We start from the raw sequence: 72,089 nt of genomic DNA, 5'->3' as shown, positions 1-72,089 counted from the left end.
AACTTTTTGCAACTATACCACTCTAGAATTCATGTTTGTGAGGTCTATAATGCTAGAGAACTATCTTTAGTAGTCCTCAACATGTCCTGATGCTTCTAGGGAGAAATAAATGTTAAAGTTGTAAGTTATGACCAAATTACAAAAATTGTCAAATCCTGTTTTTTAGCCAATTGTAGCTCTTCTATGATTTCTCTGGTGGCTTTCATGATATCCAAATGCAGTTTTGATTTTCTATGTTGCATATTGTAACATAAAGCTAATATTCCTTGAGTTTTGGGGCACCTAATACCCTATTTTGCATAGTAGACAACGATGGTTGATTTTTTCAATTATAGAAGAAAACGAAACATTCTAGTATATCAAGTATAGCTTTTTCAATATTGTTAGCTTCTTGTGACAACTACATGCATTTTGTAGGTAGTAACCATATCTAGTCATAAGGATCAAATTTGGCTAGATATTGAATAGTTTTTATGGGATCCTACAACTCATAATGTTGAACCCGATTTTTTCATGTTTGCTGTATTTAGCACTTCATCTTTGTCCCCAAGGTTCCCCTTGGTAAGAGATGTATTATTCTTTTGACATGCTCCATGGCTCCTTATGAACCTAAAGGACAATAGGGAACTAAGAAAACATGCATATATTATTTGTATTGAGCGTGGCTATAGAAACTTTGATGATAGGTTTGCAGAATGGTAAATATTCAACTTTTTTGTACCTATTTCTTTTGGCAAAACAAAAAATAGTGAGTGAGAAGAAATCATATGTTCTGATCACCAACCCATTGAAGTTAACTAGGGAATTTATCTCAAGTCCTACAAAAATCCCTAATCTTATTTTTATGCAAAAAAATGTAAGAAATGATTGTTTTGATGAAAATGCATTGGTCCATCAACTTTGGAGGCTTGGTGTGACCAAAAGATGAGAAATTTTACAAGTTTCTTATTTTTTCCATGTGTAGTAGGCCTTGAACTATAACCTCATGAAAGGATTTTACAAAATGAGTGGATCTACTATGGTTTTGGAGGTTTTTTTCAAAACCCTGAAAGGACACTTTTATGTCCTGTTAGGTTACCAACCTAGTGTTAACTATTTTTTAAAGCTAAAATTATTTGATTTTAGCAATAAATTTAAAGTTAAAAATAGTTGATCAACTTAAATAACTACATGATAGTTATCAGAGTTAGGAAACACCATTATTAAGCTAGGATAATTAGCTCATAGATAGAAAAGTAGTTGAGTTAATTATTTAAGCTAAAATTAATTAATTTTATTCATAGATTACAGGGGAAAATAACTAACTAGCTTATATAACTATATGATAATTATTAAAGATAGAAAACACTATTAGAAATCTTTGATAATTACCTCATAGAAAAAAATGAGTTTAGATAATTAATTAAGCTAAAATTGTTTATTTTTATTTATAGATTGAAGGGAGAAATTTGTTGATTAGCTTAGATAATTACATGATAATTATCAAAGGTAAAAAATACCATTATCAAACTGAGATGATTAATTCATAGTTAATTACCTACTTTAAGTAATTATAATAGCTCAAAAAGTCTTGTTTTAGACTAAAATTTAATTAGGATAAATAGTAAATATAATTGAATTTTAAAATAAAATTACTAAAGATATACCATTCTTGAAAAGTTGAGATAATTATTCTTTAAGAAATAATTAATATAAAAAATAAGCCAACTCTAGGCTTAAGAAAGAGAAGGAAATTAGGAAAAAAGTTTGGAAATTTATAGGATAATTAAAAAACCCCAAAAATCTAGAAGGAATCTATTATAAAAATATCTTAGTTATATGATTAATCAAAAAAATATCTTGCCAAGAATTTATCGACTTCAACTATAATTTAAAGAAAAGCCAATAGGAAAGTTCTTAGAGGTTAATTAGGAAATTCCTTAGGCTAAACTAAGGTTATAAGGAGTTACAAAAAAGATATTGAAAAACCCTAGAATTTTCTATAAACAATCAAACTATTCTAGGATCTAAGCAATTATGTTAAATCATGGTAATACATTATAGAATGGTAAAAAAATAGGTTTTTGATAATTAACCTAATAAGTAGACGTCCTTTTTATAAGGATAGAAGTCATGGCTCCAAAGAGGACCCGGGCAAACCCTCAATTTGATGAGGAGGATAATGTTCCAAAGAGGACCAGAGCATCTCACGACCACAAGGCCGGGCCGAGTAGTAGACAACATTCAGATCCTAGAGCTTCGGTGGATTCATGATCAATCCCAGGTGGATTTTGGTTAATAGTTTAACTTATAATTAATTCAGTTTGTTTTTAAGTTAGAACATTGCATATGTTAAAGAGTGAAAAGGCAAGTAGTAATTATTGAACAGCAGGCCAAAACGGAAGGGTATCTTCCAAGAAACATCGGACACTTGTTTGTAAATTAGGAAAGAAATATTTTTGGTCAAATTGATTGAATTAGGAAAGATATCATTGATCATCCTTAAGACAGCTTGTCTCAAGACACCTCCGACTCCTTGGTATTTTTTATGAATATTGATAGCTATAAGGCCACTGATAAGTCGGTTACCCCATGAATGATGAATCTCTACTTTGTCATTTCTTGATGTTTCCACATAAGTTAGGATATTGTTTCTTATCCTAGGGGAGCCGCCCGATTGTATGGGCAACTGGTTTGTTGTATGGGCACCCCAATCTTTTGGTGATATATTCACCCCGAATTATGAATAAGGAATGGGTGTTGTTTTTTGCCCTTAGGTGGCCTTGAGACAAGAAGAGTATTGGTCATGGTTATTATGATAAATATTTTTGGTTGACCCATATGTAATGTGAAGCCAAGAATGCAGATTGTAATCTTTCACTAGTAGAGTGGTACTTTACATCTTGGGTTGTTTTATCCCAAGGGGAGATCATCGTCACCAAATTACATGCTTTTTTGGACTCAAATTGGGGTGCTTTTTTGACACGAGAGTGTCCACAAGTGGTTTTTGTTTTGTGCTTGGCAGTTCGTGCATATAATGGTTGAGCAAGAAGCAACCTATGGCCATTTCCAGTTGTGAGGCTAAGTACAGGGAAATCTTCACAACTACGGTAGTGTGCGTATGGGTTCAAACGCCTTATGCTAATTTGGGTGTTGGCTGCCAACACCATCTACATTGATAGTCAGAGCGCATTGGCAATTGTGAGGAACCCAATTTTCCATGCTTGCACAAAGTACGTTGAGATGCATTACCACTATGTCAGGGAGAGGCTCTTGGTAGGAGAGATTAGCTTGGATTATGTGCCACACAGGACAACCTTGCAGATATTTTCACAAAGGCATTGTCTCGTGAGAAGTTCAAAGCTTTCCATAAAGCTTTGGGCTTACTCCCCTCAGGGCATGGCACTTCCCTATACTCTATGTGCCAACTCTTGTTCACCGCATCACTCCCAAGGGGGATTTATTACCATAGACATGTGGTAGTGATGTGTGTGAACACACTTAGGACCCTCAGGGCATTTTTTCCCTTGCTAGGAGGTTTTTTCCCATGTGCATTGTATATACACCCATCACTCTAGGGCTATCTTATATTTCCATTGCACACTAAGTAATACTACTCTTTATAGTGTGCCTTGAGCTTCCTTTGTCTTCTCCAAGATGTGTGCATTTCCCTGTAACCCTATTTCCAACACTGGTGGTTACCCAAGGATAGACATTTGTACAAACCTAAGACCGAATACATTTACCACTGTCTCTTGATCTCCTTTACACGCTCTAAGGAAAGCATGGATGGAGGCTAGGTGGATGGTGGTAACCAATAACATTTGGAAGACACAGTGACCTCTGTCGATGAATATCTTTCTTTGGAAAGTTCTATGGGGGGCCTTACTGTTAGAAGTGAAGATCTTTGCCATAGAGATCGGATCTAATAGGTGCTCAAGCTACAAAGTGGTTAGTGAGGACCTCGTACACCTCTTCAAGGAGTGTCCGGCTATAAGTGAGCTGACAGGGAAGATGTGCAAATGGGTACAAAAGACTTGGAAGATAGGTTCTTCAAGAATGACACTATCCTTTGAGGGATGGGGATGAAAAGCCACATGTTGTTGATCTGTTAGAACAACTTCCCCCGAAAACTCTGGAGTAAGCTTCGCCATATACATCATAGAGACAACTCGCTCTTGAATCATGCGATTCATTCTTTTAGCTATCCCATTTTGTGCAGATGTGTATGGAGCAGTAAACTGCCGTTGAATGCCTCTTCTATTGCAAAAATCCTTGAACCCCATGGAGACGTATTCTCCACCATTGTCCGTGCGAAAAGCTTTGAGCTTTTTTCCTGATTGGTTCTTAACCATGGAGAGGAATTTTTGGAACAATGAAAAGACCTCTTCCTTGCACTTAAGGAGATACACCCACACCTTTCTGGTAGAATCATCTATGAACATGAGAAAGTAGTTTTCCCCCCCTAGAGTTTTATGCAGCATTCGACCACACAATCATTGTGCACCAAGTCTAAGGGTTCGCCTAGTTCCTTGTTCAATGGCGAAGATGTCAACCTAGTCTGTTTGCCGTATAGACAATGCTCACACAATGGAAAGTCCATGTAATCTAACACATGTAAGTAGCCAAAACGCTAAAGTGTTTTCATTACCTTTTGGCTAATATGCCCTAGCCGGCTATGCCACAAGTTAGTAGATGGCAGCTCGGCAACATAGATAGAGTGTTCGTCGACACTCAAAATAAGCAAAGAGTACAAGGATCCGTTTTTACTACCTTTCATCATGATAAGGTTGTTTTTGCGAATCATCCAAGAAGGATTATCAAAAACTGTAGTGTAGCCAAGATCATCCAATTGCCCTAAAGAAAGCAAGATTTTTGTAAGCTTGGGTACATGTCTGGCATTCTGCAACACAAAAGTAGTGCCATTATGCATCTGAAGTCTCACATCACCAATGCCAATAATGTCAAGCTCATAGGAATCACCAAGCTTCACTACAAGAGGTTGTGTGCTCTTGTGACGTTGTTAGCGACGGAAATACACTGAGTTTTTATAACCCCCGGCGTCGCTAAAACCGTCGCTACAAGCGTCGCTACGAGAGCGTCGCTATATAGCGACGGTTATAGCGACGTTTACACAGAAGACTATAGCGACGCTCATAGCGACGCTACAGAGCCATAAATAGCGACGCCCGAGAGAATTTTTTTTTGGTGGCAGGGCATTGAATGCTCTGCCACCCATCAACCATATTGTACTTGATTCACTTTTTAAAAAAAGTGCAAGGGTAGATAATAGACCCAAAATAGTCACCCACAAGACGCATTGTTTGCAAAATTGACAATTGTACATATCATAGGCAAAATGAATTGATTGGCAAATGTAATAATGACAATTGTACAACATCATAGGCATAAAGAATTGATTGGCAAAAGGAACTGCGGTGACAAATGTAATAATATACATGGTTCAAAAAGACGTATAAAATCCGTCTCATGATACATAAGCTATGAGAAACCCTAAACTAATGCTATCTAGCTACGGCTAAACTGACGTCGTCTAGTCAGACTTCTCATCGCGTCCAAGCGGCGTATCTGTCGGATTCTGCAAAAAAAGACAATAAGACAGCTTTCAGTAAGTATAAACATATAACGACATTTATAAAACAATACAAAAAATAAAAAAGAGTAAACCCTAATACTAACCATGCCGCCGCGAGAACTGAGAATGTCCATCAGGGCGTTTAAGCCCTTCCTGCCTGCGTACTCGCGCTCGTACGGTGTGGGATCACGTCCTGTCATCGACCACTGTCAAAACATACAAAGATTTCATTATGTTAGAATTAAAAAACTCATAAACCCTAAACTATCGAACATAAAGAGCAATGTGAAAACACTTACAAAATCGGCCTCAAATGATGCCCATCCACCGCTCCCCAAGTGGTGCGAGCTCCCTGCCTCTACTCGCGCTCTGGCTGCATCCTTTTGTTGCTTCCACTTGTCGGGATTCTCACGCGCTGCTTTCTTCGCATTCTTCCAATCTTCTTTGGCCAGCCAATCTGGCCTGTTCCACCCATTCTTGATTGCTTTTTGCACTTCGGAACGCTTGTGTTTGCAATATTCGCGCATTCGAATCTTCATCAGGTCTTCATTGAAGCGCTGATCCCGTGTTGGAACGGGAAACTCATCATGAAGTATGCTGATGACTCTGTTTTTTAAATCGCTTGGTACTTCACTCCATTTGTTTAGTATGTAGTGTCTAAACAGCTGAGAGCAAAGACCACGCATGTGCGAGATCACCTTCTTGCCGTCATCATCCATGATGATGCCGCCGCTGATGTCGACGGAGTAAGGCAAGCCCTCTGGCCGGTGACGCGTGAACCTGGGTGTCCCGGCAGGGGTCTCTAGCGGCGTGTCAATGGGGGTACGGACGTCAGGTGTCTCCACCGGCGTCTGGGCCCCGAAGCGAGGAGTGTCGAGTGGGGTGGCTCCTGGCGGAGTAGGTAGAGGTGTGTAGCTTCTAGGAACAGTCAGCCGTGCAAAAACTGGCGTAGATGGCGATGCTGTGGCTAGTGTGGGGGCGGGCAAAGAAGGGGAGGGTAAAGAGCCTCGTCGAACACGAGGCGGTGTGGAGGCATCGGTGGCGGAATCCCCACAACAACCGCCACCGCCACCACTAGAGCGCCGGTGTCTAGACGAGTGTGAAGCTCGTCTCGTCGACGCCGAAGCTTCGGAGCGCGCCGAATGCTCCGAAAGAGAGGGAGATGCGGATGGAGTAGGAATGCGCGATGATGCGCCAGAGCGATGACGCTCCACGTACCACTGTCTCTGCTGCGGTGACAAAGAAGAAAGAAACTCCTCATCATCCATACCTGCATTAAACACACGAATATTTAAACTTAATATTGAATGAATAGAGTAGACAATGACGCAAAGACCATTAAATACAATGACGTAATGACGCATATAAATACAATGACGCAATGAATTGAGTGATAGAAGAGGCAAGTCGAAAACTCAGAATTTTCAATCAAAAGATGTGAGCACGAGTAGAAAAGAGCGTTATACACCATGGAAGGTACTTAGAGAGCCAGAGCTTTTACAACACGGAGCAAAATTGTTCAAATACAATATTTGTGGCTTTAAGAGATCTCTCTCTCATCCTCGCATAACTCAGCATAACTTCCTATATCTATATAGAGCTCTCCGTTTAAACACATATCCTCTGTTTCATTTTGTAGCTCCTCTGCATGCACCCCATATAGAGTAGTAGCATCTTGATGCTCGTCTGGCACCACCGCAGCGGCTTCTGATTGAGCATCTTCTCTGATCTCCTCCATTGATGTCGTTGTGATTGGCACATGGTAGCCTTCATACGTCCTTGCACTACGAGGGGCTACCTCTATGACGTACCACCAGTTTGATGTAGACTTTGTAGGATGAAATATTACCTGCCAGAGCCACATAACTTACATGAGAGCTTTCAAGCACATAACTTGTAAAAGGGGGATGTTAACTATTTACATACTTACTTGTTCACAATGCTCGGGTAGTATGAAAGTGTCTCTTAGGTCAGTCCATTTCTTAGTAGAATCCACCTCAAGAAAACCAGACTCTCCTCTACGCACAGTAGCGTTGCGACCCTCCATGATTATCTTGAACCATTGCACGTCAAACAAGTCGACAAAAAATCCTCTGTAATCGATCCTCAAAATCTCTTGCAGCGTGCCGAAGTAAGTGAGTTCCGCCACCACAGGATCTGCATCAGAGGAACGTCGTCGACTAGACTGTTCAAATTTTGCCATGATTCCACAATCTTGAGTAAAACGCTTTTTGTCGATTCCTTCCACCCTAAAATGTCGACCTTTACACCATGCTGCTGTGTATGACTTATACTACAACGAACAAAGATTATGAGTGGCCGTTCAAACGTTTATAAATAAAGTCACTTGCTAGTCGTACATTGCAAACTTACCTTGGTCGCGCAACCCCGAGAGTACTCCCACTCTTCTTCAGTCACTTCGTCACCGCATTGTTGTGCGCTTTTCAATTGGTTGTGCAACCATCTTAAGCTCATGAAGGTTGGTAGGCTCTCCAGAACCGCTGGATAGTGCATCGCTGGTCGTCTTCCCCGTCTCCACTCGATTCGTACCCTTTGTCGCTCTTGCTTTGCATCCTCATATTGTGAAATCCACTTTTGCATCACTGGATTGTGAAGCATGAAAAATCGGTTGATTTTAGCCTCTAGATCTTCCGTCATCTTCTTCTCAACACCGAGATTGCACATGACAATCCCAGATATGCGCTCATCATCTATGGTTCGCCATAGCGTGTCCCGGGATTTATCAAATCCGTCTAGCCACTCTCCAATGTACACTAGGGACTCTGATACCAACCAACCTTCTGTCATGCTACCCTCCGGACGTGCCTTTTGACGCACATATCCCTTAAGCGTTTTCATGAAACGCTCTAAGAAGAACATCCATCTGGAATGAACTGTGCCAGCTATTTCCACCTCATCAACTATGTGAACAAGAAGATGCACCTGAATGGTTAGCATTGTAGTAGGAAAATGTTTCTCAAACATGCACACAAGCTCCGCAGCATTTAGTTTGGCGAATGGTATGGAGTCTACGTTGATCTCCTTTTGTGAGATCCATTGCACCAGCTTTGCAAGTTTGTGGCAACCGGTAAAATAAATTGTAAAGTATGTGCAGCAATGATATTAAAGTCCACATTTTATGCAATGATATTAAAGTCCACTATGAACGTACCTGACACATTTTATGCCAATCGTGTGACTTCAAACCGGTAAGCTTTCCTTCTTTAGTAAAACACGTTCAGAGCGAGTGCATTACGCCAGTGGGGGTCCGCAAAGATCGAATGGTCTCTTTTACTTTGCGTTCTTGGGCTCCTGTGAAAATCCATGATGCTTTAGGGAGTTTTATCGATCCATCAGACGCTGTTTGCGGCCAATATTGCTCCATATGATCCACATTTCTAAGGTCAACTCTGGCTCCCAAAGTATCTTTCTTGCCGGTCAGATGGTCCCATAGTAGATTACCCACATTCTTGAATATGTGCATTGGATCGAGCAAGTGATTAATCATGAGTCGGGGCCAGTATGGTAACTCGTACCATAGAGATAGTCTCTTCATCCCTGGAGGCAATCCGTCATCGCACATCTCCTTCTGCTCTAACCATGCTTGTGCAGACATCCTTGGTGGCTCTCTTCCCAAAAAGCCGTCGCGTAACACATGATTCTCTGGAAGATACGCTTGATGACCTTCGTAGATTTGCTTCTTCAGTGAGGGTGCCCTACGTGCATTCAGTCTAGGTCCACATGTGACACATGCTCTGTATCCGCTTGTTTGAAGCCCTGCATGTATACACATGATAATAGATCAACTATGGGAAAAAACAAGATTTACAGTGTCTGAGTGAGGAGTGTCAATAGATCACCTGAGCATTCTGTTAGCCCGGGATAGTCATGCATGGTCCACATTAGAATGCCTCTGATCAAAGCATTCCGTCGTCCTGTGTGTCGGCTCATATCCACCACCTCTATGCCAATCCACAATTGTTGTAGCTCTTCCAATAGTGGACGAAGATACACATCCATATTCCCCACTTTATATCGCAATGGCACAATCAAGCTTAGCCATAGGTGCCCCTTCTTCGTAGTCAACCACGGGGGAATGTTGTAGTTGACGATGACAACGGGCCATACACTGTAAGATGTTGATCTTTGACCAAATGGATTTACGCCATCCATAGCCAGGCCTAAGCGCAAATTTCGAGCTTCCCTGGCAAAATCCGACCATGTTCCATCTATATGTTTCCACGCTACGCAATCTGCAGGAATTCGTAGCACCGAAGCAGAGGGAAATGTCGCAAAACCTTTTGTGGAATTTTTGTCCCGTGGAGATCTACTCGATATCTTTCGGAATCACATTTCGGACACTTCTCCATGTCTATGTATTCCCCTCTGAAAAGAATGCAGTCATTAGGACAAGCGTGGATAGAATTGTAATCCATCCCCAAGTTTCGCAAAATCTTTCTTGCTTCATCTCGGGAATCTGGCATCACATTGTCAGCTGGTAGTATGTGCTCTTTCAGCAATCTACACAACATAAAAATATGATACAGTCATGTAAAAATCTATCAGATCATTATACATTTAGAGTTTTATTAAAGTAAACTAATTGTAATAGATCACCTGAAAAGCGTTGTGACGCTAGTGTCACTCCATCCAAACTTTGCCTGCATGTTGAGAAGAACCAGGAGTGCTTTCAATCTAGACATACGTGCTCCATTATACAATGGCGTATCGGCTTCACTTTTCATATCATCATAGATAAGCCTTTCTGAATCCATGATCGTCTCGATCATTTCATCAATCTCGGGCTCAAACATTGCCTCGTTGGGAATGTGCTCTGCATGATCATCCCCCGAGCTGTCAGAGGCTACATCTTGTGGCCTCACATATGCTGCTTGACCAAAGCGCCTGCGAACACGTCTATTGGGTTGCAAGATTGCTGCTTGTTGGCCAGCGTCAGAGTCCGACGAGTTATAATTGGCAACAACTCGATCTATAATAGATGGATCGAACTCGCCAAATTCGCGAACGTGCTGCAAAGAAACACGTCTTGTCCGTCGCACAGCATGCTTGCATTGATTACAAGGACATAAGACCCTCGTTGAGAGATCGGTGTTTCGGTTGGACGGTCCCACATCCTCGTCGCTACTCATAATGAGGATAAAAAACTTATAAGCTGGACAACAAATTTAATATTCTATTGGCATTCTTCGTCTTATCTCTCTCTCTCTCTCTCTCTCTCTCTCTCTCTCTCTCTCTCTCTCTCTCTCTCTCTCTCTCTCTCTCTTTACCTCACATTCTCTAGTCATGTCCAATCCCCGCACACCTCGGTCTAGAGGTGCACGGAGATCAGAACCACCGGGTTATAATCTCGTCTTTATTGGTCAATACCTATATTTGTGGGTACAAAAAATCTACACACCCACGTCTACATGATACTGCATGTAGTGGACAAAACCCCTTTGCCTCTTCTCTAGCTGTAGCACTTCACAGCATCTTAACATCTTTTCACAGTAGATCTTTTCACTGTTCGTCTAACTCTAAACCCTAAACCGTAAGTAATTCTTGCGTGGACTCGATCTAACGTAAATAAGCGTAAATCTAAATAAACGTAAATCTAACTAAAAATAAACCTAAATCTAATTTAACGTAAGTCTACATCTAACCTAATCTTTAACGTCTTTTGGGATAGTTTCCTACGACGTTAAAACTCTCTTCTTCTTGTGTGTGTGTGTGTGTGTGTGGGTAAACCTAAATAAACCTAAGTCTAATCTAATATAACATAAATCTAAATCTAACGTAAATTATGTTATATTAAAAACAAAGAACTAAACTAACAGGGATTATAAGAACCTTAAAACTGATTTAACACATAATTTTTCACATAACTCGGCAAGAGTTGGCATTCTCATCACTAAAGATGTGAGAGTTAACTTCCGGCGGTGACGCTGCCTCATCTCCATCCACATCTGACGACAGCAATTGGCCCTTTAGACCGTTCTTGCTCTTGTTACTAACTTTGAAGTTGCTGTTGAATGACTAGAGGTTGTCTAGATGGTCATTGTGTCGGGGATGTAGTGACTCTTGCCGCCCTGAAGATCCACCTTCTTCCCTATCTTTTGAAGACATTTCACCAGTACTTTTGGATCGACGGAGCCCACCATGAGTGAAGGCAGCAATACCCTATATTCCATTGAGGGCTTTCTTCACCCGCTTCATGCAGGCATCGCAGTCTATGGAGACCTAAATCTAATCTAATATAACGTAAATCTAAATCTAGCATAAATAAACGTAAATCTAGTTAAAAATAAACCTAAATCTAATTTAATGTAAGTCTACATATAACCTAATCTTTAACGTCTTTTAAGATAGTTTCCTACGACGTTATAACTCTCTTCTTCTTGTGTGTGTGCGCGTGTGTGGATGTGTGTGCCAATAAAAAGAGATAAATGGTATAACCTTTCTATCACCCATGCCAAGTATGATAGATTGATTATGCCATTTCCCTCTTGAATAATAGGTCTTGAGTTCAACTCCTCGTCGGCTAGATCTTTAGGTCTTTTAATTTTAATTAGTTTTCTACGACGTTAAATTAGTTTCTCTCTCTTTCTCTCTCAATGTGTGTGCGTTTTTTTGGATCGTATGCATGTTTTCTCTCTCTTTTCCTCTCTCAATGTGTGCGTTTTTTGTTTATGCATGTTCTCTCTCTCTTTTCCTCTCTCAATGCGTGCGTTTTTTGTTTATGCATGCTCTCTCTCTCTCTTTTTCTCTCTCAATGTGTGTGTGCATTCTTTGTTTATGTATGTGTGTGTGCGTTTTTGTTTTTGTTTGTACTCTCTCTCTCTCTCTCTCTCTCTCTCTCTCTCTCTCTCTCTCTCTCTCTCAAAAACACTATGTGTGTGTGTATGTGTGTGTGTGAGAGAGAGAGAGAGGGAGAGAGAAAGAGGGGAAGGGAACATGAGAATGAGGAGAGGGAAGGAGCATACCTGGCTCTCCTTCCTCTCCTCGTGTGTGTGTGTGTGTGTGTGGAGAAGAAAGAGAGAGAGAGAGAGAGAGAGAGAGAGAGAGAGAGAGAGAGAGAGTGAGGGAGAGCGTTACCTGCTCCTTGCTTGAGGGCGCCGAAAAACTCAGATTTGAGATCTGAGTTTTTGGGCGCGCTCGGTTATTTTTTTAGCCCAGCCAACGTCGCTATGAGCGTCGCAAATTTCTTTGTAAATTTGCAACGCTCATAGCGACGCCGGGATATTTTTTTTTGAGCGTCGCTGTGTGAGCGTCACTAATATGAATAGCCTCTTGTAGTGCTTGAATATGCCATGTATGGATGCATAAGAGAAAAACCAATCTCTATGCGGTGTGACATGAAAACTTGCACCAGCACTACAAGAGGTTCTTCACAGTTGTGACGGCCTTAGCGACGGAAATACACGGGGATTTTTTTACCCCCGGCGTCACTATAAGCGTCGCTATGCGCGTCGAAAAGAGAGCGTCACTATTTGCGTCTCTATTTGCGTCGCTATTAGCGTCTCTATATGCGTCTCTATACGCGTCGCTATATAGAGACGCATATAGCAACGTAAATAGAGACGCAAATAGAGAACATATAGAGACGCTAATAGCGACACAAATAGGGACGCATATAGAGACGCAAATAGAGACACTAATAGCGACGCACATAGAGACGCAAATAGCGATGCTGCAAGTCCAAAAATAGCGACGTACATAGCGACGCCCGAGAATAATTTTTTTTGGTGGCAGGGCATACATTACCCTGCCACCCCATCAACCATTTTGAACATAAAGTTTCCAAAACTAAGATGCAAAACTGACAAAAGTATATCGATAAAAGTGAATTGACAAAGTAATAAATTGACAAAATTATACACATCATAGGCAAAATAACTTGATTATTAAGCTTTGATTAAAATGTACTAGCTACAACGCAGTTGTCATTAATTATTGAAAAAATACATTGTTGGCCAATAGTTAAAAATTGACGTACACACGTCATCTTCTAATATACGCTGTGAAAAAAATAAAACTAGTGCTATCTAGCTACGGCTACTTTGATGCCAACTAATCTGACGTCTCATCGCGTCCGAGCGGCACATCTGTCGGATACTGCAAAAAAAAAAAACACAATAAGACTTTATGTAAGTATAAATAAATAATTACAAAACAATCTAATGTTTAGCTTATTATTAAAATATAACAAATGTAAGAGTGTAAGGTTAAATATTGCCCAAGTCGGAGCGATAACTCTGAATGTCCATAAGAACATTTAAGCCCTTTTTGTCCGCATACTCGTGCTTGTATGGTGTGGGTTCATGTCCAATCATCGACCACTGTCAAGAGCGCGTATGGCAAGCCGTAGATAAAACCGTAAGAAGAAACGCCAAATATATACAAGCCGTTTATGAAGTCCTTCGCGTTTTTCTACAAAAAAACGCAAACGGACTTCCAAAAAGGCTTCAACACCTGCCCAAACCATCCATAGTTGATTAGGTAAGCTTTAGACAAAGTTAATAGTGCATATGGCAAGCCGCAAGATGAAACGCTAAATACACAAGCCTTTTCTGAAGTCCGTTTGTATTTTTCTACGAAAAAACGCAAACGAACTTTAAAAACGGCCTGTGCGCTTATCCAAACCATCCATAGTTGATTAGGTAAGCTTTATGCAATGTCAAGAGCGTGTATGTCAAGCCGTATGCAAAACCGCAAGAAGAAACGCCAAACACACAAGCCGTTTCTGAAGTTCGTTTGTGTTTTTTCTACGGAAAAACGTAAACAGACTTAGAAAATGGCTTCAACACTTGCCCAAACCATCCATAGTTGATTAGGTAAGCTTTTGGCAAAGTCAGTAGCGCGTTTGGCAAGCGATAGGAAAAACCGTGAGAAGAAACGATAAAAATATACAACCCGTTTCAGAAGTCCGTTCACGTTTTTCTACGAAAAACACAAACCATCCATAGTTGATTAGGTAAGCTTTAGGTAATGTCAAGAGCCTGTATGGCAAGCCGTAGGAAAAACCGCAAGAAGAAACGCTAAACATACAAGCCGTTTCTTAAGTCCGTTCGTAGGTGATTAGGTAAAGTTTAGGCAAAGTCAAGAGCATGTATGGCAAGCCATAGATAAAACCGCAAGAAGAAATGCCAAATATACAAGCCGTTTCTGAAGTCCGTTCTCGTTTTTCGACAAAAAAAACACAAACGAACTTCGGAAACGGCTTCAACACTTGCCCAAACCATCCATAGTTGATTAGGTAAGCTTTAAGCAAAGTCAATAGCGTGTATGGCAAGCTATAGGCAAAACCGCAAGATGAAACGCTAAATCTACAAACCGTTTCTGAAGTCCTTCGTGTTTTTCCACGAAAAAATGCAAACGGACTTCCGAAAAGGCTTCAACACTTGCCCAAACCATCCATAGTTGATTAGGTAAGCTTTAAACAAAGCTAATAGTGCGTATGGCAAGACATAGGCAAAACGGCAAGATGAAACGCTAAATACACAAGCCGTTTCTGAAGTCCGTTTTTATTTTTCTACGGAAAAACACAAACGAACTTTAGAAACGGCCTGTGCGCTTGTCCAAACCATCCATAGTTGATTAGGTAAGCTTTATGCAATGTCAAGAGCGCGTATGTCAAGCAGTAGGCAAAACCGCAAGAAGAAACGCCAAACACACAAGCCGTTTCTGAAGTTCGTTTGTGTTTTTCTATGGAAAAATGTAAACAGACTTAGAAAACGGCTTCAACACTTGCCCAAACCATCCATAGTTGATTAGGTAAGCTTTCGGCAAAGTGGATAGCGCGTTTGGCAAGCGATAGAAAAAAACCGTGAGAAGAAACGACAAAAATATACAACCCGTTTCAGAAGTCCGTTCACGTTTTTCTACGAAAAACACAAACCATCCATAATTGATTAGGTAAGCTTTAGGTAATGTCAAGAGCTTGTATGGCAAGCCGTAGGCAAAACCGCAAGAAGAAACGCCAAACATACAAGCCGTTTCTTAAGTCCGTTCGTATTTTTTTACAAAAAAATACAAACGGACTTCAAAAACGGCTTGTGTGCTTGTCCAAACTATTCATAGGTGATTAGGTAAAGTTTAGGCAAATTCAAGAGCGTGTATGGCAAGTCGTAGATAAAACCGCAAAAAGAAATGCCAAATATACAAGCCGTTTCTGAATTCCGTTCTCGTTTTTCTACAAAAAAACGCAAACGAACTTCGGAAACGGCTTCAACACTTGCCCAAACGATCCATAGTTGATTAGGTAAGCTTTAGGCAAAGTCAATAGCATGTATGGCAAGCTGTAGGCAAAACCGCAAGATGAAACGCTAAATGTACAAACCGTTTCTGAAGTCCTTCGTATTTTTCCACGAAAAAATACAAACGGACTTCCGAAAAGGCTTCAACACTTGCCCAAACTATCCATAGGTTATTAGGTAAGCTTTAGACAAAGTTAATATAAGATGAAGCGCTAAATACACAAACCGTTTCTGAAGTCCGTTTGCATTTTTCTATGGAAAAACGCAAACAGACTTCAGAAACGGCTTGTGCGCTTGCCCAAACCATCCATAGTTGATTAGGTAAGCTTTAGGAAAAGTCAATATCGCATATAGCAAGCCGTAGGCAAATTTTCAAGAAGAAACGCCAAACACAAAAGTTATTTCTTAAGTCCGCGTTTTTTTGCAAAAAAACGCAAACGGACTTCAGAAACTACTTGTATATTTGGTGTTTCTTCTTGCAGTTTTATCTATGGCTTGCCATATGCGCTCTTGACTTTGCCTAAAGCTTACTTAATCAACTATAAATGGTTTGGGCAAACGGACTTCAAAAACAGCTTGTATATTTGGCGTTTCTTCTTGCGATTTTGTCGACGGCTTGTCCAAATCATCCATAGTTGATTAGGTAAGTTTTAAGCTAAGTCAAGAGCGCGTATGGTAAGCGGTAGACAAAACCACAAGAAGAAACGCCAAATATACCAGCCGTTTCTAAAGTCCGTTCTCGTTTTTCTACGAAAAATTACAAACGGACTTCGGAAACGCAAATGGACTTCGGAAATGGTTTGTGTGCTTGCCCAAACCATTTATAGTTGATTAGATAAGCTTTAGGCAAAGGCAAGAGCGCGCATGGCAAGCCGTAGAAAAAACCGCAAGAAGAAACGCCAGATATACAAACCGTCTGAAAAATATTAAGGTCTAAAAAGGCACAACAATCACTCTTTGTGGTACAGTTAAGTTCACAAAACTCCTTGGGATAAATTCCTCCACCTATAGAACTCGAATTCAAGTACATAAAATCTTGAAAAGAAGGAACGTCAGGGACAAAAAGATAATCTACAAAGCGTCTTACATTGCATAACTTGTGCAAAAATATTGGGCAAGTGTTAGCAAGGACAAGAAGAAGTCACAAGAAGTCATAAGTTCAAGGCTGACTTTTTTACTAGCAATGCCTTGTACCTATCCTTCTCAAGCTTGTACGCAAAAACTTTTGAAATAAGAGACTTGACTCTAAATTTAAGGTCCTCCAAAATTTAGCTTTGTATATAGCGTTGTAAAGTCAAAAGTTTGGAGACATAAAGGAGAGTCTTAAAGAATGTTTACGAAAGCTTGAAGATGCGAAGGAAGAAGAGAGCCAAGCTCTGCTTGAAAAAGAAAACGCAGTCGAAGTGGCAGTGGAGAAAGAATCACATGAAACAACACATAAGAAGATTGACACCAAGATATAGGCGGCCCTACAAGAATTTCGGCTACAAGTATCTCTTGGCCTCAAGGTCAGCATTGGGGGGCTACACTTATCGTGGTGTACCGCGGAGGACACCCTTCAAGAAGAAATCACCAAGCTCAATGACATTCTTCAACCTATCTACATCAAGCCCGAAACTGTTGCTTGGATCAATGATACACATAGACATGTGCCACCCAAGCATTGCATACTCACTTTCAAGGACAAAGATGAGCGTATGAAGTTGCTACGTGAATCTCGTCTTCTCAAGGGAAAAAAGCTTTGGAATGCAGAAGAATGGACCATGAATCAACTCAAGAGTAAAGCAAGCAAGCTCAAGAAAATGCAAAAAGCATGCAAGCAAGGCAAATGGGCAGTCTACCAAGGTGGCAAAGCGATCATCCAGGAATTTCAAAAACCCAAACCTCTCCTCTCAGCTGACCCTTAGGTTTTTGTTCTCTCTTTTTCCCTACTCTACCCTCTTGATGGACCCTCAATCCTTAACTGATATGTATCAGCCCACACTGAGAAGCAATTGTTGTAATGTTGTGTTTTTATTCTCATGGGTCATATATGACCTCCGTGGACGATAATTCAATCTCTCTCTCTCTCTCTCTCTCTCTCTCTCTCTCATACTAAAATATTAGTTGAAAGAGCCATTGAGCTCGGGAGAGCTAGACGTCCACGATATCAATCGAGGCTCCATCAGAGAATCAAGTCTACTCTAGCATGATATGGGAGATACCCATTACATCTATTTACAAAGGCAGACATTGACGAAGCTCTTCACCGACCGATGCACCACTTTCTCAGACAATGCCCAATGTTGGAAATTGATGAAGATGATGATGATTTTAGTCTTCCACTTCACTTTTATGTTTGTACCTAGACATTAGACTAGATCCACAAGGAGTTTATCGGATTGGTCTCATAAGTCATTTTGGCATTTTGAAGACGTTAAATACATCATTTCATTTCATTTCTTTATCTCTCTCTCTCTCTCTCTCAATGTGTATGTGTGTGTTCTTTGTTTACATATGTGTGTGTACATTCTCTCTCTCTCTCTCTCTCTCTCTCTCTCTCTCTCTCACACACACACACACACACACACACACACACACACACACACACAGTGTAGAGAGAGAGAGAATGAAAGAGGGGAAGGGAACATAAGAGAGAGGAGAGGGAGGGAGCATACCTGGCTCTCCCTCCTCTCCTCATGTGTGTGTGTGTGTGTGTGTGTGTGTGTGAGAGAGAGAGAGGGGGGGGGGGGGGGGGGGGGGGGGGGGAGGGGGCAGGGGGGGACAGGTATACCTATTGTGCAGAGAGCGCCGAAACTCAGATCTACAGATCTGAGTTTCGGGTGCCCTCAAATTATTTTTACAGGGTCGGCGTCTCTATGAGCGTCTCTATGAACGTCGCTATAAGCGTCTCTATGAGCGTCGCTATAAGCGTCTCTATGAGCGTCTCTATAGTCTTTGTTATATAGCGACGCCGGGCTTTTTCCCATTTGAGCGTCGCACTATGAGCGTCGCTACATTGAAGGACCTCTTGTAGTGCAGAATCAAGAATCCAATTATGTGCATAACCCTCATCCTGTGCAACCAAAGCATCTGGAGTGAGATCTGAAGTGAAAATGAGAACATCTGAGGGATTTGCTGTCACCTCGGCATGATTCACTGTGGGCATAATGATCATCACTGGAGGAGGATCGTCCTCTACTGCAGTGGTAGGTATGGGAGACTCAACAACATTGAGCTCCTCAATCTTTACCATACTTTTGCCTTCGCCAAAATTATCCTTTTGCATGTTTTTCTTAACTCTTAGGAAATTGCGACAATCCTTTTTGTAATGGCCCTTCTTGTGGCAATAGTAACACTTGACATTTCTTGCATTGTGGTCTCTACTTTGGTTCCCATGTCTGCTAGGACTACGAGGATTTCTCTCTCTACTTTTGCTTCTGTATTTTTTCGTGTCACGGTCTCTTGCCTTCATTGAACTGCCAGCCATATATGCATCTCCATGACTAGCACCATCGAGAGATTTATGTTGAATCTCTTCAATGAGCAATGCATCTGTGACAGCATTGAACTCTAACTTGCCATTCGGAGCCGAACTGCTAATGGCTGCGCAAAAGATATCCCATGAACTGGGTAAGAGCATCGCAAGAATATAGACTTGAGTTCGTCGTCAAACTCCTTAAAGCCCTGAGATGTTAGTTGACTGAACAAGGAGTTGAACTCATTTAAGTGACCAGAAACTGTGCTACCTTCTTTCATGTTGAGCTTCATAAGCTTTTGCATGAGAAAAACTTTGTTGGATGCACTTTTGCTCTCCTATGCTGAACATAAGCTATCCCAAAGTTCCTTGGTTGTTGTCTTCCATATGATAGTGAAGAACACTGACTCGGCTAGATGTAGACGTATCGTAGCCATGGATTTTTCATCCAAATGCTCCCACTCAGCTTGCGTATAGTCATCATCCTTTGCGCGCTCTTTCAACAGTTCTAAGAGGCCTTTGTTTATCAAAACGTCTTTCATGCACTCTTTCCACATGGTGAAGTTGTTGCCATCAAACTTGCGAATGAAATACTCCTCCTTTTTTAAACAAGAAGCCATCACTGACAAGAGGGTTTGAGAGGTGCCAAACTAGGGCAAGAAGCTGTAGAAATTTGGGCAAAGTAACCTTTGTATCGAGAGTAAAATCTCATCCGAAATAGACTCAAAAGTGCCAACAATGAAAGTTACGACTCGCTGGAAGGAAATCCGACAGAGTCTCTTTTGTATGAGGAGTCAAAACTCAACTCAAAATACGCATGAATGTGCCAACTGTACAAACTGAGCATCTACTGCACAAAACCACTATTGTGTGACCGCCAACTTGGCGTCAAAAGCATAAATAACCATCTAGATACATATCCTATGGCGAGGGTACTGCAAAGGGGAACTCCAGCTACTTATATCACCGAAAGCGTCTCAACATTCGAGCACACCCTAGCTCAAATAAAACCTCAAACTATCGACCCTCCAAAGGCTAATGCAGACACAAATGGACTAGCCACAGTATCAGAAAGGGCTCTTCCAATCTGAGTCTCAGAAACGGTCGAGAAAAACTGTCAAAATAGCCAAAAATGGCTCCACACGTAGTACAGTGGGCAGTGTCTGCAACTCAACGTACATGAGTAAAACACGCTCAAACGGGCACCAAGAACTGCTGCATGCAGTAAAAGAGATCCCTGCGGGGATATCTACTCTCAAAAGAACTCAGTAGCACTAGGTGTGCTCACAGAAAAATGCATCTGTTCAACACATTTGTCCGCAGAGAATTTGCTGTTGAAATGACTGTCAAATCGCATGTGAAAGCGCTGTGTCTGGTAATTCAGAGAATCTATGTGTGAAAAGGTTGAAAAACCCCCTATAACCTATAACCTGCGTGTGGGTGTCGCTATGTGCCCATTTCTGCCGCCGCGTAGAAATGCGCTAGTCGAATAGCCGCCAAAAGTGTCGTAGCTAAAAATCGTGTTGTATAGCGCGATCGGTGCACTCGGTGCCGATGTCGGGTGTCACTCCTCTATGGTAGAGGAACCTCACCCGTGTGTGGTAAGTACAGTTGTCGATCACGGTAGAATTCGTCCGCGTGAAACCGGTGCCGGGTCGGATGTCGAAAAATCTGCCGCAATGTGTAAGTAATGCCGAGCCGGTGCACTAGAAATGGTGCCGTAAAATGATGTACCGATGCGGAGCAGCAAATCATTGATGTCGGTGTCGTCTCTCGCCGTCAAACGAGAGTGGCTAGCCGGGTAGCCGCAGACGCCTACGCTCGAAGCAGGTGCTGAACCATCAAATCAGCGTCAAAAGAGCTTTCCGGGAGTAGCTCTCCAATGCCAAGAGCTAGGGTGAAGGGTAAGATAGCCGCGGAGAGAAACTAGCAAAGCGGATGCTGTTGTCGTAAACCCGAGAGAGGATGCCGTCTCTCTCTATCTCTCTCTCTCCTCTAAGCTGCAATTTCTGAAAAGTTGTCTTTCTTTACACGAGCTCGAGGTGAGGGGTCGGGGGATTTTGTCGCAGGCTCGGTGGGAACAACTACTTGCACACAAGAGATTGTGTGTGTGTGCGCGCGCGCGCGCCGGTTGTTCAACATGGTGCTGAATGGGACTGCTCGCGGCGTCTTCACTCCGCAAGAAGCATTGACAAAGTTGCTGCTTATACACACACCGTGTGTGTGAGCTCCTTTCGATTGCAACGCTGCAATTGCTTGACTACCCTCGATGCCAAGTTACTGCCTGAGAGCCTATTCTCCAGCTGCTTATACCGACTCTCCCCCTCGATACTCCCTCCTGCTACTCACGGGCCTAGCTGTTCAACTTGCTCTCCTATGCTCGGCCTGCAGCAGATGCCCCGATCCTGCCCAAAGAGCGCCCAGCACGAGTACTCCTTACAAGTTCCCTTGACTGCTCTTCCCAATTTCCTTCTCACCTGCTTCTACTGCAATGTGTGTGTGTGTGTGTGTCGATCTCTGTTCGCATCTGCAGCCTAATTCTATCCTCACTGGCTGCTCCTCTTGCTTGCCCGATTCCAATCGGCTGCAGGTCAATTAGCTTGTGAGTTGCAGATGCCTTGTTCTGCTTGAGTGCCCGAGTGCTCTAAGCCTTCAAATGCTTGCATAAGCTTATGCCACCTGCTGCTCGATTGCCTCACCTCGATTCAAGCCTGCCTCGGATGCTCGCTCTCAAGCCGTTGCATACAAGGCTTCATTCCTTCGATTCTCTGCAAAATGCCTACTCGCTGTCTACCAAGCCTTGCTGCTTCAAGGCTTGCAATCCTGCTGCTGCGTGCAAAGGCTTGAACATCTGCTCGACATTTGCAGTCCAAAACTCCTTACAAATCCGATTGCCGAGCTTCAAGCTCAATTGCTTCCTTGGGGTTGTTGTGTGCACGGAAGCCGAGGCTCGGGAGTTGGGTGCCCGGAGCTCTGATACCAATTGTTGTGTGCGTAGGTGCGAGTGTGCAAGAGAGAGTAGGAGAAGGGGGAAGGGGATGAAGCAGACTACACAGTAGGTTTGGGGTTAGTGGAGAGGAAAGTGAGGGAGTGATATGGGCCGTTTCCCACGGCCACCTGGCCTACTCCCCAAGAATTATTTGGTTGCCTTTAAAGATATAGTATGAAGGAACTTCTTTGCCTGCTATATTTAAATGTCACAACCCACAATCTACTAGAATGATGCTGAATATATTTATTCCACTTGGTTGTCTTATTCAAATTTAGCTTGAACAAAAATGCATTACCAACAGCATTCACACAGCACAAAACTGTCATGCATTCTCTAGAATCACATGTGATGTCGTACACGGCCTTTGCACCCTTTTTGGTGAGAACATTCATGCCCTTGTTACACGATCCTTGAAAGCATGTTTCATTTGCATTCCATATGTTTGTAGGAGGGTAGCCGCTTTTCAGCATTTAGCTTTCAAATGTCATCATGAAGAGTTTGCACTATCTCTGGTCTAAACCGGCTAGCTCTTGATTGGTCTAAGCCCTCCAAAACTCTAAAAACAAGTTTAGGGTGTCTTTTGCCGAATATTTTTTACCAACTTTTGCATAGTATGCCATTGGAAAATAAGGTGTGTCTTGTTTAGCATAGCTCTCCTAGTTTCAGTTTGACATCCAACACTAAAACGCCATGTCCGGATTCACTTTTTTTAAAAATTCATTATAACAAATCTTCTTCCTCCTCGACCGATAGTTGTGTAGGTGTGGGCTTCTACCACACGTATTGAAGCCAGGGACTTGCCTAACACTGTGTGTGAGCCACAGATGGCTCCAAGCATGCAACTAGCTTAAACTAGTAAGCTCAAAGATGACGATGATGTGTCACTCACAGCTCTATGCTTGCTATCGTGGAGGATTCCTTGCTATGAAAGGAGATTGTGATGCTAATGGGATGCAGAATGCTGATATATATATATATATATATATATATATATATATATATATATATATGTGTGTGTGTGTGTGTGTGTGTGTGTCGGTACATACATATACATATACATATACATATATATGTATATGTATATGTATGTACCGATACATATGTATACATATACATATGTATGTATATGTATATGTATGTACCGATACACACACACACACACACACACACATATATATATATATATATATATGTATATATATATATATATGTATATATATATATATATGTATATATATATATATATGTATACATATACATATATATATATATGTATACACACACACACACACACACACATATATATACATATATATACCGATACACACACACACATATATATGCATATATGTACATATACATATGTATATATATGTGTGTGTGTGTGTGTATGTATGTATATATATATGTACATATATGCATATATATGTGTGTGTGTGTGTAGAACTTACTAGAATTATGCAAAGTGAAGCTTCAATTTATCATTGTAAAAGAATAGAATGTAAGAGAAGTCAAGCCATGTGAGGAAGTGATATCAAAGGTGAAATAAAAATATTCTTTTAATACTTTAAAACCAAAATAACATTTAAGGTAAGTGAAAACATTGAAAGTATGCCTAGCCCAACACTTCTCTAAGGCTTTGGAAGCATTGTAAGAACTTGAAATGAAAGAGGATGAGAGAGATTGTGTTTGACACACTACTCAATGCCTCTCTTTAAAGAAAGAGCTTAAAAGAAATAATAAAAAATGTTTATCATTAGCTTGTCATGTGGCACTAATTGGCAAGCTTAATCCAATGGTCGAGAGAGCACCCAAAATCCAACCCTTCACTAAGGGCGTGGTCACACGGGCTTAGTTATCCGTAATGGATAACTAAGGACGAACATGCACTTGCAAGAACAGAGAAAACGGCAACAAATTGTCTCGTGGTCACACGATGTGAAGAAATCTGTGTTGACCACCACCTGCAGATAAAGCAGTAGGATGCCACTCACGCCAGTAGAGAGAGAGAGAGAGAGAGAGAGAGAGAGAGAGAGAGACCCTGGCATTGCCTGCCTCATGGGCCATTGGGTTGCCTCCACGTCGCTCAAAAACGTTAAATTAATATCTTTAACCTGAACAAATTGCGCAGCAAGCAGGCGAATTAAAATACTCTTTTGCATAGTTGTGCAACCATGCCGATTTATGCAAAAGCATAGGCTTAGTTTTACTATGCACCCTACTAAGCTTTGTGTGACCATGAAAGAGGCATAGTTATCTGTCAAAATTACAGATAACTATGCCTCGCGTGACCATACACAAGAAGTTTTGGACAGATTCTCACAATCATTCCCACATTATGACTTCATTAACATCATGAGCTTCTATGAGGGAGGCACGGCATACCTAGCTAGGCACGATTGGGGGCAAGAGACCGGGGGGGCCGGCGGTCCCCTGCCCCCAATCGTACCTAGCTAGGTATGGGGTGCCTCCCGAGCACGACCTCATGATGTTATGCATTGTATGAAAAACATTGAAAAAAGGTCCCTTTTCCTACATGAGAAATTTTCTAAATCTTCTAAGGAGTCCAAAACCAACCCTTCACTAAGATTTTTCTCGGTGCCGTGTATAGACTCTCTGCTTACGTCTGTGCAGACAGTCCAGTCGACCTATATGTAGAGCTTGAGCTATGGCCTTTCAGCTCGTCTCGTTGTCTCTACTTCCGAATGGCGGAGTACGCAGTTCTCAACACAGGGGCCTCCATGCCCTTAGTAGGCCTCGGCACCGGCTCCGACGGAGCCTTACCCCTTGACCAAAGGGAGACAGCTATCTCTGCAGCTGTAGAGGTGCCCTCTCTCTCTCTCTCTCTCTCTCTCTCTCTCTCTCTTTTATGTGAGAGAGAGAGAGAGAGAGAGAGAGAGAGAGATTCCTTCTCCCTGCAGGTGGGATATAGGCATTTTGACACTGCTAAGCTTTACAATAGTGAAGGCTTTCTTGGGGAGGCTTTGAAGGACGCTATGGAGACTGGCTTAGTGAAACGAGAAACTCTTTTTGTCACCTCCAAGCTTTGGTGCACTGATGCCTATCCGGACGGGGTACTCCCTGCCCTGCGCAACAGCCTCAGGTTTTTCTGCTCCAACCCTTAGACTAGATTTAATACCAACCTGTCTAACTTGTGCTCCTAGTGGTGTCCCATCTTTATGTTTGTCGCATGTGCACCTTGAAACACGGGGTCCAATATGCACGGTTAATTCAAGGTGGAAATGTAGTCGTGTTCAATACATTAGATGTGCAATATTGAATGGTATGGTTTTTTAGGTACTTCAAGATGAGAGAGAGAGAGAGAGAGAGAGAGAGAGAGAGAGAGAGAGAGAGAGAGACTCTGAACCAACCAACCTTGGCAATGAATAATTGATGTACAATACAATGGGGGTTGAGGGTTGCTTATATAGAAATCTCAGTAAATAGCCCTACCCAGACCTTGACAAATAAGTAAAATAAATACCTAAAAGCCAAACTAAATAATGCGATCACATTGGGCAGTTCACTTGAGATGCCAAAACTCTAACAAGGTAATGGTAATCCTAACACTATGTGTAGTTTGACACAATAGGGATAAGTTATTTATAGGACACATACACTATTTGTAGTTTGAGACAACATGAACAAAGAAACAGGTAAGTTTATTATAGAATGTAACTTCTAATCATGTAAATCATCATTTTACACAACTATGGATTGTTAGATTTTACTAAATCTTCAACCACAAGTCATGACTAATCTACCAAAGGCAAATATGAGTCTCACAATCTCAACAAAACCAAAAAATGATGACTATTTCTCGGTTCCAAAAAAAACACCTCAAATCTTCTATCATATATATATTTGCGGTAATCCAAGAGGGGAGACGTGGGATCTAGTTGTAACTATAAGGCCCATGCAGACAATAGCTAGATCCATCTCTTGCCTTCATCTATATAGCTAACAATAAGCTCTGTTGAAGCTGAGGAGCCTTTGTTTGCGCTACAAGCTATTGTGGAGGTGGCAAGCTTTTACTTGGTGCCTCTCATACGTGCGGGAGACCAGTTGATGAGCATCATGTTAGAGTTTTGGCATCTCAAGTGAATTGTCCAATGTGATCCCATTATTTAGTTTGGCTTTAGGTATTTATTTTACTTATTTGTCAAAGTCTAGGTAGGGCAATTTACTGAGGTTGCTATATAAGCAAGCCTCAACACCCATTGGATTATCATCATTTCATTGCCAAGGTTGGTTGGTTCAACAGTATCCTCTCTCTCTCTCTCTCTCTCTCTCTCTCTCTCTCTCTCTCTCTCTCTCTCTCCCTCTCCGTATCTATACGCTTCCAAATCATCGACTTTGACATGGTATCAGAATTTTGGATTGGTGTTTTAGCAAGGCCAAAAGGAGTCCTCATCAATAGGGCTGTAAAACGCAAGGTGTGAAGGACCTTGGTGGGCAAGATTCCCAAGTGCAAAACATTATCATCGGTGGTAGCGTGTTGAAAAGCTCGCAATCTCAGTGCATGAAGAGAGGCCGATGTTGTGGAGTGCGTTTTGAGATGTCATGAGAAGGAGCACCGAGAGTACACGTGGAGTCTGCTTTTCGGAGCTCAGGAAGCTAGCGTTTTTCCACTAGCATTTCGAGATGATAGGAAAACTCCTAGCTCCTTGTTGGTTAGCGTTTTGAAACGTTGCTAGTCCATTGAGGCACCGCCCCTCATCTGACTGCTGTGTGACAACGTTTTGAAACGCTGCCTAGGCAATACCAACATTTTAGGCGAGCATTTTGAAAGGCTTTGAGAGTGGCGGAGTGGGAGTTCTACGGTTTTCGGTGCATCTTGAGATGCAACCAAGTGAAGGGAGTGCAGAGGATTTTGGCTACCCTCTTTAAACGCTACAACCCTTGACAATGAAGGAAAATCCCTACTGCACGAGAAAGGGGCATGTAAGGAAGTTTTTTGATCGGCTTTGGGTGGTGTAAAGGCAGTTTGCAAGGGAATTAAACTTCGGATCGGAGTTTTTTAGAGCGGTTTGGGAGAATTTATGTAGCCTTTTGGAGTGCGAGGAGGAAGAAACTTTATTTCCAAATATTGTACGCACCCCTTGCTCGAGTACCAATGACCAAGACCAATTATCGGCTATGGAAAGTTCATCGACCACCATCCAGTTAGTGACCTATGCATTGACACCGTTCTCAAGGAAACCAGCAAATTGTTTGGCTCAAGATTGTGAAGCCAAAAGCAAATGGACGAGTTTGCTAGAGGACAACGGCAAAGGCAGCTTGATAAGGATGGCAGTACCAATACTCAATTAGCTGCCTCGGTACCCGCAAGGTCCGACCACAATTGTTATAATTGTGACACGACGCTTTGTTTGGCTTGGGAGTTTGAAGCCAAAGGCAAAAGCAAGAATTTGCAGATAGACAAAGACAAAGGCAAGCTGGACAGAGATTACGGTAATAAAGATTTGACAGAGGAGATCGGCATGGCACACGTGGCGGCGGCCACAGTGGCCTCGACGTCAAATTTTTAGTCGAAGTGCAGTTGTCTCCACTAGCTTCAGCCAGAGAGAGACTTGTGAGTGGCAGAGAGGGGCAAACAGTGCTTCGTAAATTAATTTGGACCCTTGTGCTGGAGTTCAAGTTATCAGTGTTTGAACCTGTAGGTCAGAGTTCAAGGCACTTGCATCTCGCAGGGAACCTATCAGACGTATCTAAAACACTATGGATGAGTGTGCACCAATCCATTGTTATTGGTCGGATTATGCACATGATGTGTTCCAAGAGTTCATTATCATGGAAGTAGTTTGAACGGTTTGTATTCACAGTTCATGAATGGGGATTCTTGGACGTAGTCTGGTCTACAGTTCAATTTGCTAAAAGGCAACCAATGCTCAAGATGGCATTATTCTCAGGTACAAAGTTGAGGGTAGCATAACCGAGGTGTATCCAGTATCTTGGCCGGTGCTGGGGTGTCCATGGTAGCTTCTTCATCAACTTGGTCTCATTATTGATGTCCACTATGAGTTGCAGAGAGGGTGTGAAGAGTTTTGGCATCTCAAGTGAATTGCCCAATGTGATCCCATTATTTAGTTTGGCTTTTAGGTATTTATTTTACTTATTTGTCAAAGTCTGGGTAAGGCAATTTACTGAGGTTGCTATATAAGCAACCCCCAGCCCCCATTGTATTATCATCATTTCATTGCCAAGGTTTGTTCAATGTTGGTTCAGCAATATCTCTCTCTGTTTCTCTCTCTCGTGTATTCTCCCCGCATGTGTACGCTTCCGCATGGTCGATTTTGACACATCAGTTCAGTGGTGGTGTATGTATATTTGTGGGATCGTGTTGGTGACATTGTGTGCATGAGCATGGCACTTTGGTTCTAGGCAAAGCTATGTGGATTTCTTACAGGTTGAGGATGCTTTTATAGGGATTTTGTGTGTGTGCGTGCTAGGGCTTGTTTTTAGCAACAATGTGTGGATGTATTGCCTACTATGGACTCGTGGATTGTTGGGGGTTGGTGATTTCAACAATGTAGAGACTGTAGAGGATTGAGTGTCTCCTGCCATACCTTCTATTCTTGGCTCTGAGAGAAATGCTTGGGACAAATTTCTCTTTGCGGTTTTGGGTGTGGATGCATGGCTTGTACCTTCCTTGGCTCGTACTTCGCAACACTGCAATTTTTGTGTGTTTTTGGAGATAGTTAGGGCAGTTCTTAGAGAGATTGGACAGATTTTATTTGATTCTTGGGTAACATCTGACAGGAGGAGGGTCACGATCTGACCCGTGACAGTGCTGTCTGACCATGCACTGGTTTCTTTGCAGTTGAGGTTCCATGTATCCATTGGGGCTGGAGGAGGATTACAATTTACACGTTCGTGACTTGGTGTTGTGAGATCCGACATTGTGCTAGTCTTTGCAAGTGATTTGATCATAGATTATTTGCTGTCATGGTGGATCCGCTGGCCCTTCCCCTTGCCACGTGTAAAGCATCATCATCTGAGGCTTGCAGACATGTGTCTGAAATGAGATGGCGTGATCTATTTGGTAGAGAGAGTGAGTTACATGAGAGATTGGGATATATTGACGGACATTTTGAGGATTTTCGAGATGATGTTTTTTTAGGTGAGCGTGATGCCGTGAGGTTGACACTAGGGAGACTCTCAATCATATTTAGTTGGAGAAATCTGATTTCTCTTTCTACACCTCAGTATCATTTCTTTGCAAATTGGAGTGCCTTGTTGGGAGCTGTGTTCAAGCTTTGTGTGACTCGACAGACATTTTGCACACGGATCCAAATGACTGATGCCATTTCATAGGCTAGAGAGAAGGCTGGGTCCCATGTTCGGCTTATGATTACTGAGTACATGTGTCATATGATGGCTCCATTCTCTATGCAAGAGATGCATGATGTAATAGATGATATTGATGGTGCATCTTGTCGTGGTGAAGGTGGGCTGATATGCCAATTCTTCTCGCAGCATTGGGATATGATTTGCCATCTTTTGCTCGAGGGTTTACAGCGTATCTGTAATACGGGAGTGATGCCTCACACAGTTTTTGGGTTGATTTGTCTTCTATTGGAATGCGGAGATGACTACTACTTATGCAAGTGGAGGCTGATTACACTCATGTCTTTCGTGTATAAGATTGTGCATCGGATGATTAGTGCACACTTGAGGCCTTTCTTACTTGACCTCATTCAAACTTCTCAGACGTCTTTGTTTATGATATATGCATTTTGGACAGTACCTTCACCTTCTATGAGGCAATTGAGTGGGCGTGACAATTAGGTTAGCCAATGGCTATGTGCTTCCCAACTTTGAGAAGGTATATGATTGGGTTGATTGGGGACTTTGTAGAGGATGGGCTTTCCTTTATAGTGGATCTCAGGAGTTGCGGCTCTTATCGTTCTGCTTCTAGTGTTGTCACTATCAGACATAGTCACATGGGACACTTATATTTGGGCTTCTCGTCCCCATTGATCTCCCATTCTCCTTGTCCCACCATTGTCCCCTCCCCTCTCGTGGAAAGAAAATTCTCTTCTAAACCCCGACTCGTGCTCCCTAACCCACCCCGACTCTCCCTAACCCACCCAGCTGTTTAAGACGCGTTTCAGGTTACTATGCTATCAGAGATTTAGAGGTCAGGGATGCCCAGCTGGCGTCATATTTGTTTCTGTTCATTGTTTCTCTTGACTTGTTGGACTAGGAGCATGCAGTTGATACTTTGTTATTCACTCCGTATGATCCACGTATCTTGGATAGTCTAAGGACAACCGTCACTACCCAAAGCTTGGCCAGTAGTGCTCTTATTAATTCGCACAAGTCATTCGGTTTTCTTGTGGGAGTTGAGAAGCACTGCTAATGGAGAGTTCAGAACCATTTAACTTGGCTGATGAGAGGTCAGACTTGCAGAAATTTGGGTTTTTGCTGTGGAATTGATGTGTCGCTTGAGCAACAGTTTGAGCTGATCTTCCAGTCTATCAAGATAAAGCCTTGCCGATGATCTTCGTCACACACTTCTTGTGTGTCTATGCTATATCTTCCCAATCCGTTTGAATGATATATTAATGTCGATTTTTCTGTCTGCGGATATTTTGTTGTTTACAAGCTTCAACTCGATAGTTTGTAACTCATATGGTGATTCTGTTCTTGCAGTGCGCTGCAGCTGGATTATCTGGATCTCTATCTTATTCACTGGCCGATCCGGCTTAAGGAAGGTGCAGATCGTAGGCCAAAACCTGATGAGCTCATGGCATTGGACTTACAGGGCACATGGAGAGCCCTGGAAGCATGTGTGAAGCAAGGTCTTGTGAGGGCCATTGGTGTCAGCAACTTTTCATCTAAGAAAATCATGGAGCTGCTTGAGTTTGCTGAGATCCCACCAGCTGTGAATCAGGTAAAAAAGTTTGGCTGCTTTAAAAGCGCTGTGAATAGGCCTTAAGAGTAGGCTTTAAAAGAAACAATGCAGGACACATTTTATGAAGCTAATCATATCTAGGGCATTGGAATGGAGGTAATTATATCTTTAAATGTATGGACTAAAGATTGAAAGATGGGTGTCCATCCTCCAAGCTACTCTCCCAATAAATTTCCAGATATACACAAGACAGGCTATCAGCTGTATATATCATACCAACCTATAGTGCTAAGAATATATCAATATCAACGGCTTGCTTTTCTGCTGGAAACAGTCCGTTAATATTCAAATTATCAATTTGATAAACGGTCAAGGAAAACAGTAACATTTAAGATAGTGGAAACTCTCAAATAGTGCTTAGTGCAACCTCTCTGCATCCAAGCTGGTTTCATGTGAGAATGCATTGATTATTTTAGTCCTTCTTTCCACAAAACAACAAATCCGATTTCTTTGGTGGATACTATTCTGGAGCTCGATAGACCAGTCAATGCTCATGTAAACATCTATGGGCATAGCATGGGTGGCAAAGATCGACTGGCACATACTTCAACACAACTGGAACAAATCTGCAAGTACTTAAACATTGATCTGAAAGAGAACTTTACAGTGAGGCAGAGTTTGCCACTCAAATGCACTAGCCCCTCAGCTAGGCGCCCTTTGCGGTATTTTTTTTATATTAAGCTCTTTGGTTGTGTGTACAACTGTTAGGGAGAGCCCACTCTGACAAAATAGTGAGCTCTAATGGCTCCTACAAGGCACATATTTATAGGCCCTTGGCCTCTTGCTTTACGAAGAGCTCAAAATCACGAAAGGCAACTGCTTCCATATCTGACTGAAAGGCTCTCAAAGTCAATGCTTTCATAATTGATGCCAGTGCACTTCTGTCCTCTTCTGATCTGATTGTGGCCTTGCCACATCACCAAGTTGTTACTTTTTCCCCATTACACACGTTCTTTTGACTTCGAGTTTCACTAATTTGGCCTTTAACTGCAATAGCTGCTTAAGTGGCTCATCTTGCTACCCAAAAAGAGCCATGCTGTCTGACTTTATAAGAAATTGGGATGTAATTAACTTTTAACTGAATTATGACCCATTGTGATTGAATGCACTTGGTGCAAAGCATTGAGGCTATTGTTTTCAGGCTTTTCTCTTTTCGATGCACTGTTTATCCTCTTATTTTGTCAGAATGATCAAAATGCTTTTGTGGCTAGGTGGAGATGCATCCCCAATGGCAGCAGAGGCTCCTCAGAGAGACATGTAAAAAGGCAAACGTGCATGTTTGTGCATGGTCTCCATTAGGGGCTCCCCTCATGTCTTGGGGTACTCCTGAAATTCTAAATAATCCCATCATAAAGGACATTGCGTCAAAGCACGGAAAATCTCCAGCACAGGTATTTTCCGATGCTGATGTCTTTCTTCTATATCTGATCCAGATAGCAAGCGATTAATCTACTTTGAAAATGCGATGTTTACCAGACCCCCACACCAAAGAAAAAAACAAAGGGATGGCAATCTCTAGAGCTTTTCATTGCTACTCTGTTGTTCTACACAAATTTTTGATTGGCAGGTTCATTAAATTTTTTATTCTCAGGTTGTGTTGAGGTGGGGCCTGGACAATGGAGTGAGTGTAATTCCCAAAAGCTTCAACAAAAAGAGGATGGTTGAGAATCTTGATGTTTTTGGTTGGCATCTTACTGATGAAGACCACCAACGAATTAGCGGCATTGAGCAAAAGAAGAATTTTGATGGTAGCTTCATTTGCAGTCAGGTATCTGGTCCATACAAAAGTCCTGAAGATTTGTGGGATGGAGAGTTTGGCTTATGATTTAGAGACAGGAGAGTCGGTGCAGTCGGGAAAAATCCTACTCTGGTTCTATGTTGGATGTAATATCCTTCATACAATGCTCCTCGTATAATCAATAACTCTAATAGAAGATGCTATATAATCAATAGCTTTAAGCCTTTGTGTTGTCTTATCCACTGCTTGTTTCAAAGTTTCAATCAAGAAGCTTCTCTAACTTATTAGCTTAAAGCTGTTTACACATCACTATAAAACTTTCTCAAAGTTATCGTGTTTTGTTATGAGACTCCAAAATGGGGTTGCCAAAGAGGAGAGAGAGGATGGGAAGGAGTTGTTTTGTAAATTAAAAATTATCGTTCATACACCAAAATTATGCCCTTAATTAACTTGCAAAAGCATTAACATATCCCTGAAGACCTCAAACATCTTCAAAGGTGGAGAGAGCTAGCAGGGAGTGAGGGAAGGGAAGAGGAAGAAGTAACATACGAAACAGAAATAGTCTCCTCACTTGTTATTACTCTTGTAGCTTAGCATAGCATAGTAGCATAGTAATGTAGATGAAGAAGATGGAAAGCTTGCACTTTGGAGCATGGCTCTTGGTTGGATTTGTATTCCATAGCCAAGAGTTGTTGGTGGAGACTCTCAAATTCTCTAGCTTGGAGAAGGAGATGGAGTTCTTAACATGCACACAATGAGAATGAGAGAGTGTGTGTGTGATAGGGATTATATGGGCAAGCTACCCTCCTCCTTGCTTGGGTGGATCCCCTCTTTTAGCTCAAGGAATGATTTGATTGGACCTCCCCTAAACTAGCCAATCACATGCATTAGTCATGTCAAGCAACAAGGGTAGCATTGGAACAAGTGTCCTCCTTTCCTATTTGAGGGAGAGGGATTGAATAATGCTTGAAAAATTAATTAATTGAAAAAAAAATTCATTGGACCCCTTTAGAGGCCAACCAATAGGCTTTAGGCACTACATGAGGGCAGCATGGGTAGGGGCTTGACATGTGTCCTTGTTGCCTCGTGAGTCTTGGCTTGCCTTGAAAGTGAGTGTGAGTGTGTTCTCTTATCCCCTAACTTCAAGGCTCGCCCCTTCTTATGTAGGGATCCCATTGACTTTAGCTTCTCAAACACCTTAGGCTTCAAGAATGACAAGCATCTCAAGCACCTTGATCATCAAGCATGACAAAAACCTCAAGCACCTTAATTATCAAGCATGATAAGTACCTCAAGCACCTTAGTCAGCAAGCACGACAAGCACCTCAAGTTTGGGCAAGGTTCCCACCTCAAGGTCAATCCCAGATTGCTTAAGGTCCTAGGTCTAAGGACTTTTAACACTAACCTTTGGATCTCTTCAATGAAGCTATCCCCTAGGTCTTTTAAGATCCATTATCTGGTCATTTCTCTTTGATAAACCATCTCCTTTTTGGACCCATTGCCTTCTCTCCCTTTGGTCCTGTGCTGAGCCAAATCTAAAAGCACATGTCTATAATCTAACTCTTGTTCCTGTTTATTTTTCCATATTAAATGCTCAATTCAATATGAGAAAATCATTGGGGTAAGGTAGATATTAGATTTTATGACAACCTACTACACATCCCAAGGGATCTTCTACCAAGTCTACAAAACTATTGGGCTGCAAAGAAGTGGGAACAAAGAAGCATTCAAAAGAGGATGGCACGAGCATGTGAGGATGGTGACATTGATAAGCAAGAGGCAAAGAAAATTTATGGATCAATTGCTAAGTGTTGGCGTAATCAAACAGAAGAGCTTTTCGAGGGTCTTTAAATGAAGATTTTGTAGCAAATTCTCCTTCATGCAACGTTCTCAATGTTGCAACACACATCCGAAACAATTAAGAGAGTCATTTTCTCTAGCATTTGTCATACATTATTTGAGGTGAAGACACCTCATTCAAATATGAGCCATTTTTGAAACGGGCTACTATCATGGCATGCCTCAATGGAGCGAGTGGAGGTGACAATAAAATGAGCAGTAGAGATGTTTCCAAAGCTTTAGGACTTCATCAAAGAAATGATATTGCTGCCAAATTTTGGATCCACCATGATGTGGAGAAGGGGTCACCTCCCTTAGACGCTTGTCACTATCAATTGCATAGAAGAAGCACTTTAACGACCAAAATCAAGGAAATCGTGTTTCAATTCTGTAGGTGGAAATTCTCATCTCCCCAAACAAGAACGATGTTTCAAAAAAGAATAGGCAAGAGTGTGCATGTACTACATTCACTTCATCTACTTGATTTACCCTCGATTTGCCTCATTATAGTAGCTCGAACATCTTGAGAGTGTGTCATAATTATTTACTATGTGTTATTTAGGTGCTTTAATATATGCTTGTAATCTTTTCAAAATGCTTTACGGTGCTTGAAGGTGCCTCCAACTATTTTCATGTGTATGATAGTCCATTATAGTACTTAACCATGCTATATAGGGCTTGCAGACAAAGATTGATTAATGATTTCAATTGCTCATGATTGCCTATGAGTGCATCCAAGTGCTTCCCCTAATGATTTCAAATGCTTCAAGGTCTTCCAAGTGCTTGACAATCCATTCTTGTGTGTTATCATTTTTTATAGCACTTGTCACAACTTAGCGAATGATTACAAATGATTCTTAGTGCCTCTAAGTGCTTATAGCTACTTCCAAAGGGTGCTTATCAGTGCCTCTAAGTGCTTATAGCTACTTCCAAAGGGTGCTTATCAGTGCATTACAATACCTAATCAATCTTTATGGTTCTTCATAGAGCTTTATAATGCTTGTCGGTGCACTAAAGTGCTTGATCATGATTTATGGTGCTTAAGAGAGCTTCATAGTATTTACATGCCTCCAAGGGCTTCTAGGTGCTTCTCACTAAGTGCTTTCATTCAATCTCAACTGCTAAAAAGTGTTTCAAAGTCCTAGAAGCCCTATATAGCATGGTTAAGTACTATAATGGACTATCACTAAGACGGTTACTGATTTCAATTGCAGACCTTATCTCAACTGCTAAGAAGTATCTCCAAGTGATCCCAAATTCCTCAAAGTGCTTCAATTTTGATTCCAAGTGCTTTGAGTACCTCCATGTGTTGTTGAGTGATTCTGACTGCTTCGTAGTGCCTTAAAAAGATTTCAAAGGCTTCCAAGTACTTGGAAGTGCTTCTGAAGACTCTTGAATTCTTTCGAGTTCTTGTTCCTAAGTGCTTCCAAGGTCTTCTTTGAATGCCTCTAAGTGCTTCCAAATACTTCAGAGTGCTTTGAAGAGCTCATGGAAAACTCCAAGTGCTTCTAAAGAATGTCCTTTGAGTGTTGTCATGTACTTCCAAATCCTTCCATGTGATGATGGATGTTTTTGAGTGCTTACAAGGTCTTTTGAATGCTTATGAGGCTTTCAAGTGCTTCCAAAAGCTTCTGAATACCTCACAGTGGTTTGAAGGGCTCAAACTGCTTCAAAGTGATTTTGAAGAAAGTCCTTTGAGTATTGTCATGTGCTTCCACGTGTTGTTGAATGCTTCCCAGTGCTTTTGAAAGCTTTCATGCTTGCAAGTGCTCATGAGTGATTTCAAGTTCTTTTCGATGCTTCAAAGTGCTTCGTGATTGATTTTGAGTAATTGGAAGTGCAAACAAGTCCTTCAAGTGTTGTTATGTGCTTGTGAGTGACTCTATGTGCTTCCAAGTGCCTCTTAGAGCTATCCATATGTGTTTTATTGTGCTTGCAAGTAGTTTCCAGTACTTCATAGTATTTTTAAATGTGTCTTCTGTGTCACTGGGAGACCTCTACATGCAATTTTTGGAGGCTCATTCTAACACTAGGATCTCCCTCAGATGCTTTGAGGGTCTGAAGTCATACCTCATACGCAAGTTGAAGGACCACAATACTTGCTGTTTGTGAATACCATGTTCAACTTGTATACTTCAAGGAAGCCTTCAATCAAATGCGTCAAGGAAGATACACACTACATGGAACATCATGCTTTTGTAGGTATCTTGTTTACAATTCTCCTGATGGAATAGCGCAGTGCATATCATCCAATGCCACATTTCATCAATATAATGCAACCCGCAAAAAACAATGTCCACATACATGCAAAAAAAGTCAATTGTTCATTTTGGGAGGTCAAGATCAATGATTTTGACAGAGACATAGAGTGGGATTGCATGCACATCAAAGGGTCTCGATACTTTCATTGTGTCAATGATATAGTCAAACATATATGCACGGGCTAAGACGCAGACTATTGTCTTGCTTTTCACATGCCCAAACGTCAATAGAGGAGATACACAAGCAAAGACCATATGGAGGGGTGGAAGTATGCACCACTTGAAAGCATTTGAGTGCCCGATGATAGACACTTTCTAGCACTTCTCAACAACCACTTGAAAGAATTAATTAAGCACTTTGTACTACTTGAAAGTAAATTCACACCACTTGACCAACACTTACAACACATGCAAGATAAGAATCGAATAGACATCAACAAAAAATTATTCTTATATAAGGATGGATTCATCATAGTTGTTATTAATCGAGGTTTACATACATAGAAAATTAGCTACACAAGGAGTTAACTGCATAGGAAGTGAAAGCCATGAGATATAGAAGATGTCAGGGCATGTGTCTACTATGGAAATTTTCTCATCCTTGGCCACTTATATTCGGCTCCTATAGGATTCTAAAACAATAGAATGCAAAAAAAAAAAGTGTGTGTGTGTGAAATTTACTAAAATTATGCAAGGCAAAACTTCACTTTTGCATTCTAAAACAATAGAATGCAAGAAAAGTAAAGACATGTCAAGATGTGAAATGAAAGGTAAGTCTCCATCATGCACTAAAAACAATGAAAGTCTCCCTAACCCAACACAACACTAAGGGTTTCTTTTAGAAATCCAAAAATTGAATGCACACCCTCAAACAAGGCATGGCTTAACATAGTTCTAAGGTGCCTGGTAAGTGCACACACGATGTTTTTGACACAAAATAAGACCAAGCTCACCTTGAGAGTGTGTGTATATGTGTGTGTCTAAGAGAAAGAACCGTCATGCATATTTTTCGTTACCCACCGCACCTTGTGTGTGTGTGTGTGTGTGTGTGTGTGTGTGTGTGTGTGTGTGTGTGTGTGTGTGTGTGTGTGTGTGAGAGAGAGAGAGAGAGAGAGAGAGAGAGAACATGGCTCATTATTTTTTGTTGATGTGCATGTGAGTGTGAGTGTGTGTGTGTGTGTGTGTGTGTGTGTGTGTGTGTGTGTGTGTGTGTGTGTGTGAGAGAGAGAGAGAGAGAGAGAGAGAGAGAGAGAGAGACCACGAGTCACATCACCTGGAGATCATGGGGGGGAAAACGCAAGGAGAATTGATATACTGCAGTTACACCCCATAGCGCTGTGTCTGCAATAAGTAATTGTGTGTGCGTGCGCGTGCGTGCACGAGAGCGAGAGAGAGAGAGAGAGAGAGAGAGAGAGAGAGAGTAATTTTGCAAATTTAGCCAGTTAAAATACACTAAAACTGATTATTTGTGAACATTGGTTCCAATTAAGCATTTCATAAGGTTCATGAATCACAAATAGCCCTCAAATTTGAAGGGCGACCTACTACTTTTCCTTTTTCTTTCTACACAAGTTGGAAGGGCATACACCTATGTTTTTCTAAATTTTTTTACAATTTATATCTAAACTATTCTATCTATACTATTTATAATGGAGCTTAAAATTTTCCAAGAAGGAGAGGGCCTCCACGCGTCAGCTCTTGGAGCGTTTGCATGGACTTGCAGTGCAAATGCACCTTTCAAATGGAATTTGGAAACTTAAGCTATGTTGTTCAGACCTATAGTCGCTCGAGTGCATGTCTGTGTGAACACACACACACACACACAGATTGGCGCCTGTGTGTGTGTGTGTGTGTGTGTGTGTGTGTGTGAGAGAGAGAGAGAGAGAGAGAGAGAGAGAGCACGACTGGCACCTATGTGTGTGTGTGTGTGAGAGAGAGAGAGAGAGAGAGAGAGAGAGAGAGTATGGGTCTCACACCTCGTCGTTTGTAAATTTTCCTTACCAGCTATGCTAGTGCTTAACAATTGTTGTAGCCTGTGATCAGTGCAATGGCTGACACCATGGTGAAGGGTGGACATTTTCTTGGTTTGGGTACCAACATTGTAACTTTCTCTGACAAGGCATCTGTGACTTTGACGATTGAGTTGCCACTACAAAATTTGACACTAGAGTTGGGCGAAGCCTTGAATGTGGTGTTGGCGGAGCCATAAGAGGTGATTCACTCATCAACTACGTCACCTGTGGCTCTGATGTTGGTTGTTGGAATTGTGTACGTGGTGCGAGGTTTGGTGATTTGCATTATCGACTTTGTCTTAGTTGGGATGCATCCAACCCTCAGGCAACTCTTGCCTCACCGCTCGCAAAGAGAGAAAAGCTATAAGAGGAGCTTCATTAGGTTGAGAAATAGGTTTGAGACCTTGAAACTACGATTAGCCAAGTTGGGAATGTGCTAAAAGGGTTTGAATGTTTCCTTTCATCAACATTGAGGTGCAAGCAATTTGAAACAACCAAAAAAGTTTCAAATGTTTCAAAAAGGGTTTGAATGTTTCATTTCATCAAAATTGAGGTGCAAGCAATTTGAAACAATCAAAAATGTTTCAGCATGAGGATACGTTGTTTTCCTTATTGATGGTCATGTCAACTATGGTTGAGGAGCATACATTTGGTCGTGATTCTGATGATAGAACGGATGGCATTGGTCAAAGCTGTAAGCTAACTAGCCTACAAGGCATGGACCAAATTAATATGCAAAGTGTAGGTGGACACAATCTAAGGATGGTAAAAGGATCAAGCATGCAAGTGAGCTAGATTTTGATGATGATGATGACATTGATCGTATATCCCGGTAACAATTTGTGGTGCATACTTTACTACACGTGTAGCATTCACTCTCATGGGTTTGGTTGTTGTGTAGGGATTATATGAATATATGGATTTGGATTATATATATGATTCGACAACTTTTGTGGTTCTGAGTGGATGGTATGACTATTTAGCATCAGAGGTGGCTGCTCATGCACAAGGCATGCAAAATATTTGATGCTCCAGAGTTCATCATATATAACGAAGAAGAAATTAATGATCAATAATAAGATGATGATGATATAAGTAAGTTTTTCTTTGGATATGTCTTCTAGATGAGTGTCTCAAATATAGCACAAACTTTGGTATGACTTCATATGGTTGTGCTTGTTTTGCTGAAAGTTTACTTTATGGTGATCAGTGTCACTTATAGTGTGGATACAAATAGCCGAGTATCCAATTTTTCATGTCATATCCAATTTTTCATGACACGAGTGCTCAAACACTTTTCTCAAACACGTGTGCATGTGTGCGCGCATGTGTGTGTGTGTGTGTGTGTGTGTGTGTGTGTGTGTGTGTGTGTGTGTGTGTGTGTGTGCGCGCGCGTCTGTGTGTGTGTGTGTGTGTCACACACACACACACACACACACACACACACACACACACACACACATGTGGGAAAGAAGAAGAAGAAGAGATATTATAAAATTGTAGGAAACATCCCAAAATGTTTTGAAGGTCTATCTGACAAATCTTGAACTTAAAAGTTGTAGAGAGAGGCATGTGCCATTGGAACAATCCTAAGAGACCTTATATATTGGTGCGAGATGAAAAATTGCATCCTTATGAGTACACAGGGTCGCTTGGTCGCACTTGAACCCATTACCCGGGTCATGGAGGTCAAGTATCAACCTTTCAGCTGTCTAAGAACTTTGAATTGGTCTAAGCACCTAAAAGTTTATAACAATTTAGAAATGTAAGATTTTAGTACTTGAATGACAGACAACAATTTAGAAATGTAAAGAGTTTATTACCTGCATGACAAACAACAATTTGAAAATGTAAGAGTTTAGTACCTACATGACAAACATTTTCTCCTTCATATTTGCCGTATTAATCAAGCCACCACCCATTGAAAGTACCCTCTTCCAACACTTCCATCTCAGCTTCCTTTTGTACAATAAGACCTTGATTATCTAATGGAGATGCTTTCAATACCTATAGGTCTGATCTGAGCTCTCCATCTTTGTAACAATTGGAGCACAAGTTGAGTAGCTACCTTCATTACGCAACCATAAATCAAGCATTTTTGCTAAGATAGATTTAGTAGAAGAGGCCTTCTCTTTAGCTTTATGGGTGTGGCGATCAAGTTCATGTGCATCTAATCCACCTAGTCTATGTACAGGGGCTAGGATGCAACCTCAATTTTTTTTGAAGGGAAACTGAATGCAGTAGGGCCGTAGGAGTCCACAACAAAATCCTTTTGTCCTGCTAAAACATGCACACTGTAATCCTTCATGAACTTCATCACTTTCCTATTCAAATCCCCCTTCTATGAGACATTTTCCAAGACCCTGTCATTGACCACTACCCATGCAATCATGTGGCATTCAGGTCTTTGGCTAGTGCATAGTTTTCATATGCAATGCCCCTTGCAAACTTGGTCATGAGTTCACAATTGGAGGGGGTGGCCTTGTATACCTTTTGATAAAGGAGGCAGAAAGCGCCATCGAGGTCATCGCGCACCATGTGGAGGAAGACCTTGGTCTCACAAGTACCATCCCTTATGTTTTTATGTTGTCTATGCGACCAAGCCCAAGCGCATTGTACCAGATTAGCAATGGGAGATAAGATGCTAGGCACTTGGGAATGTGTATAAGGATCCTTTAGGTAAATTCATGATTTTGTAGAACAGGAATCATACTACTTTGTTATGCATACTAAATGTATGATATGTGACAGGTGAGCCTAGTGGCTAACAAGGGATATGACCCAGGTGCTTCCACACTGTTCACACACGATGTGGAAAAGCTCTTGGACCTAGATGCCATGTTAAGGAAGTACAAGAACTTTGAGGGTGGAAAAATTGATGAGCTTTGTGATAGAGAGATGCTCAACGAGACACCTCGTTCTACAAGCAACGAAGTTAATGCTGATTTTATCTACTTGTTATCCTCCTATCTTTGTTTCATGGTCAGAGTGTTCATTATGATCACCATTTACTACCCTCATTCCTAACTTGCCTCACTATAGCAAACCCATGTATTGATATTGGTAAGGGCGACATTGTTGCTGAGTTGCTTGATCCTCAAATAGATGCAACCCTGTAATTTTTGTAGGGGAGCTATGAAAGAAAAGAAAAAAGTGGGTGGGGGCTGGCCTACGACCCCAAAAGAAGTGCTAACATACTTCCTCCAAAAACCAAAGCATACAAGAAGCTTTAGCTTCTTGCAGCTTTGTATCTTTTTGCATGCTATCATATTGTCTCTTGACAATGTGTTTTCTCTTAGTTTTTTTTCATGTGTTCTGTTGTTAAAATTCATGTCGTTGGCTCAAAATCTCCACCACCCATTGATGAGGTAGAGGCTAGAGCACATTGATTGCAAAGTTTGTCGCATCATCGGTCACTTCAATGTCAATAGGGATTTGGCAGTCATTGCTAACTTTAACAGTGTACTTGCATACATGTACGACAAGGGTAAGTAAGGTTTCCCCCCGGATGTATCAATGCTCTACTTTGCCAAAATAAGAGGAGATGAGAACATTACCTACTACCTACGACATGACACATAGATTTTCTTATTTCCACAGGTAAGCAGAGGTGTTCCTGTGGACCTTAAGCACTCATTAAAAGTTAGAAAATGCTATTGATACGTGCTTAACTTGGTCCAAGCATTGCTTGAGTGGTTGTCTCTCACAGAATACCAACCATGTTAGTAGTTGGTTCTTTTGAGAACCCTCCAAAGCCAATGTACTTTCAAAAGCTTTAAATTTTTTGATAACTTTTCCCAAGTCAAACACATTAGTGCTAGATGAATCCTTGTATAAGATGCACTTCAATGATCCTTCTTGCTATGTGATTCTTCCTGAGTTGGAGAAGCAGGATGTGAGGCATTGGAGACATTTTCTCAAAGAGGATGTGGCCGAATTTGTGTTACAATGGGCTGAGAGTGCTGACATAGCTAAAACCTGTTAGTGAGTGTCCATTTGATGCTAGGAAGGAGGATCTTGCACAATGGAACTACGACATTGTGGATTTGAAGGTATGGTCCCAACATGGAATTGCCTCTCTAGAAATGCCAAAAATGCCCCCTGACATTACAGATGCTAAAGTAAAGCTTCACCATGCATAATCTTAATAAATACTACACACACACACACACATATTTTTTTAAAAAATTTCACCTTTCATTTCACAATTTCACATGGCTTTACATTTCTTGCATTCTATAGCTTGATTCCAGTGAGTGTTAATGCTCGAGAAAGTCTCTTTTATGAAGCGGTTGCTGGTCGAGTTTTCTACTCACAAGAAGAAAACCGAAAATACTAGCAAAAATTTTGAGATTTGCAATAATTTTGGACAACTTTCTCACATATTTCATCGGCTTTTCTTTCATTTACCATGTTTTGCAGTTAGCTAGTCTCGATTTTCAATCGACTCAAGACTAAGCTGAGGCAATCCTTTCTCAAACACTAATACCAATTTAATTCACCCTAGCAATTTTATCCCTTTTACTTGTTTTTTCCCAACCAAGACTTAAGTTAGTGGGATTAATTGAGGTGCATAATCTTTTTCTTTTTACTTCAAAGGTTGAAATGAAAGGATGATTGATAGGGTGCATTCAAGGTCATTTCCCCTTTCAAGGTGGGTGCAGAAGAAGTCGTCAGTCCCTTTTTTTTTGCTCCAAACTCATAAATAGTGAGTGAATATATATTGCAAATAAAAAAACGTGCAATAACAGTCCATGCACATGCACATGTCAATCCTTGTTTAACTTAAAAGGTTGAAACGAAAGGAGATTGATGGGGTGCGTTCAAGGTCATTTTCCCTTGGAAGGTGGGTGCATCCCTTTTCAAGAAAAAACTTCAAACAAAAGTGGAAAAGTCCAAAGGTCTCTAATGAATGACAAGTGATGCTCTCTCCTTGCTTGAAAATTTTAAGCTCCATTATATAAGTATAGATGGGCACATAATGAGTGTCTCCTACTATTAGAAAAAATAATTGCTTAGAAGATTCCTTCAAGATCTTCCTTGTTGGGCCCTCGTCTTGCTCTCTATTTCTTGCCTGAAGGCATGCCTTCATCCGCCCTTGCACGGTGCATTCAGCGCTCCCCCCCAACCTCTCAAAATCCCACCTCTCCCTCAATAGCACCTTGCGGCTTCCCACCTGTAGTCCTACATCAATCTATCTCCAACGCCAACCTATCACCAATAGCAACCCTCGATTGGCTTGTCACCTTGTTGCTATCTTTTGTGTTCGTATGTCGCTAACAAAAATCTCACCATGTAAGACTCTCGCGTACGTAAGTCTACAAGCCATCAGCAAGGCGTTAACACCCCTTGTTAACAGCCCATCAAGAAGCAAGTTGAGAGAGAGAGAGAGAGAGAGAGAGAGAGACATCTACCTCCATGAAAAGAAAAAGAGGGAGAGACAACTCCAAGGCTATTCTTTTCAAACAAGAAAGTGGAGAGAATCCCTACAAATTCCTTGTTATTTTTTGCATGTTCCAAAGGGGTAAGGTTTTAGTGATGCCTTCCTTCTTTGCTAACGAAAAAAGAAAATAATTTTAGAAAATGGAGAATTTTTTAATCGGTTGGTGGGACTAAATGTTACTTATTGCAAAGAAGAGTAAATCTATCGCCACTCATTACAAAGATTTTGCAAAATCCTGTAGTAGTGGGAATCTAACGTGGATCCATCTTGAGTTAACAAAGAAAGGTAAAAGTGAGGGAAAGGTTTGGTCGGCATGCAGGGAGAGAAGTCGAGAGAAGCCCAGGTGGGTTGGGGGAAGCATGCATGCTGTAGCGGCAGCGCTGATAGACATTGGGGATGCGTTGTGCAGGCAGACAAAAGAACGAGAGTAGTCTTTTTTTCTTTGTGTGCAGAGCGCACCAAACCGCAACCGGATGTCTGTGCCACTGGCTATGACAACGTTGATAAGTTACTTCATCCTCTCGCGCGGGTTCGAGCAGTCATATTGTAATTTTTAGATTGAAATCCCCAAAGGAGAAGAGGGGGGGAGAAGGCATCCGTGAAGATTCTTCGTAATAAACAATAGAACTATGTTGCACACATTTTAGAAAAGAGTTATTAAGCCGAATCATGGATGATGCGATTCAACAGCAGGATGGGCGCAGGTGGCGAGAGCGAGGATGTAGCAGCTAAGGAGTGCACAAGCGTGGGCAGGAAGCAAGTGCAAGGCCAGGAGGAGAGGCGCGATAGTTGAGGAGTGGACATGCCCTGCTCGTTTTCACGAGAAGAGACATGGTTGTTTTTGTAATACTAATATCGTGTTGCATTTCGCATAGATGGCGGCCTGACATGACGGTTAGAGCATGTGTTTACGCTCCCAACTCGGCCACCAGAGTTCAAATTCACTTTTGATTAACTTGAGGCGGTTGATGTGGGGAATCTGCAAAGAGGAAAGGTTGGGAGCTGAGGAATCTCGGTGATAAACGGATTAAAGTTGGAAGTTACCACTTGAGTAAGTCTATTCACATCCCACTCAATATTTTCACCTGCTTCATTTGGCCAGATGGAGGGCAGAATGGAGCGCAAAAACACGCAGAGAAGCAGCCAGGGGTAGGGGTTTGCATGCCTTTGACGAGTGAAGGGGTGACTCTCAACAATGGAGGAGAGAGAAAACCACCAAGAGCTGCATGCAAGAGGAGATGGCAAGGGCCGAGGGTTGCGCACGGTAGGTGCTGACTGCTGCAATTGTTTTTCTTTAAGTCGAAGCATCACTACGGATGGAGATGGCTAGGATTAGGCTGCACAACCGAGGCACAGGCAGCACGCGACTCGAGGGGCGACAATATGATGGGGCTCCGAGGGACCAGAAGCTGGGAGGATGAGCGTGGAGGTGTTGTCACTGCATCAGGTCCGCACGGGTAGCAGAGATGCTCTCGCTGCTGCAAGTTTGCAGAGCTTAACATATGTTTGTTGTAGGGACTGCAAGTCACTATTGCACCGAGAGGCAAGCAAGAGGAGCCCAAGGAGCACAGTCAGATAATTAATGGCGACTAGCATGCTGAGACGGATAATCTGTTGAACTCCCTGCTGGCAGTCATGAAGGACGAAGCTCACATTGCACCTGTTAAGGAGACCCATTTGAGGACTGCGATTTTGAGTAAGGGGTTGGGAGGAGGATGGGATGGCATGCTGCATACAAGCAATGACGAGGAAGGGTTAATCGCTACCATTAGTAGATATAAAATATAAAAAGAGCCAGTACGTCCATTTCAAAAGACAAGGGCAGCTCCTTCAAGTACCAGCAGGCTGGTCCTAATAATTGGACTCTCTGCATACGTAGCGCAACCGGTGACCGTACACAAAAAAGACACACCCGTGACCCCCCCGGGCGCCATCCAGTGCCGTTAGTGTAGTCGTTAGGCTTTAGTGTTTAATGGCATGATAGCGTGTTCAAGCCCTCCCCTCTCGAACACCCTTTTGGTTTAAACATCCGCCCTGCCTGGAAAATTTCTAAGGCACGGAAAATGAATGGCAACCGGCTAGCGTGACATTTGGCTGGCTCTAAGGTGTGCCACGTCACTTAGAGTCCAATATCTAAGACACAGCCCAGGGCGTAATCCTTGAGGCTTGAAGTCTAGCACTTGAGATGAGAGCTCTTGAACTCCAGCCCTTCAATTGTGGCTCAATTGCGGGTACAGGCAGCTCTTGAACGGCAGGCTCTCACCACCAGCTGTGGACTCTTTTCCTTCCTTTCATGTTGGCCTAATATTATTATAGATGCCGACAGGTCTTGGATGTTAGCCTTCTATAAGACCTATACCCACTACCCTGTTACCTCTCACAAGCTACACAGATGAGAGACCCAAGAAGTTTTGGACAAATTCTCACAATTTTCCCCACATTGTGACTTACCTCAAGATCATGAGCTTCTGTGAGGGAGGCGCCGCATACCTAGCTAGGTACGATTGGGGGCAGGGGACCACCGGCCCGGTGGGGGGGGCCAGGGTCCCTTGCTCCCAATCGCACCTAGCTAGGTATGCGGTGCCTCCCGAGCAGAAGCTCATGATGTTATGCATTGTATGAAAAACATTGAGCAAGACTCCGTTTTCCTACATGAGAAAATTTCTAAATCTTCTTGTGAGAGTAGGACAATACTCATTGCGACCGGAAAAAACGAGAAGTCGGTGCATGCAACTCAACATTGGATCCAGTTGGATTCCACCTTGCCACCCACTGGAAGATCTCCTCCTTTTACCCTCTCTTTATCTCTTTCTCTTCTATCTCTTCACTGTCTCTCCTTTTCTGTTTATTTTTTGAAAAAAATACCAAAATACCTCTCTAATTTGTGGAAATTCCCAAAATACCCCTCAAATTTCATAAATTCCAAAATACCCTTGTATCTATCTTGATTGTATTGTACAAGATTTTCTAATCTTTATTCCTTTTTGACATTTGAGATCCGTTTTTGAGTGCTTAGCATGTAATTTATCACAAATTGCCTCGCAAAAAGGACAACTATGTCTAAAAATAATGAAGCAATTTATCTCCAAAGCCTACATAACTAACTCAAATTCTAGTTTTAGCATCTTATATTGATAGACAATGAATCTTCTTATGAAAAGCTACAAATTTTTGTATCTTTGGAGAAATTTAATATCACAATAAGAAATATTTTGGTAATTTTGGAAAATTTGAAGGGCATTTTGAGAATTAATGACAAAATATTGGGGGTATCTTGGGAATTTTTGAAAATCGAGGAGTATTTTGGGAATTTCCACAAAGTAAAGGGATATTTTGGTAATTTTTTCCTTATTTTTTCCCAAGACTTGTTTCTTGATGGTTGTTGTAGAACTACTTACAATTAGGCCAAGAAGCACTCAATCAAGAATATATACTCTCGACAATGGTGGTTAGCCAATGATTGCATGTAGAGAAAAGGGCATGGTGGCCAACGACGTGATTAGTGTAGACCTAAACACAAGAGTAGTGCTTTCATCAATGCTATGAGTGTAACCATGCAGAGCAACCAGTTGAAGTTGGTTTCATTGGTGGAGCAGTCATAAAGGAGGTGTGGGTTTGCACCTCCGACACCATGGCTGTGACAACATCCCTCCCCTCCCCCAAAAAAAAGATAGATCCTCTACTATTGCCAAAGCCCTATAGCCAATTGGTTTGGAGGTAGTAGATGAATAGGCTAGAGAGAAGGGACCTTGCCAACATACACAAAAAAGAGGGAGTGGGTGAAAGATATTGAGGAGGGATCACATCAATGGTATTCTAGCTGGAGATTGGCCACGTGAAGGCTCATTCTTGCTCGCAGCCCAAGTGTTGCTCCTTAGGTTCCCTCTTTATTTTTCAGCATTCTGAATTTCCACCTTTTTCAGCCCCCTTCTTTAACATGTGACCACTTGGGTGGTTGTCAATAACACCACAACTAGGACCTCCCTATAGCATGAAATTGCAGAGAGACAATCAAGGTGGCAGGGAAGGTTTCATAGCTAGCCGTTCTCACAGTGGCGAAGAGGCAAGACTAGCCATTATCACAGTTTCCTCCTTAGCAAGGTGGCGAGCCAAAGCAATCTCAAATCATAGCCAATCATTCTAACAGTAGCCAGCTCCTTGGCAAGGTGGGGAGATAAGGTGGATGTGGGGAAGGCAAAGAGATATATAGAGCAGGTGATAGTCCTTCCCAATCATATGTCACAAAATAGCTTGGCCATAGGATGGAGAGACCAAGCCTCCCCCCCCCCCCAACCTCTTTCTCTATCTCCACCAAAGGGCAGGCCTTGTGATTTTATCACTTATTTTAATTGGTACCCTCTACTATTTGTTGGTTTTTTACTTGGTTGGCCTTATAAGGATTTTTTTTCAAATGACCATGCAGTTTTGTCCACGTTGTCAAGAAGTGCGCAGTGCGACTAGGAAAGCGTCGGGCCTCTGACTATGAGGATTCGTAGCAAAATCAAGCAAGGTGTAGATGATTTGAAGCTAAAAACACACTAAAAAAAACAAAAATCCAGCCATAAAAGCTCAACTTTGAAAAAGAACCAATACTAACTCAAAACTTGTGTGTGTGAAGATTAGGTGTAGCCTAACTCCCAATTGCACAGATGCACTGCTCATTTGGCTTGTTAAAAACCCTAAATATACGCTTTGATTCTTCGTAGTGACCATTGCATGGAAGCTTCAGTACTTCATTGGAGAAGCCCAAGTAGTTATTTGAGGAGGGGAAACCCTAATTGGAGGCCTCACAACCTCAACCATGCAGTGGAAGCAGCACGGGACTGCACTAGCACCCTGTAAAGGAATGGTTGTATCTCCTTGCTCATATACCCAAATGAGCTCATTTTTGGCTCTAAAACTTCCCACACAACTTGAGAAACAACGCCACCGTCATTGATGTGGCATTTTGAGCTATTTTGATCTATTTTTAGGCTATTTTTGACCATTTTAAGGCCATTTTCTGCCCAAAAATATCCTTTTTTGTCCGTAAAAAGCCTAAACAAGCTAGGAAAAATCCCTAAAATTGTGGGAAAATCCCATTGGGCTCAAATTTTATGCTGAACCTCATTTTACCACTTGGTAAGTACTTTGGACACGTCTTTTACGTCAGGGCACGAAACCTGCTATTTTTGGCCGAGATTGCTCGCATTGAACTTTCGAGATTGCCCGCATTGAACTTTCTAGGCAAAATGAGCGTGCCACTTCAAAACACTTGAAATTTGTACATTCCTAAAGCAAATGAAGCATATATTTATGTGAAAAAGCATTCCATAGCGCCACGTGTAGGGCCTCGCCCGCCTGGCAAGGTATGTACACGGCTGCAACCGTGGCATTCATTTTCGCATATATCACACTATGTACATTATAGCGTTTGGTCCCACACATCATAAACATTAAGAGTGAGGTAGATATTTTAATTTCACATTATGAACGTGCCATGGCACGACATCCACCCCCTCTAAACCTGCACATCCTCTGGCATGTGCCACAAATATCTTTTGCAGGTTCAGTCTTCATTTAAGTCCACATACATGTCGATTTCATCATTGCTTTCAAAAAAATCTAACGCATCATCCTCTTGTTCTTCATCCACATCCATACCATTTTCATCAGACCCTTCATTCTGACTTTCCTGTGAATCAAAGGGATCTGTATCACCTCTTCTTTTGAATAACTTGATTCTTTTCCCTGCGATGGGAATCTTCATTTTTGTCCCATCTAATTCATGCAAGGTATAAGTTGCGTTCCCATGTACATGCTAAACCACATAAGGACCAAGCCATATCTTTGAAAGCTTTCTTATTGTTGAATGTTGGTTTTCAAGACTACTGTCATACACTAACACCCAATCACCTTCCTCAATAGCTTTAGGTCTGAGCCTATGCCTCTTATCAAATCTGTCTTTGTTCTTTAACCTTGCATCTTTTAATCGTGCTACTGCATTCTCAATATCTTGAGGCCTTCTTTCTAACTGTTGTATGCACAAAGAAAGAAGGCCTTCCCTACTCATTCCATCTTCCCAAGGTAATACATTCCGTGTGGGAATTACATCCTCAATTGGCATTATAGGTTTCTGACCATACATCAACTCAAAAGGCATATAACTAGTAACTGAACTATGAGTTGTACGATCAGCCCATAAAGCATAAGGCAACAACCTAGGCCACTCTCTCATTTTACCTTTGCAAGCCTTAGCCAAAGCTTTAATAATAAGAGGCTGCCCACACTCCGATTTACCATTTCCCTCAGGATTATATGAAGTAGTGAGAGCAAGTTTAATGCCCAACCTAGAGAAAGACTCCCTTGCTTTGTCAGCATCCAAGTCACCCCTGTCCGCTATTATTTTCCCAACACAGTCATAACAGCTAATTACATCATCCAAGAGGAACTTACATACCCCTTCTGTGCTTTTCGTTCTTAGAGCACGACCTTCAACTTGGTTGGTTGGTTAAATCTTCCCGTGCAAGCACTATGTATCTCATTTGCCATAAGCCCAATGGCATTGTAACCAGATCTACTACCCACTTGTAATGCATGGCCAATGGGTAAGTAGGGTGCAACCCATCACGATGATGTACATTTGAATACATTTGACAGGTTTCACGTGACTCCACAAAGTGAGATACATCTTTATACATACCTTTCTACCAATACGTCTCTTTCATTTTAGTAAAGGTGACCCATACACCTCTATGTCCAGCATAAAGACTCTCATGAAACTTTTTCATAAGCTCATTTTGAGCGTCCTTATCATTCATGACTCTCATCAGCATTCGATTTCTTTGTTTTGGACGCTTCCATAAGTACCCATCTTTCAAAAAGTATCCATAGGCCTTTCTCCGTATCCTTTTGAACTCTTGATCAGTCCACCCTTCTTGCCTTGTCAAAGTGCTCAGATAGCGTCCAATGAGCAACCAATCACCTTGATATAGGTCCTCTGTAAATGACTCAAGTGCATTTGACAGACAAACATGATTGCCCTTGGCATGAGAGATACTATAGAACTGTGTGCCTACATCATCGCCCTCGACAACCATGTGTTCTTCATTTTCATACCTTGCTCTTGAAAGCATATCCGCAACTGGATTATCTTTCCCTGCAATATTCTTAAATTTTGGATTAACGACTTTATGTAGGCAATCCATCTCAACATAGCAATGTCGGGAGTTGAGCAGCTTGTGATCATTCCAAGAAGGGGTAGACAATCAGTCTCCACTATTACATTTGCTCCTATCAAATACTCTTTGTCACATTTCAAAGTTGTGACTACTCCCCATAACTCTCTTTTTACCTGTGGATAGTTGCGTTGACGAGCACTTAGGACTTTTGCTCCAAATCTCACCACATATCGCTTTCCATCATCATCGTCTTGCCCAATCGCCCATCCAATTCGTGTGGGGCTAGTATCCACTGTCACAATTACATATCTTTCACATTCATAGTTTGCTTTCCTCAAAGTTGGAGACATAAGCAGCAACTTCTTTAATTTTCTCATCGCATGTGTATGCATTTCTTCCCATTGAAACTTTTGGTTCATTCTCAAAAGTTGATACAAAGGCTCTGCTACATGTGCATAATGCGGAATCTAGATAACATAAAACACGCATGCACCCAAAAACCTTCGAACCTCAGTGACATTTATACATTTCTCTTTCATTCTCTGAATTACATCAATCTTTGCAGGACAAAGCCTTCTACCATATGGCCCACACATATGTCCCACAATAAGAACTTCGTTTACACCAAACACTGACTTTTGCCCAGACAAGGTAAGGTTCACTTCTTCCAATCTTGACAAGATCTCATCACAATTATTGATATGGTTTGGCACATATTTGCGGCACCCCCTTGAGTCCAAAGCCACATCTATATCACTTACATCACATCCGTTGATTGGCACATCATCAAGGAAAGGCATTGTAGTTTGCGGTATGAAGTCATGTAGGACTTTGTTCATACCATTCATCATATGTGCAACTGAATTAGTTGCCCCCTGAGGTAAGGTGCACATCCTTACTAAACCCAAGGGTGTCCTCATGGTAGTCAGGTCCCTGCTTTCCATTGCTAGTTGGAACTGATCATACCTTGAGTACAAATCTCCCATAGAATATATTGTTCTTCCTGCAAATGCCTCTGCAAATCATCGACAATTGCTCCTATACCCACATTTCTGATTGTCACCTTATTTACAGGTTGTGTATCCTGAATAAAGCGTAAAGAACCATTTTTCTTTGGAACTGTGAACCACCTGTTTGAATACGGAGCACAAGAAGGCTCCAAGATACCCATCTTGATCTTTTCATTAAGCAACTCAATGAGTTTTGGCAAATGAGCCTTTGGAACAGGAATAGGTCTCAAGTTCCAAGGTACATGAGGGATAGTGAAGATCACCATAGGAGCAACAATGGATGGATCAACACACCCTATCTCATAAGGCTCCAATGCAAAAGCTTTTCCGTGTTTGGCAAGCATGTCTTCAAAGCATATCTTTTCAGCTTTTGTCAAATTGTCCTCGCAACCAACCTTTAACTCTTTCAAAGAATCCTTTGTGAACTTGTGTCCAATCTTTCTTGGGTCACGAAGGTTAGGTTGCAAAGCAGCTTGTTCCATCTTAATTGTGCAGTCTTTTGGTAGAGATAATGCCACTGGTTTCAATTTCTTTGCCACGGACTTATACTAAGTCTCCACTCGTACATCAACACCTTGAGCATTGTTGAAATCCTCAATGACCTTGTACATTTCTATTGAGCATACTTTCACGACCTCACTTCCCATACGCAAATTGCAATCCACTAAAGACTCCAAATCTTTCATAGTATTCGCAAACGAACACTCATCAAACACACCTACAATACATTCATCATGTTCTAGCAAACCATTCATCTTCAACCCTCTTTGTACACTATTTACATGTTGTCGTTCACCTCGCTTTAAGTCCTCACACTCTGTAAAAGCAATAGATTTATAGTCTGATAATCCTACAAAACCTATAGAAAATGTTTTCTTTGCATATACATCATGCAAGAACCTTTCTCTTCTTGTACCATTGCAATCCCGCTCTACAATGGTACATGGCCAAAACCCCTCATATCCCTGTAGTCCTTGAATTTTTTGTTTGTTTTTGGCAAGGGTTGCTCTCTAAGACTTTCACGGTTCCTTTCATGGTCCACACAAACAATAAGGAATTGTACTGCACGCTTTCCATCCCTGCTCCTTATTCTTGCATAAGCTGACCCATCATCCATCACCTTGGTTTCCATGCGAGTAGCAGTGATGTATGGCTGCCCAAGGATAAGAGGGTATGTAGACATCTCCTGCACAAATAAATTCTGGTCATCTTTCACATCCCCTATAGTCACCTTAACATTTGGGCAAGCTCTATACAGCTCCACTGATGAGTTGTTTGCTGCACAAATCATCCATCCATGATTTATATCAATTGGCCATTTTCCTTTTTGATAAAGACTCATTGACATGAGGTTAATTTCCAACCCATGATCTATCAACGTAATGCATGGCTCTTCTAAGTCTCCCACTTTTACTAGCGTCTCAGTAGTTGCTCTTGCCCAGTGACTCTTCAAGTAGTAGCTCTTGTGAGTGGTCTCCACTTCATCTTCATCATCCAAGAAGCAAACGTGTTTTACTCCTCCCCTAGACTTGTAGCATCCAACAACAGTTTCTTTACCTTGCTCGCCATAGACTTGTACACCCTGTGCATTTAAAGTCTCTTCTTCACCCTGTACATGGATAGATTCAGTAAGAGACTTCCGCTTTCTCTTTATGATATCAATTATTTCTATGTGGAATTCCCGCTTTGCTATACCAAGGACCTCACCCAAGGTAAATTCCACCTTACTGTTTAGAATCCTCTCTTCCAAAACCTTTTTGAGATCCATTGCTGCCTCTTTATCGGATTGGAGTTTGTAGGCTGGACCCTTTGCTTTGGATTTTGTTACATCCTTCTTCTTTTCTTTAGAGGCTTCTTGCATAGGCACTTTGAGGACAAACATCTGTTGCGGGGAAGGTGATCTAGGAGGCACTGTGTCATTTCTACCTCCACTCCTCGCTGCCCACTTTGAAGTCCCTTCATCCCCATTCTCATGCCTACGTTTCTCTTCAACAATGGCCTCATTTGCTTGACATTTGGCAATGTATGCATGCACTGACAAAGAGTCCACTGGGTCATTCCAACCTGTTTCAGGCCGAATACAATCTCCAGCTTCATGTAAAACCTCTGTATTCATTTTACCCTTCATAGCAGACTCTATAGCGCATGGCCATAGCTCTCCAATACCATTAGATTCCTCTTCTCCAACTTTGACTAATACTTTTTTCTTAATAGGATCCACCTTCAACCCATAGGCGGCTGCCTCAACCATTGAGATGGCATGGCTAGTAGCCATGTCCTCAACTAGCTTCTTCATTCCACCCTTTGTTTGTCCCCAAGAGCTTACCTGTTTCACTTAAGTGAATCTTACCATCTTTAAAGAAAACAAGCTCCTTTGTCAAACCGTCTTTAAAACTTTCACAATCCCTCCTTCCATGGTCAGTACTATCGCACCATATGCATCTATTTACAAAGCCTTCAGTGTTTTGAGGTCTTTGCCCTGTAGATTGTCCTAATGGTTGCCCCTTTTCTTCTAGCCTTGTAAGCTTTAACTTGAGATCTTGCATTCCCTTGACAATATCATCTAGAATGGACTTGTCACTCTTTAGAACCACAATAACAGGCTTTATAGGACTCTCGGAGACACTTGAGACTTGAGTAGGGCTAACTATCATCTTTGTTTTGACCGAACTACCCACTCTAAAAAAGTCCTCCTTGTTACCCTTTCGGAGTCCTCCCTGAAATACTCTTCCTTTAAGGCTAATTTGAATGATTCCCAAGTTGCCCCATGCTCATTTCTAATTCCCCTTACATGCTCTCTGATCTCGGGAACCACAGCAAGTTCAAAACTTTGCACCATCTCTGCTTCAGGCACTCGATGAAGCTCCATCTCCTTTACATATCCACAAAGATACTTTGTTACATCTTTACCTTTGAATCGGTCCATTTTCTTTACCACAGATTGAAGCGCTTTGGTTGAGGAGAGCTCCCTCCTTTCTGCAGCTTGCTGCTGCTGCATAAACACTGCAAAAGCTTGAAACATTTGCATTGTGACTGGATCAAACCAAACCCCCTGTTTCTCTTGTTGCTCCGTAGATTTGAACCTTTGTTTTGAGACCTTCAATGAAGCTTTTGAACCCTCACCCTAGCCTACTTCACTTCGGGTTCACCTAAAATGTGTCAAGAATTGCGCAGTACAACTAGGAAAGCGCCGAGCCTCTGACTGTGAGGATTCGTAGCAAAATCAAGCAAGGCGTAGATGATTTGAAGCTAAAAACACACTAAAAAAGCAGAAAACTCCAGCCATGAAAGCTCCACTTTGAAAAATAACCAATACTAACTCAAAACTCTTGTGTGTGTGAAGATTAGGTGTAGCCTCGCTCCCAATTGCACAGATGCAGTGCTCATTCGACCTGTTAAAAACCCTAAATATACACTTCGATTCTTCATAGTGACCATTTCATGGGAGCTTAGTACTTCATTCAAGAAGCCCAAGTAGTTATTTGAGGAGGGGAAACCCTAATTGGAGGCCTTACAGCCTCAACCATGCAGTGGAAGCAGCACGGGACTTCACTAGCACTCTGTAAAGGAATGGTTGTATCTCCTTGCTCGTATGCCCAAATGAGCTCATTCTTGGCTCTAAAACTTCCCACACAACAATGAAACCGTCGGTAATGTGGCATTTTGAGCTATTTTGAGCTATTTTTAGGCTATTTTTGACCATTTTAAGGCCGTCTTTGCCCAAAAATGCCCTTTTTTGTCCGTAAAAAGCCTAAACAAGTTGCGAAAAATCCCTAAAATTGTGGGAAAATCCCATTGGGCTCAAATTTTATGTTGAACCTCATTTTAACACTTGGTAAGCACTTTGGACACGTCTTTTATGCCAACGCATGAAACCTGCTATTTTTGGCCGAGATTTCCCGCATTGAACTTTCTAGGCAAAACGAGCGTGCCACTTCAAAACACTTGATATTTGTACATTCCTAAAGCAAATGAGGCATATATTTATGTGAAAATCCATTCCATAGCGCCACGTGTAGGGCCTCGCCCACCCGGCAAGGTATGTACACGGCTGCAACCGTGTACACGGCTGCAACCGTGGCATTCATTTTCGCATATCACACTATGTACATTATAGCATTTGGTCCCACACATCATAAGCATTAATAATGAGGTAGATATCTTAATTTCACATTATGAACGTGCCATGGCACGACAACGTAGCCCAGTTTTCTAATATGTGATTAATGGCAGCATCGTATGGTCAATGGGAGCTACTTTGCGCTCGCTTTTCATAGACAAATGTTGCTAACACCTTTTCAAAGGGCTATATAGATTACTGGAAGCAATGCTTTGTAATGCTTGCTGATTGAAGAACTTCATGCATTCACAAAGTAACGCCATGAAAATAGAAATATCTTCTACACAAGTAAACATGGAGACGAAGAGAACGAGTCTTTCTTTTATTAGCTCACTTAAAGATTGTGTAATGCTAATATTTGCAAGAGTGGTTTACTTGAAAACAAGTGATAAAATCATGAGGCCTTCCAGGTAGGGTGTTAATTTATGTGCAACAAGGAAACATGTAGGTCATCCTTGGTTAGGCTTGCAAACTCATGCACCATAGAAGTCTTATAAGAAAGAGAGGTAGAAGTGAGGCATGGGAGGCATTAGAAGCAATGAGGATGATGCAATTGCTAAATTGGTATATCATGAATTTCAACCTACGAACACACAAAGAAAGCACTCAAGTCAAACATGACTAGTTATGTCTCAACCTGATTGGGTGAGCATCCAAAGTTATCAAATACATGCATAAAATTACAACCCCATTCATATAATCATCAATGAAACTTGGATAACCATAAACTCATTAGCTATTTCAGGCTAGAGGGATCATGTATTGAAAACTTTGAAATGCTAGGGTTGGCAAGACAAGAGATGCACAATGCAATACAAACTCATAAGAATAATTTGCATTGAGAGAATAGAGTCAATCAACAGGTGTTGTCCAAGACAAGGATTCTTCTTGAAATAGTCCTTGTCTGGTGATTGTTGCACCCACAAATGGCACAAGACTTGGTACCAATGGATGGTGGAGATGAAGCTGAGGTAGAAGCACAATTAGTGACTACATAGGCACTGAGAGAGTATTAGAAGAACTGGTGGAAAATACTACAGGGGATATTGTATATGCACTAGGAATAATGAGATAATTGGTACTGGATACCTTTTTTTTCTACCATCCAAGGAGGGCAGCGGATATTTCTCTTTTAAAACCCTGACAATCTGATGGAATCCATTAGGCAAACTTTTTAACAAAATAGCTATGAGACCTTCTTCTGGCACTGGGGCTTCGACATACATAAGTTGAGTTTTAATACTCTTCAATCTATTAGAGATGTAATATTTTCATCGGCACGCATAGCAAGAGAGTACAACTTCATCTTTAGACTCATCATTGAACCTTCTCTAACTATATCCAGGCAGCACTAGAATATTGCACGTCATCCAAAATAATGAATAAAGTTTCCTTCAAGAGATGTAAGAATAATACCTAATGCTTGCTCGTCCTTGCGTTGTTGCTCGGAAAATAGCACTCTCGTAATCGCATCGGATGTGCCTGCTTCATCCGTTGAAGGGAGCTTGACCATGCTCCATAAATTCTTGCACATTAGACAACCCTTCACTTTGATTTGCCAAGTATGAAACGAGAACTATTGAATTTATCAATTGTTGTTGCCATCGTTGTCGGCTAAAATTCTTATTGCAACATTTGGAAGCACTTGCAAAACTCCTAGGCTCAATCAAACTCTGCCTTTTGAGATGCGCCAAGTAACTTGGTTTTTTGCACTAGGTAAAGGCATTTCAAAACGCTATGGGCAGGGTCCCTTGCTTCCTTGAGCTTTTGAAGCATTTTGACACGTTCGAGAGATCAACACACAAGCTGTGCCACCATCCACAAGCTCTACAATCGGTGTTTTAGAACACACTGTGTTGTACCTTGGTGTGCAAGGATTGTGGTAATGTTTTGAGATGCAGCAGACGACCCGCCTAGAGCTCTAATACCACTTATAGAGGAAAGCAAGGCTATGGAGGATGCTTGCGAGGAGAAGAAGCCATGGATGTAGGCAGCGTGTAGAAATGACGAGAGAGAGATTGAACGAGAGGGAGAGACAGCTCGACACAACTAAAAAAAATGAACACACGCTATTGTGTTTTTTTCTATTGAAAAATAGTTTCATATATAGAGCTTTTAGTATTGCCATGCAAGTTTTCCCATGCACACTCCAAGAAAAGAGTGGTTCTTCTCAGTTGATGGTATGGGATATTATAACGGTCAGGGGCTTGGAAACCCAAAAGGTGCACCCCCTGAGGTGTCACACAGATAAAGGTCATGAGGGTGTGCTATTCACACAATAATCTAAAAGGTCTTGATTGGCTTTTATAGAATAACCCCACTTTGGGAGCAATTGATGCCTACTCTAAACTAAGGTTTATTCTCTCTGTAGACAACTTCAATAGATGTCATCATTTGTCACCATTTTGCATCCTCCTCCCTCTCTACTGCCAGTCCTTCTTCTTCGGTAGCTAACCATTCAAAGCCATTGTTGTAGAAATCAAGTAAGTACACAGAGGAAGCATGATAGCCTATAGGTATAACTGCTCCAGGTTTTTTGATTAGTCTTGCTCTTTAAATAAAGCAGGTGTACGATTACAAGTGCCACCTATAGTGGACATGTTTGAAGTGTGCGAGTGAGTGTGTGTGTGTGCAGCAATGGAGAAGGCGGGAGACACGGGTTGTGGTGGACTCCAAACTCAATGTTGTTTATGAGTCCTTATTGTTTTATGTAGAATGAATGGTAAATGTTAGTTCCCATATAGTGTCCGGCCGTCTAGCACTTAGGCGCGGCACATTGGGCCACCCCAACAACCTCCCACTTAAAGGACAATGTGCCTTTAAGCTCGGGTGACAATGTATATATACATACAATACAGGTAGACAATGACCATGGTCATCCACCCAATGCCCATGAGTGCTCGACAATGTGCAAACCGCTTTGAAGGTAAGCCCTTTATTAGAAGATTAGTAGGGTTCTCACTAGTGTGAATCTTGGCAAGCTGCAATCGCTTGTCCTTAAGCACCTTGCATATGAAGTGATACTTCACTCACATCCACATGCTTTGTCTTGGCATGAAACAGTGTATTATTTGCCAATTGTATAGCACTTTGGCTATCACAATGTAACACAGCATCTCAACATTGATTTCCAAGTCTCCCACTAGCCGACCAAGCCATATATAGCTTCCTTACAAGCTTCTAAAGCTGCAACATATTCAGCCTCTGTAGTAGACAAGGTAATGCAATCTTACAAACAAGATCGCCATGAAACTGCACTTCCAATGAATTCAAAGACATAGCCTGAAGTGGACCTTCTCTTGTCCAAGTCTCTTGCATAATCCACATTTGTTTAACCCATTACACATGCTTCCTTTATTCCAAAGAGAATGCACGTCTTTTGTACCATTCAAATATTGCATGAGTTGTTGAATCTAGAAACGCATTTTCTTCCACTGGATTACTTCCAACCTTGACTTTGATTGTGGGATCCATTGTATTCTCTTCATCAAATTCTATTAGTTTGATTGCATCAATCCGTAGTGGTGGTCCATGTTGTTGCCATTTCTGTAGAAGCTTTTTCTTTTCCATTCGTTCCTTTGCTTCCGCTTGAGCTTCTTTGATTATTTGCTATTAATGGCCGGAAATGACATGCCATATGGGGTGGCCTCTACACCACACATAGCCTGAACATCCCCAAGCATCATCTCAAGGTAGGGGTAATCCTATAGGTAGAGAGGGGCACCACCTAGCATAAGTGCGGCTAGGACGCAGACATACATGACCTAGGATAGCAAAAGTGAAATGCCCTCTAGGTAACCAATATGAAATGGTGATACAGCAAACGTCCGCATGTAGAAAATGCCTAGTCAACAGTCAGGAGTGTGTGTACGCGGGAGGTATGTGACAAGGTCGGCATGGATCATACTGACTAATTGGAGAGGCCGCACGTGATGGAGCACAAGCAGAGTGATATACAAGAGACAAAACATCCCGCGAATGTGGGAAAACAAAACTAAGGAGAATAGAGAATGGACCCCAAAGATTAAGACAACATTGCACCCTTTTATTGGCGTTGATGATACTTACAAATGGTGGTCTTGACGGTTACAAACCTGGCTCTTGACACTAGGGATGCATGATGGAATGTGAGGCCATGTGGTGCATGGCAAAGTTGGAGTTAGCGGGGAGGTTAGTTGAGGAAAAACATCAAGATGATGTAGCCTATGACGACGTCAATCACCAACATCGAGAGCGGCCCAAGGTGGCATGGTGTCGATGCATTCAATCCAAGCGTGCTCATGTTGCCTTGCGAGAGAGTAGTGATTGCCTTATGTGCATGGAGTGGTCGTGACTAGTAACTCAACCATGGTGTGGTGGAGAATGGGAAAAATGGTGATGTTGCCAATGCTAAAATGCCCAAGCTTGCAACCAAACATGATGCCATGAGCTCTCTAGCTTGGGGGTGCATTATGTGCTTAGTGGTGCTTAAAATGTAGAGTGCATGGAGCTAGTGTGTTCCTCCTTCACTTGTGCGTCCTTTGTGCTTAGCGGAGGCCTCTTTATATAGGCTTGAGAGGTGGTCCTTACCCAATGGTCCTTGCAAATATCCATTGGTCGCTGTAGAAGGTCTAGATGCCTCTCTAGTAAGAGAGATAGAGACAGAGAAAAGGTAGAGATAAAAAGAGGAAAGAGTAGAGTGGGGAGAGTTTTTTTACAATCCACTAGCCACTGGCTAGGTTTTTAGGGAAGAGTGGAGTTCGGGGAATCTACAAGGTTTTTGTTGATGGTTCGAGTGGTTAGTGTGAGGTTTAAGGCTGCCAGAATTGGTAGTTGTTGCGGGAAGCCAAAATTCTACGTGTTGCTTTCTTTCAGTGCCGGCCGGGGTGTGCCTTTGGTGCCACTTCTTGTTTTGGTGTTGGCGGCACGTGAGCTGGACATCTTCTTTTTTGTTGTTGGCGTTGAGTCCATGGATTATTTTTTTTATTCTCTGGTGTGTGCGTATATGCGTGCATGTGCGGTGTGCCTATGGGTGAGTTTGTGTAGACGTGTGTGTATATAGGTGACTGTGTGATTGTGTTTATGTGTTGTGTGTGCGTGAATATGTATATGTCTATGTGTGCGTATCTGTACGTATAGAGGGTGCAGTGTGTGGGAACTAGAGAGAGGGGGGTAATTTTATAAATTATGTGTATATACAATATATATATACTTTCTTTTTTATGTGCTTTCTGTGCGTAGGGAAACAGAGCGAGAGAACAAGAGTGAGAGAGGGAGGCGCTGGGGGGAGATGGGAGGGGGAGAGTGTGTGTGTGTGTGTGTGTGTATTTAGAGAGAGAGAGAGAGAGAGAGAGAGAGAGAGAGAGAGAGAGAGAGAGTAGATGTTGTGATGGCGGCGCCTGTACAGGCCAAGAGCGAGAGAGAGAGAGAGAGAGAGAGAGAGAGAGAGAGAGAGAGAGAGAGAGAGAGAGAGAGAGAGAGACTGGCTGGCTGCGGGCTTGATGACACAGAGAGACAGGGCGGGGTGAGGTGGCGAGGGAGGGAGAAGGTGAGGGAGTGGGCTGTGTGGGTGTGGATGAGAGAGAGAGAGAGAGAGAGAGAGAGAGAGCCTCTGATTGTTTCTCCACACGCCTGCAAGAGAGAGAGAGATATGGGAGCAAGCCGTCGACAGGGTGTGTGAGGGTGGGTGTGTGTGTGTGTGTGTGTGGATAAGAATAAGAGAGAGAGAGAGAGAGAGAGAGAGAGAGACTTCGGTCCTATACTGCACGCCTTCGGGCTTGAACCAGGAACGGGAGAGAGAGAGAGAGAGAGAGAGAGAGAGAGAGAGAGAGAGAGAGAGAGAGAGAGAGAGAGAGAGAGAGAGAGAGAGAGAGAGAGAGAGAGAGAGAGAGAGAGAGAGAGGGGGGGGGCTCTGGCTTGGCTGACAACAAGCGAGAGGGGGGTTTTTTGTGTGTCAACGGGGTGTGGTAATGGTAGGGGTTATGATAGAGAGAGAGAGAGAGAGAGAGAGAGAGAGAGAGAGAGAGAGAGAGAGAGAGAGAGAGAGAGAGAGAGAGTATTATTGCTAGCCTACGGGCTGTGGTCTCCATAGAGAGAGAGAGAGAGAGAGAGAGAGAGAGAGAGAGAGAGAGAGAGTGGGAGAGTGAGAGAGAGTATGGAGAGTGAGAGGGAGAGTATGAAAGAGAGAGAGAGAGAGAGAGAGAGTATATGCTACATGGCGAGTTCCTACACCGAGGGGAAGAGAGAGAGAGAGAGAGAGAGAGAGAGAGAGAGAGAGAGAGAGAGAGAGAGTGGTAGGGGTGAGATATGCGGTCCGCCAATGGAAAATAATAATGTAGGTTTGTTTTATTGGTTAGATGTAGAGAATCGGGGTAAGAGATAGAGAGATGATGATTAAAAAAAGGAAAAAAAACGCGGTAGCCTCTTGCACGCGCGCGAGCAAGAAAGGGAAATTTGGTGGTGGAAGTAGTAAGAGAAAAAAACGTTTTTTTATATTTGTGTTACCTCATGCTCCTGAATATGGATTATTCTTGCGGTTTGGGTTTCGAAAATTGAGAACTTTAACCCTCAGGCCCGGCTAGAGGGCAGTGCAGCTAACCCAGTATCATTAGCCCTCCCCCTAAGGTTAGAGGCATTCATGACTCTAGCTCATCTGTTTGATCATTGTCGTCGGAGGTGGAGGTTGATGGTGCATCCTCATCAGGAATGTTGATAGGTGGAGTCTGATCAAATCGAAGAAAAATAAGGTTTGAGCCGCCAACCATTTACTCTAGTCTTATGAATTAGCTTTCCATTAGCTTCCATAAGCTAGTAACTCCCATTGGCATACTTTTTCCTAATGATGAAAGGGCCCTCCCATCGGAGTAGGAGATTCTTATCTTTGCGTGTGTCAAAGCGATTGTCATAGTGAAGCACCAACATGCCTTTCTTTAAATCTTTGCACCGAAGATGCTGGTTGAAATTAAGCCGTCTGTGCTCTACCTGTGCCGCATAATAATTGATTGCTTCTTCTCTGTCCAGCTGTAGTCTTTCAAGTCGAGGATGTGATCTCTCAAATGCATGTTGGGCCGTTGAAGTTGGCTTGCCATCACTCTGAGACTTGCTAGTTGCACCTCAATAGGCAAGATTGCCTCCTTGCCAAATACCAAATGATATGGGGTGAACCCCAAAGATGTACGGAATGAGGTTCTGTAGGCCCACAAAGCTGGGAGTAGATACTTATCCCAATCTCCAGGATGATTGTTAACCTGCTTGGTGATAATTTTACAAACCATTCCATTCACTTTCTCAACTAGGCCATTACATTGAGGGTAATATGGTGAGGAGTGCCTCCTTGTAATGCCAAGTTTTTGCATTAACTCTCCTACCAAGTCTGCTCTGAAACCTGGCCCTCTATCAGAGATGATTTATAATGGTGTGCCAAACCTGTAGCATATGTGCTCATAGACAAACTTAGCTACCTCTACCACTGTGATTCTAGTAGTGGCTGTAGCTTCCGCCCATCTAGTCATATAGTCGACTCCCATGATGATGTAGAATTTCCCTGAGTTGTCCCTAGGCAATGGTCCTATGGCATCTATACCCCATTTTTCAAATGGTCCATATGAAAGGATAGGTGCCTCTGGTTCAGGCATGAGTGTCCTGGTGCCTGATTGTTGACACAACTTACGTCTTACACCAGTGGTGTACATCACGGTTGAGGCTAGGCCATACAAAACCAGCCTGCAAGATTTTCCTACTTGTTATATCTAGGGCAAAGTGACCACCACAAACACCATCATGACAACTGGCAATTACCCCTGTAATTTCATTAGAGAGAGGGACCTTCCTAAGTATTTGGTCCTTACCCTTACAATACAAACCGTCATTGATAAGCCGATACCTTGTGGCCTTTCGGGTAAACCATTGCTTCTGTCCTTTTGTTAGATCCAGTGGACATTCTCCTATTTTAAAAAAATGCATGATGTCAGGTAAGGCGTCACTACCTTGAAATAGAGGGAGCTTTAGCTTTATAGCCTCAACCACCACTTCCTGCAGTCTTTCGCTTGTTAGGGCATCAGCTTCATGGTTTTGAGCCCTTGGGATGTGCTATAGTTGAACTGCTTCAAACTTACCTAACAGAGTTTGTACACGGCTTAAGTGAGTCCTCAAGCTAGGATTCTTGCATGTCCATACTCCATTTACTTGCCTTACCAAAGTAGAGCATCCCCAAATACGTTAAGGCGCTTTACCGCTTGTGAGATGCACCATTGTAAACCCTTGGTTAGTGCTTCATACTCAGCTTCATTGTTAGAATGTGATTCTAACAAATGGCCAAGAGAAAATACCTTGATACCTTTGTCATCAAAGACTACTATGCATGCAGCTGCGTTGTCAGATGCTCGCTTGTAGGCTCCATCAAAGTAGACAGAGTGCTCTTTCTACCATCGGTGTCTCTAGAAGTGATTGAATTCCTTCCCCTTTAGATTGCTTCACCTTCTTCTCAAAGTGTTGGTAGGTCATGAGCCCCCCCAAACTTGCCCTTGCCTTGCTTTCCACCTGTACCGTGTAGTCAAATTCTTGCAGACGAACTAGCCATTTAGTAATCCTAGCAGAAACATCCATGTGTTGTACAACATAGGGAAACATCTCATCCATGGTTAAAATCACAAATTGCTTAAGCAGCAAATATGACCTAAACTTTGTAGTTGCAAATCTAAGAGCTAGGACTAGGTGTTCCACATGGGTGAAACCTTTCTGTGCTGCTGTCATCATTCGACTGGAGAAGTAAATTGGCCTCATGAAAGATATTGTTGTATCCTTCTGGAGTAGCATAGCCCCAAGGAATCATCACCCACACTTGAGGTGACATAGAATTTTTCATCCCACTTAGGTGGTGAGATAGTTGCTAGGGTGGCTAAGACCTCCTTTACCTAGTTGTAGTGATGTTCGCTCTCCTCGTCCCAGGTGAAAGTTGATATTTGAGTGAGTTGTTGTAGTGGTAGAACAAGTTGTGATAGTAGATGTATGAATCTACTCAAGTACCTCACCTTTTTTTTAAAAGAGACGAGTTGACGTGCGGTTGTTGGTGAAGGTAGGGCTATGAGTGCGGACACCTTGCTTGGATCGGCGTTGATATCTTTCGCTGAAATTTCATGGCCTAACAGAATGACTCTACTTTCCCCAATGTGGCACTTTTCTACATTTAATTGTCCACCTAGGCTTTGCAACCTTTCCAAACCCTCATTTACCTTTTCTAAGTGTGAAATGCAAGGGCTATATATAAAAATCATCAATGAACACTCTTATAGATGTTCCAAAGAACGATTGAAAGACATATGTGACATATCTTTGGAATGTGGCAAGTGTATTTGTAAGACCAAATGGCATAACTCTATATGCAAAACAACCCCATGGCATAATCAAAGTGGTTTTTAGCTGATCTTCCAAGGCTATGTGTATTTGAAAATACCCGGAATAATCATCACACATGGTGTAGCATTCAAAACCCGCCACTTCATTTAGAATTTCATCCAAGAAAGGGAGAGGAAAGTGGTCTCTCTTTGTAGCTGCATTTAGTGGTTTGTAGTCAACGCAGACCCTCCACTTACCATTCTTCTTAGGCATCACTACTATGGGTGACACCCACTCTGAGTTTTCTATAGGATAGATGAACCCTGCTTCTAGTAGCTTCCTTACCTCATCCATGAGTGCCTTTTCTTGTATGACCCCCAGCCATCGTAGCTTTTGCACAACTGGTTTTACCCCTTCCTTCAACTTAATATGATGTTCCACTATTGTAATACCTGTGATTCTTTCATAGTTTTCAATGAAAAGGTCAGAAAATCCCATCAACGTTTGCAAAAATTTATCTTTCTCCTCAATTGTTAATTCCTTAGACAACATACCCTTCAACCTACTTTCTCCTAGGCCAGGTGATTTACTTTCCTCTTCGTTGCTTTGCCCTTCTAGTGACGGGTCGCCAGTGGTGTTTGCCCTTTGTAGATCCTTCATGATGATACTCATCACATCGATGGAACTGTCGCTTTTGTCGGTGGATGTGGTCTCCTCCTCGGAAGTGGGAGGACTCACTAGTGGTTTCATCTGTTGATGTCTCTAGATCCATTTGCTTCTGCTTGCCAGTCTTCATGTCATAGTAGATTGTTTCCCCCTTCTTACCAGTCATGCGTAGAAGGCCAGTGCCCCAGTCCTGTTTTGCCTTCATGGCCATCAACCATGGCCTTCCTAGGATTAATGGATAGCCCTCCCCCTTAGTAGGCATCACAAAAAACATCTACTTCTATCTCAGTGTTTAAAGCTTTTATCTTTACATCACTTACCACACACATTTTACTTTTGCATTGTTTGCCATCTTTGCCTTGCATGGAGAAGGCCTGTCAACCTCGAGCCCTAGCCGAAGCATCATAGCTTCACTCATCACACAAATTTGTGCACCTCCATCAATGTAGGTGTTCCCAACCCTCTTACCTTTTATGTTGACGTCGACAATTGGAAGGATGTCATCCATGTTGCAACCCGAAATTGCTCCGGCTACCTTTGGTTTGGAGCACCTCGTACTTACCATTTTGGACCATTGCCGTCTTACCTTTGGTGCGAGATGTAGCAGTTGTAGCCATGTAATCTTTGGTCCTTGCTTTGCCACATCCAATGTTAGATCATAGGGCCTAGAACTTTCCCCTAACTGGAAGTCGGTGATGCCTAATTTCCGTCCTGGCCTTGATGGCCTCTTGCTAGTCTCTCCTTTCATGCTTCTCTCATCATCAGATTGTGTAGCTTTCTCCCTCCTAGCTCTTTTTACAGTCATGGCTTCAAATGGTTCTACAAAGGTTACCTTGTCCTTACCCTTATCCCTCTCCTTTACTCTGGGTGGATCCACTACTACGACCTTTCCTTTCTCTTCTAGCCTTATGATGTTTACATGGCAATCAGGTGGTGGTGCCAGTAGAAGAGGTGGAATGGGTTCTTGTGGTGGTGCCTGGGGTGGATGTAGAATTTGTGTTTGTGGGGCTGGTGCTCGGGGTGGGGGTGTTCTCTCTTTAGGGGGTGACAGTTGGTTCCTCCTACCTCCTCTACTATAGTTTTGTCGCGGTTTGGGATAGTAGTACATACCGTGACCATCTTCTCCGCAGTTGTAGCAGTGATACTCCCTGTTTTGTCGTCGTGCTCTTCCCGGGTCTTGATCTCTTTCTTGATTCCTTCCTTGTATCAAGTGGACAGACAAATTCTGCAGTTGGTCAATAATGTGGGCCAACATATCTTGTTGGTCATTTTTTACCCCAGGAATCGGTGGTGGTGGAGGAATGGTGGTTGTCATGGTTGTTGGTCGACGCGATGTTCCTGCTTCTGTTGACTCAATGTTCCTACTTCTGTTGACTTGATTTCTTTGGCTTTCATCCGCAGCTTCTTGTCCTTAAGGCAAGCAATCTCGACAGCTAACTCATACGTAGCCGGGAATCTACCCTTCACCTTCTCCTTGAGAAGCGGCCATAATCCATGCGTGAACCGGTCCTTTTTAAGGAAATCGAGTGCAGCTTCCCCTCTTGCCAGTGACTCAACCCACCGTTCCCACAAATCCACAAACTTGGACTCATAGGTGGCATATTCTAAAAGACCCTCCTGCTTCAAGTCTCTCAACTTGTCCCACAGCGTCTTTGAAGTGGTGCCTCCCCAAAAGCGCCTCTTAAAAGCATCTTTTAAGGGCTCCCAGTCATCCTTAGTTGCTTGTGGAAGTGCATCGTACCATGACCTAGCTTCTAGCTTCATGAGATGCTTAAAGATTCTAACACGGGAATCATCTGTATCTTTGTTGCTTACTACACATGCTACTTCAAAGTCATCTAGGAAATCTGTTACCAAATCCTCCCCCTTCTTTCCTTTAAATGTTTGAAATGCTACACTTGCCATGAATACTATGAGAGAGACCTAGAAAGACACACTGCTTAGCTTGCAATCAAAAGTTTTTTTTCTTTTTCTTTACGACCACTCCATGCACATAAGGTAGTCAATACTCTCCCGCAAGGCAACATGAGCACGCTTGGATTGAATGCATCGACACCATGCCACCTTGGGCCGTTCTCGATGTTGGTGATTGACGTCGTCGATGGCTGCATCGTCTTGATGTTTTTCCTCAACTAACCTCCCCACTAACTTCAACTTTGCCATGCACCATATGGCGCTCACATTCCATCATGCATCCCTAGTGCCAAGAGCCAGGTTTGTAACCGTCAAGACCACCATTTGTAAGTATCATCAACGCCAATAAAAGAGTACAATGTTGTCTTGATCTTTGGGGTCCATTCTTTGTTCTCCTTAGTTTTGTTTTCCCACATTCGTGGGATGTTTCCTCTCTTGCATATCACTCTACTTGTGCTCCATCACGTGCGGCCTCTCCAATCAGTCAGTATGCTCCATGCCGACCTTGTCACATACCTCCCTTGTACACACACTCTTGACTGTTGACTAGGCAATTTTCTACATGCGGACGTTTGCTATTTCACCATTTCATGTTGGTTACCTAGAGGGCATTTCACTTTTGCTACCCTAGGTCATGTATGTCTGTGTCGTAGCCGCACTTATGCTAGGTGGTGACCCTCTCTACCTATAGGATTACCCCTACCTTGAGATGATGCTTGGGGATGTTTAGGCTATGTGTGGTGTAGAGGCCACCCCATATGGCATGTCATTTCTGGCCATCATTTTCTTGGTGCCCCCACCGAGGACCCTTTCATGAAACCCTCCAGTTTACAAGATTGAAACCCCTAAACTTTTGTGGATGGATGAATGGCTATCAGGGTTCGCTAACTGTACGACAAAAGAAGAAGAGCTCTAAGCACAACTAGACGAATCCGCATCTCCATCGAAGCTCGATTGCTAGGGATAACGGTAATCGATTTGCAGTGGGAGAGTCAACCAACACGCCAAAAGCAGTGGATATACATAGGCCGGGTGCCAAGAAGAAGAAGGACAAAGTCGAAACCATGTCCGCAACCTAAAACCAACCCGCAACAACAAGATGGAGGGAGCTGTGCACAATAGAGAATCAACACTATTCTACTTCGAGAATCGGGTAACTCAAGTCACCGAGGTAATTATCACAGTCCGTTTCCAAGTCGCATCTGATGCTGCAGCACAAATAACCGAAGCACATGCATGCTCATGCTCTCACTAGAGAGACTAGGGATCTACTGAGCTTGTTTCAGGAAAGAACACCACCCTCTCCCACAAGCTTGGACAGTGACTAAGCACCTCTAAGCTTCACATGAATCAGTACAACTTACCTCAAGGCAGATCACACATGCCGATACGAGTACGCTCAATCAAGGTAATACTGGACTTGAAGGCTCACTACCAGCACGTCATCGACACCATGCTAGGTGGGGAGCGCTTCTTTGAGGTTCTGGCATTAGATCAGCCATTTGTCTTACCTTTGGTACAAGGCAATGTACCGTTTGAGATTTTAATCTATGTTCGAGTGTAAAAGGGTATACACGCCTAGTAACTCAACCATGGTGTGGTGGAGAATGGGAAAAATGGTGATGTTGCCAATGCTAAAATGCCCAAGCTTGCAACCAAACATGATGCCATGAGCTCTCTAGCTTGGGGGGTGCATTATGTGCTTAGTGGTGCATAAAATGTAGAGTGAATGGAGCTAGTGAATGGACACAGAGAGACAGGGTGGGGTAAGGTGGCGAGGGAGGAAGAAGGTGAGGGAGTGGGGTGTGTGGGTGTGGATAAGAGAGAGAGAGAGAGAGAGAGAGAGAGAGAGAGAGAGAGAGAGAGAGTGGCTGCCTGCGGGCTTGATGACACAGAGAGACAGGGTGGGGTAAGGTGGCGAGGGAGGAAGAAGGTGAGGGAGTGGGGTGTGTGGGTGTGGATAAGAGAGAGAGAGAGAGAGAGAGAGAGAGAGAGAGAGAGGGGGGGGGGGGGGGGGGGGGGGGGGGGGGGGGGGGGGGGCTCTGGCTTGGCCGACAACGAACGAGAGAGGGGGATTTTTTGTGTGTCGATGGGGTGGGGTAATGGTAGGGGTTATGATAGAGAGAGAGAGAGAGAGAGAGAGAGAGAGAGAGAGAGAGAGAGAGAGAGAGAGAGAGAGAGAGAGAGAGAGAGTATTATTGCTAGCCTTCGGGATGCGGTCTCCACAGGGGGAGAGAGAGAGAGAGAGAGAGAGAGAGAGAGAGAGAGAGAGAGAGAGAGAGAGAGAGAGAGAGAGAGAGTATTATTGCTAGCCTTCGGGATGCGGTCTCCACAGGGGGAGAGAGAGAGAGAGAGAGAGAGAGAGAGAGAGAGAGAGAGAGAGAGTTGGAGAGTGAGAGAGAGTATGGAGAGTGAGAGGGAGAGTATGAAAGAGAGAGAGAGAGAGAGTATATGCTAAGTGGCGGGTTCCTACACCGAGGGGAAGAGAGAGAGAGAGTGTGTGTGGGAGGGGTGAGGTATGCGATCCACCAATGGAAAAGAATAATGTAGGTTTGTTTTACTGGTTGGATGGTAGAGAATCGGGGTAAGAGACAGAGAGATGACGATTAAAAAAAGGAAAAAAAACACGGTAACCTCTTGCACGCACGCGAGCAAGAAAGGGAAATTTGGTGGTGGAAGTAATAAGAGAAAAAAATGTTTTTTTATATTTGTGCTACCTCATGCTCCTGAATGTGGATTATTCTTGCGGTTTGGGTTTCAGAAATTGAGAACTTTAACCCTCAGGCCGGGCTAGAGGGCGGTGCGACTAACCGGGTATCACTGTTTTTCTTGAGTTCTTTTCTTCTCCTCATTGATTTTCCCCTTTCACGGCCTCCCAATGTTTCTTTCCTAGATTTGACATATATCTGCTAATGACTCCTACTGCAAAAGCAATATCGAGATGTGTAGCAATCATAGCATACATCAAACTCCCAACTATAGATGAATAAGGCACTTGTGCTATTTAAGCCTTTTCCTCTTCAGACTTAGGGAAATCATGTTTAAAAAGTTACATATAGAGGCAATGGAGTATTTAATGTTGCCTCAAGGTCGAGCCCTTCAAGGCCAGAATCAACTAGGGTTATCTTTCGACCAATTTTACGTCGGCATTCAAGAACTTGAAGTTACACAGTCATGCATGTTTACCAGCATTGTTCTACATTCCATAAAGAGTTTCCTTGAAGCCAAAGAAAAAAGCCGAACCATCAGCTCCGAGAAGTACAAGCCCAAGCCAAAGGAGTCTCAGCCAGATCCAAAGTAACACTATACCCTTCTTGGTTCGAATCTTATTTTTTGCCAAATCTCAAGTAGTCAAGCATAAAGAATAATGAACAGGAATATGGCAGGACAGGCCATATCTAAGCCAGTCCTCCA

General features: G+C 42.3%; 1 protein-coding gene across 1 annotated transcript; it reads left to right on the top strand.

Moving 5' to 3' along the window:
• The first annotated feature begins 24,867 nt into the window (after positions 1-24,867).
• LOC147442036 (NADPH-dependent aldo-keto reductase, chloroplastic-like) lies at positions 24,868-33,162 on the top strand. Its single transcript, XM_086528372.1, has 5 exons — positions 24,868-25,105; positions 25,202-25,383; positions 30,939-31,179; positions 32,412-32,591; positions 32,792-33,162. The coding sequence occupies exons 1-5, from the start codon at positions 24,986-24,988 to the stop codon at positions 33,023-33,025; spliced, it is 957 nt and encodes a 318-aa protein (XP_086384498.1). The 5' UTR covers positions 24,868-24,985; the 3' UTR covers positions 33,026-33,162.
• The last annotated feature ends 38,927 nt before the right edge of the window (positions 33,163-72,089 follow it).

The sequence above is a fragment of the Adiantum capillus-veneris genome, chromosome 14, assembly GCF_014529385.1.
Source record: "Adiantum capillus-veneris isolate H3 chromosome 14, ASM1452938v2, whole genome shotgun sequence".
Classification (NCBI taxonomy): domain Eukaryota; kingdom Viridiplantae; phylum Streptophyta; class Polypodiopsida; order Polypodiales; family Pteridaceae; genus Adiantum; species Adiantum capillus-veneris.
This window is presented reverse-complemented; position numbering and strand designations above follow the sequence as displayed.

Coding starts and splice junctions, on each gene's coding strand:
- LOC147442036 (XM_086528372.1), top strand. CDS start 24,986: ATGGCGGAGTACGCAGTTCTCAACACAGGGGCCTCCATGCCCTTAGTA. Junction 25,106..25,201: donor CTATCTCTGCAGCTGTAGAG/GTGCCCTCTCTC, acceptor TTCTCCCTGCAG/GTGGGATATAGGCATTTTGA. Junction 31,180..32,411: donor TCCCACCAGCTGTGAATCAG/GTAAAAAAGTTT, acceptor TTTTGTGGCTAG/GTGGAGATGCATCCCCAATG.